Source organism: Anguilla anguilla, chromosome 15 (assembly GCF_013347855.1).
Source record: "Anguilla anguilla isolate fAngAng1 chromosome 15, fAngAng1.pri, whole genome shotgun sequence".
In the NCBI taxonomy this organism is placed as follows: domain Eukaryota; kingdom Metazoa; phylum Chordata; class Actinopteri; order Anguilliformes; family Anguillidae; genus Anguilla; species Anguilla anguilla.
In genome coordinates this window covers 16,215,176-16,287,264 of record NC_049215.1, presented here as the reverse complement: position 1 = coordinate 16,287,264, position 72,089 = coordinate 16,215,176, and the positions used below count along the sequence as shown (strand labels likewise).

At 38.6% G+C, this 72,089-nt stretch overlaps 1 protein-coding gene across 1 annotated transcript; it reads left to right on the top strand.

The window, feature by feature from the left end:
* Positions 1-22,181: 22,181 nt before the first annotated feature.
* On the top strand, positions 22,182-39,200 carry LOC118213837 (SLIT and NTRK-like protein 6). Its single transcript, XM_035393031.1, has 2 exons — positions 22,182-22,760; positions 35,745-39,200. The coding sequence occupies exons 1-2, from the start codon at positions 22,670-22,672 to the stop codon at positions 38,249-38,251; spliced, it is 2,598 nt and encodes an 865-aa protein (XP_035248922.1). The 5' UTR covers positions 22,182-22,669; the 3' UTR covers positions 38,252-39,200.
* The last annotated feature ends 32,889 nt before the right edge of the window (positions 39,201-72,089 follow it).

Here is a 72,089-nt window from a genome sequence, read left to right as displayed (position 1 = left end):
GTTCGACTCTGCAAAATGTTTTTCTGACCTAGCCAACCAAATGCATTAGTTTTGAGAAATGTGCTTCCTCAGTTACCCAATCTTTTAATAAAAACCGGTACAGCCACTGACAGGGATGTATATTGTGACAAAGAATACTTCCTTTCTCCTGCAATGTGACACAGGGAAAATGGCTTTCTGCAGCAGAGGCACTAAAGATGCTCACAGAGTTTGAATAATTGGATGCCAGAGAACACAATGAACAAAGAACAACAGAGTACATAATGTATCAGGCAGTCAGGCAAGAGAAAATAACATCAAGCAGGGATGTGTAACTACAAGAGAAAAGAATGTGGCTGGACTTAATGTTAAAGTTGGGTGTGGAAAGTATAAAAAAAAATATAAAGAAGTTGATCAGTCAGATGTTTTGCGAGTTGCGGCACTGTATGCATGCTGTCCAAAATGTTTTTTGTTTTTTTTAAATTGTTTCCATTATTATTTTGTAGCCTATTAAGAATTGCAAATTAAAGTACAATAATTGCAGACTAATACAGTCTTTGCATGAAATCAAATTCTCTATGTTTAGGCTGTTTTTGCAGCATTATGACATTTTTTTTTTTTTTTTTTTTTGGTTTAGCTAAGATGCTGTTTTGCTCTTCCATACCTAGGATTTCATGGTTACATAATTCATTTTGTGCATTTTGCCAGGTGAAGATACTCAACTTTATAAAAAAATATTGACCTTCTTGGTAGCTTAGAAAATTTGCACAAGACACATGAAAACAGTAGCAATTTCCATAAAATGTATCCCTGAGTAAAATTTTAATATCTAAAGGCACAATATAGAACCTCTTCCCCTCTTCTCTTTCTAATACCTCTACAAATAGGTTACAAAATAAGTTTTGCCTTTCTCTTTCAAATACATATTTGCATAGTAAATGTAAAACTCCCTTTGAGGGTATCTGACATATCTGCAAGGGTGGTTTTAGTTCATTTAGGCCCAAAGATTCTCTCCTGAACTGTAAGCACATAACTAGCAACGCTTACATAATTCATAGCCTGAATACATAAAGATCTACTGAAGATAACTGGTCAAGTGTTGACAAATTAGGGGATATGGAATTCCAAGCTCTGATGCCTTAGTCCTGTTCCCTAACTGCTACTCTGCACTTCTCACTGCAAATCCAGTGTCCTATTAAAGGGGAAAAGCTCCACTTTGCTCTATTCTGTTCAGTTTAACGTAACACCACTTGGGGGAAAAAGGATAAAGAATGAGGGGGAAAAAACATCACTGTTCTGACAACGGAATCCAGTGGAGCAGAGGACTATTCAGAGAGCCATCAGAGCTAGTTAGGAGGGTTTATTTAAAAGGGTTCAGCAGTGACAGCTCGGGTCTGAGTTTACATCCCTAGACAGAGATGTCATCCCATGGGAGGAGACTCCAAGTCTCTTTCCTCACATGAAGGTAACCGCTAAAGGATGGGCACCTGCTACACGAGTTTCCCTTAGCATCAAACATCACTGCCCCTTATATCATTAGAGCATTTTGTGCCACAGCCATTTAATAGAATATAGTAATAAAAAAAAATTATCATACTCACATGAGTAAAACATCCAGTGTTAATTCAACTCTAACAGAGTACATATGAGTCCATTGAAGACTACAGTAAATGTACTTTTTAAGAGTTAATTTAAAACTGAACATTTTACTGTGTGTGTATATACCTCAGTGGCCACTTTATTTGGTACACCTGCTCATTAATACAAATAGCCTGCTCCTTCAAACAGTGAATCACATGGCTGCAACTCAATATATAAAGTATACAGACACGATGAAGAGATTTAGTTGTTCTACCAAACATTAGTATGGACCAGACACATGATCAATGATATTACCATTTGACTTTGACAATGGTATGATTGGTGGTTGCAGCATCTCAAAAACAGCTGCCCTCTTGTGATTATCACACACTACAGTCTCTAGAGTTTACAGAGAATGGTGTGAAAAACAGAAAGCATTCAGTGAGTAGAAAAAAAAAATAAAACCTTGTTAATGAGAGAGATCAAAGGATAATGGGCATCATGTATAAAAGCTTTTAACAAGAGCGGTGTGCAGAACGGCACACACAAAGCATGAAACAACAGCAGACAACAGCAGAAGACCACGCAGGGTTCCACTCCTGTCAGCTAAGAACAGGAAGATGAGGATACAGTGTGTACGTGATCTCGATTTCTGCTGCAAAATACGTATGGTAGGGACAGAATTTGGAGTAAACAGCATGAATTCATGAATTAATCCTGCCTTGTGTCAAAGGTGCAGGCTGGTGAATGTGGCCTTACGGTGTGTAGAATGTTTTGTTGGCACAAATTAGGCCCCATTCATGCCAACTGAGCATCACTTGAATGCCACAGCATACATAACTATTGTTGCTGACCATGAGCAATCCTTTTTGGCCACAGCCCACCCTTTTTCAAAATGGACACTAACAGCAGGATAATGCACCATGTCACAAAGCAGGTATCATCTCAAGCTGGTTCCATAAACATGACAGTGACTTCAGTTTACTCCAATAGCCAGCACAGTAAACTAAAGGACCTGTGCAATGCTTTTTGAGTCAGCGTTGACCAAAATCCCTAAGGATATGTACATTATATAAATATGCATTTTATATGTATTACAGTTTGCTCACTATTTCATTATTTATTTAGATATTTACAATTGCGATTGTATGGACAGTATATATATATATATATAGTATTTGTGAAGTACTTTGTGTGCTATAACAAGGTAAGTTTAACATTTTGCTCCTTTAATAATTTCATGTATTTTTGTCCATCACTGGCTGGGCCATGCTGATTCTCTGGTCCAGGGCATGCAGGAGCAGAGGCGGAAGGGCTAACCAGGGCTGACAGTGATGGACTAATTCCCAGCCCAACAGATCGCTTTTCATTCCACAAACACTTGGCAACACCAGGATGCCCTGGTATTCATCTTCCCCCAGATCAGTTAAGTCACAGCAGCCTCAGCTAATTCTTTCCAAAATACAAATAATTACTCATACAGTATTGCTTGTGCTGTAATTTTGGAGAATTTTAGCTTTTCATATTGCTTTGAATGACCATTTTCATGACAATATAAGAAAGAAGTATATTAATCTGCTAGGTATTATTAAAATATTAATCAGAGTCTAGTGGCAAAAAGAGGAGGAAAGCACAATATTACTTTTTATATATTCAATTTTTTCCATTTTGCTTGTTTCTTATGTAATATCTCTACTGAAGGTTCTAGCTAAGGCCAGTTGAGATTCTACGCTGGTTTAATATGATTTAAATTGTGTTTTCAACACTTCTAGCTGGTCGTAGCTAGTTTGTGGCAGGTCTAAGCTGGTTAAGCTGGTAGAGTAAACTGGAGGTCAAATTGGCAGACTAACTGACTAAATAGGCTGGTCCTAGGCTGGCTGACCAGCTAAAAGTGTCAAAAACACAGCTTAAATGAGCGTGACCAGTTTTGGCTGGTTTAAACTGTCATTTTCAGCAGGGACATTATTGGCAAAAGGTTAAATTGAACATATGTGTCTTAGATTATTTGTGCTTTGTGTTTTATTTTTATTGTTTTATTTTTCCATTTGATACCTATGTCTTCTCTGCCTACGTCTTGTTTCCATTTGTTAATATATGTATATATGCATCTAAATGGTTATACTATGCTCCTGTCCCAGACCATTCATGTGTTACACTGCTGTTGGACATGATCAGTATAATGCAGTATAATGCTTTGATAAAAAGGTTGCAGGTTTGATTCAGAGGTGAGACCGTTGGATCCAGCCATTGTACCATTTACCAAAATACTTGTAAAAATAATCTGAATTGTTTCAGAGTAATATCTACTAAATGCCTATATTAAATGTAATTGTAATACCTTTCTCCAAACATCATTCCCTCTTTCACAGAAGCTTTCACTTGGCTTAAGGTGACCTGATCCTGCTGGTTGTTTCTCAACAATGTTAGAAGTTTGTATGTGCCTGTGCCTCATCACCTGCTGAGCTCAGATCCTGCTTGAGGCTCTTATGCTATTCCACCTGGACTACAGCACTCTATCCGCTGTCATTCCCCTCTGAGCCTGCAGACCACTGTTGCCAGGATAGATGTCAGTCCCTTGAATTATACTCATGTCTACCCTGACCTTGTTCCCCATCACAGGATTCCAGTCACCCCCTCACTGTGAATTTGGAGACCCTGGAGCTGCCTGCTGGGTGGGGGAGGGCGCGGCCCCCGTCCAGCCTCCAGTCAATCAGTGGACCTTCTGCCCCGGAGCGAGTTCCTGCTGAGCTACGTCACCCTCACATCACACACTGACCTCTGGAATGAGCTATCATTTACTTCACCTTTGTTCCTAAAACCTGGGATAAAGGGACCACTAAGGGTCAACAGACCCTAAATATTATTATTATTATTATTATCATTATTATTATTATTATTATTATTTGTAATATTGTGAAACATTTTTACCATCCACTACGTAAAAGTAAAGTAAATATGTCTCAAAGTTACTGGACATATAGAAGATATATATATATATATATATTTCCAGGCTTAATATTAAAAAAAAAAACAGTTCACATTTTGCATATTATTTCAAGTATGCAAATGACAGGCTTGGAGGAACCTGGAGTCTTGTCATTACTTGTTATCACCATTGGGGGGCAATGTGGATCAACTCATGAAACTGTTCCTGATTTTGTATTCCTTATTTTCAGAAAAGTAGTATCTCTTGTTACTATTGTTACTGTCTTGTTCCCTTTCTTTTTCATATTGGTCAGAATAATCAAAACTTTTTATAAAAAAAAAAATTATTCTCTTTGCTTTTGTTTCATTCACCTCAGATAAATTGCAAGCACCTGGGAAGAAAAAAAAAAAAAAATCAGGTAGTATTTCTGGAAACCTATCTTGTTTATACTTTTTAATTTATATGGCAGACATTGCAATCCACACACATCTGTCTGGTTATCTATCAAAGAAATAAACAAATGGCCAGTTTGTGTATGAGTATTTGTTCTTGAGCCTTCGTGTGCACATGCACATGTCAGTGTGTGTGTGTATGTGTGTGAGAGAGAGAGTGTTTGATTGTGCATCTGTGTTTGTACGTGTTTTTGCATATGCGCGTGTCACATTTCAATATTTCCATGTTCTCATCCAGGTAATATGATCTGTTGTTATTTATTTATTTAAACTGAATTGCAGCACAGTCACGTAAGATGCAGATGAACCAGTTGATCCATTCCCAGCAGAGCAAAGCCAGTGAAGGCCAGCCCTCGACTGCAGAGCTGCGTGGCATGGAGCATGGCCCCTGGACTGGCAAGTCATCCTGCTCAACATTGCAGTCTGTGTCCTATTCCAGATCTGTGTGTGTGTGTGTAGGTGTGTGTGTGCGCGTGCGCGCGTGTGTGTGTGTGTGCGTACGTGTCTCAGTTTGTCACCTCCCTAGGTCAAAGCAAGTTACCACGTCCTGTCCTTGTTAGCAACAGAAATAGAAGCTGACTGAAGTGAAGACAAAAAAATAATAAGGACACAGCAGCTCAAATGCTTTATCTTTCCAGTATCGGATTTAACCAAGTGCTAACTTATTTTGAAATTCTTACCACAACCACACAAGCTTAGATACTATGGAGTGAAATTAATTAAATATTTTCTGTAAAGAACATGATTTTTTTTTTTTTTTTTTTCTCCGGAGGTATCCTTCCCTGTGAGACAAATCTGAAGTTTGGCCCTGGAGTATTGGCGTCTGACTGGATTCAACATATCCAGCCTGAAGGTCTGCATATAAAACAAAAAAAACTGTGGTATAGTGGTTGAGTCAAAGTGAATATTCCATTCAAATTTCAATTGTTATTCATAGTCTCATTTTGCAGATATAACAAGTATCACTCACAAATATCAAGCATGAGAAAACATTGAAGTTACTAGTCAACCAGAAAATGAACCCCACACATTTTCAACAGTTTAAAAGGAGAGAACGGGGTGTTTCCATGATAGCTGAGTCCTCGGCTCTGACCTAGGATCTCTCTTGTGATTGGCTGTTTTCAATACTGGGACAAGAGTGGAATTAAAACAGTTTCAGGCTCAATGGACATTTTTCCATGCCTTTATGCACAGTTTGTGTGATGGAAACTTTGTACACGGACCATGACCTGGAAATGATTCTGAGCATGATGCAAAAGATGCAGATTACGTTTGCTAAAGTCAATGCACAGGGGTCAGTTGTGTCTGTTCCTACTGAGTTTATCCTCTGAGTCGTTGTCTCTTTGAGGTATTTATAATATAGAATACTATTTATTTTAGAGTTACAGTCATGAGGCTCAAAAACCATGTTCAATGCAGGATGGTTACACTTGTCAAAATTATTTAACGGTCCCCTATTATAATATTTTTGGCATTTTTATGTTTTTAAGGAAAATATATTGCAGTACATTACAACTATATATACAAATTCAGTGAATTTCTTACCCTTCAAGTTGAACAGGTTGTTTTTGGTAGGTGTTACATATTTATTTATTTATTTTTTCAAACGATCTGTTGATTGAAAACACATTGATTGATTCATGGATTTGGAATGTCATGAATGTCCCTCCCATTTCCTACATACACTCCCATTCCAGAAAAACAAACAAACATGGCATCTGTAAATCAACTGCTGTAACTGCACAGTCTGCAGTCCCCTATTTTCAGTTTTGTCGCCATTGGATACAATGCAATCACAGCACAGGCTATGTACTTATTCACATACGACATTCTTGTCCGTTACTAGCCTGCTAGCTAAATAAGTTATTATAGCACTGAAAGCTAAGTAGTTTGCTACTACTAAAAATTTAATTGAGTGTAATGTGTCTACTGTTTTGCAAGCTTACCATGTACCATAAGTGTGCTTAGCTAGCTAACATTACCTAATACTATTTAAATCACAATTTCTTGGTACTGCATGTCGCTACCACTAGCTAGGTAGTCACATTCTAACTGTAGATACGACTATTTAGAAGGCAGATATACTAACTGATGTACGAGTAATTATGCACACATAATTGCAACCAAATCTTCAAAGTACATTCAAAGCAATAAATCCAACATTCGTGCTTTATGAATTGAATCAAATTGAATGTGGCTTTATCATTTCACAAGCTAGCTACACTTTGGTAAGATAATGTTAGCTATCAAAATTACAACTACTAGGTATGCAGCTAGCTAGGTAGTTAGCTACTGTATTTTTCAGGCTAATGTTCTAACTGACATTGTAGCAACTAGCTAATTATCCATACCCTATGCAGACCTAACTAAATCTTTAAAGAACATCTAATGCCACAGTCAGGGGCTTTTTTTAGAAACTTATATTTCTAATTTCTATGACATGAGAGCTTTAAATATTTGTTGCATTTCATATGTTATGTATTATAGCAGCTGGGCACTCAATGAAAAAATAAATGAAGCATCAACCTCACATTGTTCTGGTTTAGAGTAGAAATATCTGAGGTCACAAAAACAACAGAATATTTTTAGTGCAGCATTGTGATTTGCACCATAAATGAATGCATATGATTCACAGGAAGTCAAGCACACATGCATTATGCATATTAAGCAAAAGGAATAGTGCCATTTGAGACAACAAGCCTTTTTTTCTTTTTTCCAGTGTAGTAATATTATATTAGCATTTTTTAGAATATCACAATATCATTTACACGCAATGCCATGCAGAACATGTATATGGTGCTGGATATAAATAACGAGTGTTTTCTCTGCAAATTACTATATCTGCACTGTTGTACCTTTTGCACATTAGTTTTGCACACACGCACACACACACACACACACACACACACAAAAGAACTGTTGTAGATGGTTTATTTGCTAAAGGCAGAACAGAAAGCAAGTACTTTGGCTGTGGGTCATATTAGTCAACTTGCCAAACATATCTCAACATTTAAAAAAAAGTCCACATCCCTCTACAAGAGGGTTCTTGGGTGTATCACAGTACACTTGTGAAACAAGTTATCCACTTGTTCATATACAATTGACGGAAGATTCATAATTATGTTTACACTGCAGGCACATAGGTCACACTCAGGTGACCTGTCTTTCCACATTGTCAGAGCTTATGTTGAGGACCTGTTATTTGCATATGTTTGTGGTGTGGGTTCACTGTGGTAGGTGCTAAAATGCTGACCATGGAGGATTCTGTAAGTCACAAATAGTTAACTGTCCCAGTACGTTTGCATTTAAACAATTGTCTCAAAAGTTGCCTCACTGTCCAAATACGTTTTGCATTTAAAAGTACATAAAAACCTATGAGTGGTGACACTAATGAGAATTTTAAGAGCGTCTGTTGTATCCACATGGAGCCAGAAAATTAAGCGAAACTCATGTTTGCACCAGTTGTCCTTGGTCTTCTCGTAACTCCATGCAAACAAGTTCAGACCTCTCTTTGGCCTCTAGGCATATGAATGATGTTACACGTTGTACCCACAACCAAAAGACAGAAAACATTTTACTATAATTATATACTGTCAGTGGTGCATGGTAATATTTTATTTTTTGAAATTCTTGGAATGATCACCATACATCCTAGATTAATTAAGGTGACATTAATAAGTTATATATCATTCTTTATAGGACTAGGGTAGCATTGTGTCGTACCATTGTGGACAAAGAAAGATACAGGTACAATTATCAGGTTTTCAGCTATTCTCATGATCTTAAAATGGGCACTTCATATAGCCCCTACCCACTGCATTAAGGCATTTAGCAGATTCACAAGACATCTGTGGTCTTCGATGTGCTTAGCAGAGTAAAGTGCTCTTTACAAACCCGTGATTTCCCTAGCTCACTTAAAACTGACATTGTATGACCTTTATTAAAGAAATGTAATCTGGGTTCTTTGGTAATTAGTAATTATAGACCTATTTTCAAACTTTCTTTTCTCCGCTAAATACTTGAAAAAGTGGTGTTCAAGTAAGTAAATGACTTTTTGATTACACACTGTATTTGTGAAAAATTTCAATCTGGGTTCTGTGCCCACTGTGGCACAGAGGCTGCTTTGGTTAGGGTGATTAATGCCTTAAGAATCAATACAGACTTAAACAAGACTTTCTATCTTGGTGCTGCTGGATCTGATTGACCGCAACATTCTGCTGGACAGATTTCAGAAGCAGATTGGCCTCTCGGTACTTGTTCTAAATTGTATTAGGTTATATCTGACGGGGCAAAATTTTATGTTTTTTCGGTCCCCCAGGGGTCCATTCTTGGGTGTCTATTGTTTAATTTATACACAATTCCCCTAGGGGATGTTATTAGGAGCATAACAATTTTCACGAGTGCACTGATTATATCCAACTTTATATTTCATTATCCCCTGATAAGATATAATGCTATAAATGTCCCGCAACTTTTTAAAAACTTAACAGAGACAAAACTGACATTCTAGTCCTTGGTACAAAAACTCAGAGAGAAAAACTCTATGAAAATCTAGACTCTTGTTCCCTTAACAGCAAATAGCAAGTTAAAAATTTAGGAGTAATCCTTAACGCTGATCTGAACTTTGAGGCTTATATTAGGAATGTGACTGAGACAGCCTTCTGTTGCTTAAGACACATTGCTAAAGTACGAGGCTTTATTTTGCAGGCCGATGCAGAGAAACTTGCTACATGCTTTTATTTCAAATAGACTTGATTATTTGAATGCCCTCTTCTTAGCCACCCCCCCCCCCCCCAAAAAAAAAAAGAACACTATTGAATACAGAATGTATCAGCATGGGTTTTTAACAAAATAAAATAAAAAATAAAAAACAACAAAAAATGAATACATTAAACCTGTCCTGAAGTCATTACACTGGCTACATGTTAGCTCCAGAATTGATTTTAAACTCATGTCTTTGTTTTGCAAATCTCTTAATGGCCTAGCACCAAAGTGCATGTGTGATATGCTCCCTTGGATCATCTGGTGCTGGTCTATTAATTATCCCAAGGGTTACAACTAAAACTGCAGGGCAAGCACCTTTCAGTTTCTATGCACCTGCCTCTGGACTAACCTGCCAGCTGACCCTAGAAATATTGAAACATTGAAGGGTTTCAAGAGAAAATTGAAAGTATACTGTTAATGGAGCTTTTGATTAAGGGAATTACACTGGTTTTATTTAGATATGATGGTGTTTACTCTTACTTCCTTTGCTGTATGAGTTTCTTTGTTGTATGGTTTCTGTGGTTGTTTTTTATTGTTTATATTATATTTAATCTGTTCTATCTGAACTCCCTGTGTAAAGCCCATGAAGTTGCATCCTGTATGAAATGTATTAAATAAAAGTTCATTGATATGATTGATTGAATTTTATGTATGAAAAGTCTTATGCAAATGAAGTTTATTATTATTGACACTTATTCAGTGTCACTAACAGCATGGATGTGCCGGTGTAAGGAACTAAATACCGGGTTTGTGTCACTGGAAGTGCTTTGCTTCACTCTGAGTTGTCAATGTGCACTCGTATTAATTGCTGGAGGTAAATAATCTGCTCACGAATAAATCGGTAGTGTTGATAAAGATAATCATCCTAGTGCCTTAAAGGCTCTTGTCGGTCTCTAAAAACATGTTCTCTTCTAAAAGCCCTTCTTACAATGATGGTTTATCAACAAGAACCCCTTAAAAACAACGTGTTCATTTCAGATGTTGTTGTGGTTTATAGCAGCTATGTTCATATTATCCAGTTTAAGCTTAAACCAGACGTTTTGCAGGTTTGGGTTTAAGACACTGTTGCCCTGGTAACAAATCTGGCTAAATTGTGAACATGCTTTGTGAAACCAAAAATCCTGGATTAATCCCAAAACTCCAACAAACTAATCAGGTTAACTCAGTTAAGAACATCCAGAAAGTGGCCTCAAGAATTCTTAAACTTTGAAATTTTAAGTCCGACTTGAGTGAGCTAGATGGGGCACATCCGGATTTCTTGCTCCTCCAGAAGATTCCAAATTAGGTGATCAAGATTAATCAAGCTTGAATTGGTTAAGTCTAAACCATGTGCGTTCATGGTGAACTTTAAAAGCCATTTCCAATTACACATGGAAAAAATGATGCGATGTGAATTTTCAGTCCAAGAAACACCTTTTGCTTCATTTTTCATGCCCAACAAGAGACAACCATTATGACGCACAACAAATACCTACTACTACATCCCCAGCCCTTTCACTGGTGGCCCTAGTGGCATGTGGTTGGTGTTTTGCTTGTCCTTGCATTTGTTATTTTCTTTAATTGTAGGAATCCTTTATAAGGAACCCTTGTGATGCCTAAGGTAGAGCTCTCTCTGCAGTAACCACCTGGGTTCCACACTTTCCCGTGTTTTTGGTTTTTTGTCCTTTTGTTTAATATAGCCATGTCTTTTTGTTAATAAAGTCATCTCTCAAACATGTGCTTTTTCATGCTTTTTATTGCAATACGCCTGGGGTGGGCTGTAACACTACATATTGTCATGAAAAAAAGCAATACCTCAGCAGCAGGCAAGGAAATGGAGCTGAAATGGGAGAAAAAAAAATTGAGTAAGTTTCTTGGACTGAGGTCAATATTGTGTTTGCTGAATAAAGTATTGTCACAAGCTGGTGTGACACCCCTGGGAGGGAGATGCGGCAGTTCCGGGTGTGCACCATCGTTTGCCACATGGAGAAAGAGAGAGCAACACGAAATGAAATAAACAAACACCTTCACCCTTCCCTCTCACGGGTTGTGGGCGAAAAGATACAAAAACACACCAACACAAAATGAAATAAACAAACACCTTCACCCTTCCCCCTCACGGGATCCAGGCAAACAGAAACTAAAACAACAAATTTAAAATAAAGACAAAATAAAGTAAAACCCAGGGACAGCTTTTCAGCTTGCCGCTGGACTGGCTCTCCCGGTCTCGGCCCCAAACCGCGGAGAGAAACACACCTCTAAGCATGCGGCCGGATTAGTTACCACAACCCAGGTACACGTGCTGTCTATGAGTCGGCGTTGCCGAGACCAGTTGGCTTCGCTTGGACTGAATGCTACACGCCTTCACCACCAGAATTCAGCCAAAGTCTAATTCGGCTTCTACCAAGACGCTCAGTCTCGGTTTTCACCATTTATGACAAAAGCCTTGATACACCCCTGGGAGAGCTTGACTGAGGGAGATATGGGAATTTCAGTTTTCACTAGCTTTTATTTAGGTAGTAAGAGAGAGAGATTTACAACACAAAGCAAACAAACGAAAAAAGCTTCTCTTATCACCCTTACGGGATGATGGAAAAATAATACATTAAAACAACAAAGGCTAAATAAATCAAACCATTTGTGAGTGTGGTGTGAGTTCCCCGGTCTCAGCCACCTACCATTGAAAGAAGCATACTTTTAAATCCTGGACTGGTTCGTAACACAATCTAGGTGTGTGAGCCTACTTAGCCAATAGGCGCAATCCTCTGATTGCCCTGATTCCTTCTCACTAGCCGAGCCCTGTTGGCTGTTAATTTGTTATTTGTTAATTTACCAGTTTAAAGTGATCACATGACACACTGGACATTTATTCATTACTAATGTAAAATTACATGTTTTTGGAAGATTATCTGCATCAAATACAAAGGAAATAATGGGAGAACTATACTATTTTGTCTTTATTTAACAAAAAAAAAGAAAAAAAAAGAAAAAAAAACAATTCTGCTAGGGGATGGAGGGAATTGTAGTGATGATGTGAAGCTGTCAAACTGATTATTTGCAGTGCTGTCCCTTAGAAGCCTGCTATCTGTGTAATCTAAAATATAGTGGATTGGATCATCATCCTCTTCGTCAAATGGTGGTGAGGGGCATCTCTCTCCTCTCATAGTTGCCATATTGTGTAGCACAGCGCATGCCACAATTTTGTCATGCCCGCACTGGTGACACCCTAAGCCAATACAGCTGCTGCAACCAGGCCATGAGGATTCAGATTGTCATCTCCACCTTGGCTTGTGTCTTACTGTAAACAAAGTTGAAGTCCAGTCACAGAGACAGGGTAGGGCATCATCAGATAGAGCATTTAAACATTTTTGAGATCAGGCACAGACTGTTAAACATTAGCTTTTAACCATAATTTTGTGAACACTATACAATGCCTCTGTACACCTGTGCACACTTGCCATTTAGGTATTTAAACACGTCACAAGATATTTGGTTTTACAGTGCATTGCCTGCATATTTATGCTGCACAGATTTGCTTTGATGAGATGCTCTGCTCCTCCAGTTATACAAAAATCTGTAGGTTTGTAGTGGAGTGAGCACAAAACCATGACGAGTGACATTAGAGATATAAGGCTTTAGAAGGTTAAATGATGAATGATAGATTGCCTTGAAAAATGATAACATTCATGAATAGTCTTCTGAATGAGCTAGTTAGAATATCTACTCACGGTCTATTTATACTTTCGCAATGTAAAGCCTGGCAAATGATTCCCATACCCACAGGACTGTCCAAGAAAGGACATGACACACTTAATAAACAGAATTTTTATGGAAAAATGTTTGTAAAAACGTACAGGATTACACTTTTTATTCCAAAATGCTGTCAAAGTCATGTCGAATAATGTCAATAACTCTTCATTTATTTAACATTCATCTCATAAAAAACATGAGTGCATGTAGTTATTTCCCCCTTCATTAAATGATTTTGCACAGGCAACATTGCTGCCAGTCTTGTCACCATTTCCTTATAGAATATTACTTTTCAAAGCATATGATCAGATAAAGTTCACCTGCAAAGTGACACATCTGCCTAATTAATCTCATCAACTGCTACGGGATGTTTCCAGTTTATATCAAATTAATCTGCCACATAGGTAAATTTCAGGGCATAAATTGTCATAGTAACTAGCACTGGCTTTCTCTAATCCTTGTATTTTGAACAAATAATCCAGGGTTTTCCTAAATTCTGATTTAAAATATCCGGATAACTTGCTAATTTCACTTTCTGGAACAGACCCCAGGTGCTCACAAACCAAATCAAATCAAATCAAAATGAATTTATATAGCACATTTCACAATCAACTTTCATGATACACTTCGCAGGCAACCCTGGCTTGAACCCCCACTGGAGCAAGTCTAAGGAAACAGTGGCAGCATTTGTTTATTGATACGTGTTTATTTTTATTTGTATGATGCCAATTTCTTTAGTTGATCTGATAGTCAGTTTAGTTACCTGATCTGCAAAAAGTTTAAAATAAATAAATCAATAAAAACTTTGTTGCCAATAGCATCTGCATTAGCACCTCCCACCACCCTGACAAAAACCTTTTCCTGGTGAAGTTCTTAAATTACCAACATTAAAAAAAAATAGAATTCAACAAACAGCAGTGTGAGCAGACAATACAAATACAATTTTGTTGGCTTGGACAGGAACTGTCGACTAGACAGAAATATGCTGTCAAAAAAAGCCAATTCGGAAAAAAAAATCTGATCAAAGTAACCGTGGCATGTTACTAGCTTCAACCACACCAGTTGTTTCTGTGTGCTTATGTTTTCAACTTTATTTATTTGTGTAATGCACATTGAAAGCATTATTCAAATATATATTTTTCTTAAGATTTCTCATCTATAAATGGATATTTCCCAACAGTATTTCCATTCTTAGGTTTTACAAAAATGTCACGCAACACTATAAGAATGATAAACAGATTTAGTCATTATAGCACAACTTTGAAACTGCCTATAGTCATGCAGTAGGACATATATTTAAACAAAACTGCATTAAACATACACAATCCACATTTGAGTAAAGTAATAATACAAAACATTCCACTGGCCATTTCTATCATCTGATATTGAATACAAACACAGTACTTTAATTTTTTTATTTAAAGAAAAACAAATCAATTGCCTATTCTAATGTGCCTGATAATTATTTGGAGATCATGGCATATGTTTTCATCATGTGAGTCGGTTAATGGAAGTAAAATCCAAGATCAGTTGATAGTGTATATGTAATATGAGTATATTACTTCAGTCAAGGTGTCTGTGCTGCTTAGCACATAATGCATGTTTCTAAGTGACTGGCTCCATCTGAAAGCACATACTAACGGACTATTATGTGAAAATAGTATCAAACATTTTTAGTATGTGAGAAACCATAGTACGCACAAAAGTATGCGAAAAATACCCGGATGTCAGACTACATCCTGTGAAATACTGTAGTATGCAAACACTGGACACTACGCTGTTATCACCATCAATTAATAATGGCATGGGGCAGTTCAAGTCAAAGCAGTTAAGGTTTTGAACAATTGAATGTATTACCTTTCACTATGCTTAACAGAAAGTAGTTAAAACCTATGGTTATATTTAGATCTTAAATCTTTTTCTGTTTTCCTTACACAAAATCGCATCACGTAGTAGCTTGTCAGATAGCTACTAGATTAAATCTGTGGCTAACATTAGTGGCTTCATTACATGAGAAAGGGATACGGGATCATATTTATTTATATGGTGTTAAGTTATGCCGGTAGGTGCTACCCCCGTGACATCAATGGCTCTGTGACCACCATCAACATGCAAAGGCTAATACTAGGCATTTTAATCCATACATTGTGGATGCCCTGGGTGCTGAATCAAGCACAGTGCAGCAACATTTCCCAGTGTCCTCCAATGAGGGAGTGCTATTCATCACCTCAGTGCTCAGTAGCGCCTCCCTTGGTCAGTAGGTACCTACGATCTGCTCATAGCCATGCGTCAGCTGAACTGTCCTCCACAGCAGTAACTGTGCAGCTGGGGGGCTGCAGAGGGAAAATAAGTGGCATGCGGCACACATTTCAGAGGATGTGCAGGCAAGTCTAGCCCTCTAAAAATGGTAAGGGCTGCTGCAGTAGTGTGAAAAGACTTCTAATTAAAATTAGGCTTTTGAAAATTGAAGAGTAAATAAAAGCGTGAATAAAAAGCTACCACAGACTGCACTACAGAAAAAAAACAAGGCCCAAGAACGAACAGATTCAGCTTGAAGAAAGTGAGGGGGAAAAAAAAGAGGTCAGCCACAGAAATGAAGTAAATAAACCAACTCCAGAGGGATGGTATGCTGCCAAGGACAGCGATGTGCACTGCTTCAGTTTGAGTCAAACTGCAATAGACAAACAGATGCTAGATACTGATAGATACAAAGAGATTGTGATGTTCATTTTATAGACTGTGATGGACACAGACTGGGATCCAGTCAACATCTGTCCTTAACTTTGAGTACCAAATAAAAGCAAGAATCGTTAATACTCCAAGTGCCGGTGCATTAAGTGCATTTTTTCTTGCATTTACTTATAAATCAAAGACACGTTGAGTGCAGGCCATAGATACTACATTGCATACATCAAAATCTGTGTCCATCACAGAAATGCTAGATTGTGATGAAGACATCGTATGGCGATGGCAATGTGCACAGATATTCTGGATTGTAATTGACACAGTGTAAGCAGTGATTGGAACAGAGATTCTAAATTGTGTTGACTACACAATATAAATAGTGATGGGCGTAGAGATTGTGATGAACACGATGAGATGGCCTGGCTTAGCACGTCACCTCACCATCACTTTCAGCAAACCCCTCAAAATCATCAGCATGTTAAATTTACCGTTTATCACCTAATGACAAGAAACACTGTTTTTATTGGCACCCATTGCAACCATGCTCACAAAAATAACATCGTCCTGAAGTTCCGTGGATCACGATTCACTGTATCTTTATGCACCTCTTCCTCCAGGATAATCCTTGATTTCCTTTAGTCTGTGCCAGCCTGAGGAATCTATATTTTAATGTTGTTTTCTTTCAATTGCTCTCTCTTTTTCTGTATTGAATATTTCTCTCTCATCTTTAAGACTAAAATATCATAAATTCCTTTTGATACACAGATGTCAGTTTCCATTTTTTGCACCGTCTTATAAGACTGACACTGAACTTTTTTCAATATAAAAGCCCAAGCTAACGTTGAATTCTGTCCAAGTTATGCTGTATGATGTGCATCACTGGGTGGGTGAAGGTTCACCTCCTGGGTGGTACTCTCAGGCAAGTGTAAGATTTTTAGTTCAACTACAAATCTTCAATACAGAGGTTGTGCCAAAACGCAATACTTGGGCCCACTGATGAAAGAAAGCCTTAGTTCACAGCTCACAAGACTTCAGTATCACTGTAAAGACTGACAGTGCCATATTGATACAATCAGCCAGGAGAGGGAGAAGGGTGAATGAAACTGACTCGGGAGTGATTAACAAAGCAGAGTTGCTAAGGCATTGTGTGACTCTTGACAGAAACTAATCATCTCACTCACCAATCATCACTGGTACCACTAATCAAATCACAACTAACAGCTTAAAAGAAGGCCAAGACAGACAGTCGGGGTGCATTTTGACTTCGATGCTCCCAGAGTACATGCTACGTGTATTTTCTGTTGCTGCCATATTTTGCCAATAAAGACAGTTTCTACGAAGACCAAGATTTTCTCGTCCGGAACCTTATTTTTTCTTACACAAGCTACTTGACTAGAATTGTTCCGGCAAAGCATATAGCTGTATTCATAAAAAAATAAAATGTGTCTGTACTTGAGTGTCCTTGTATGAGAGCTTTGGCTTGCCGAATGAATAATGTAAGACATCACTGTGAACATTATGATTTCTGCATGTGATACTGTTCATGTCACCTTTGCACAGTGCTGTATAAATATGCCATAAATGCTGCCCTTTTTGGCATCACATCTACTGTATGTCACATTAATACATGTACGCCCTCATAAGAACTATTATACTAATTTTAGTCATGAAACCTTTCACTCCTGAACTGACAATTTGTCCAAAAGTTCACAGTAAAACTCTTATAATATTTGCAGAACAATATTGATAACTGGCAAATGACCTGACAATATAATATAGTATAATAATGATGAAAAAACTCTGAAGTGAATAGTTATTCAGAACTTCTTAATTGGCATCCATATAACAGCAGGCATTTTATTCTTATTCTTCGGCCAAATGCAACAAACATGTTTTCTTAAAAACAAAACTCTGGTTTACAGTTCTGTTTTTCACAATTTCTGTGCAGCGGTAAGATGTGGTTGTTAAAATACACAAATCCTGACGTGCCTAACAGGAAATGCTTTTGGGGAAAAAAATAAAGAAAAACAAAAGTTCTGTGCTCCAGTTCCTGATGAAGCCATATTTGTGGCAGTGTCAGTTGGGTCACAAAAACAATAAGGTGTGTACATAAATGCCTGCAGGTCAAAGCAAACAAGACATCCCATACAACAGGTTTTTTTTTTTCTTTCTTTCTTTTCAAGTTGACATTTGCTAAATTGCTGCTATTTGAGGTTTTATGCATAGGGTCAATTGAAAAACAGGTTGAGTGCACAGCTTCACTCCATAAATGGCCTAACAGGATCATGCAGCATTGTTATATTGGTTAACATGGTCAATAAAGGTAGTGAACTGCACAGCAGTGCAGGAGTATAGCTTGCTGTAAAAAATGAAGCATGGCGTGCAGGGTGTTGCGCAACTTCTACATGTCTGTACACTACAGGAAAATGTGTGCAATGTACAACGTCATCACCGACTCCATTAATGCATCTCCCTTGTCCTTTTGCATATTTTTATCTTTTTAACCAAAATGTATTTTTTTAATGAGCCCTGAAATATTCACTAATCAGCACAGGGGTGTAAGCGGAAGATATTTGACACAGTTTCACTTTTTAAAAATAAAAGTACTTATTTTTAGTTTTTCATGCCAGTGTGACTGTTACAAAGGCATTCTAACTTAGATGGAATTCATGTGAACGCAAACTGATTTAGATAAACAAATAAATAATGTTGCAGTCTCTTTGGAGGTTTCATTTGCATGGTTTATTTCAGTAGAGTGGGAAACGCATTAAAACCATGCCACTGACATCTCCTGTGCCAATTAATTAGGCATAAAAAAGTGGAAAGAGAGAGTATGATCTCTGAAGTGGAATGAGAGCACCTATGCATTGCTGATTAATGTGCTCCCTGTCCTAAATCTGATACATATGGAATGAGTTGCAGAAACAAGGTCACACACTGGCATGGCCAGCAGTATGCCGAGCACCTTGACAGGCTAAAGCCCCATTAAAGTGATACCCGTGCTTGATCTGCTTTGCAGGATGCCAATTTCTGAATACGGGTGGGGTCAATGAGTGACAAGTCACACTTTGTCAAACGCATTAATTTCCAGTGCCTTACCTCAGGACGTGTGCCCCCACAGCCTTGCCGATTGTAACCTCTTTTTTAATGATTAATGACCTCATTTTGCTTTAGAGGCAGCAAGCGATGGGATAAGTTGATCTGACCGTGCCGAGCTTTAACACCCTCTATCACAGAACTGGAGAAGGGAGGGGCTAGCCAGAGCACGTGCCAATATGAATTCATAATCCCCAAAGAGAACCTCTCAGAAGGCTAGGAGCCACAATACCTTTCATCTCAAAATAGCAAGCCAGTTTTTTATTTATTTATTTATTTTTTTGTCAGCAAGCTTTCCTGCTGAGAAGCAGAAAGAGACTCATTACAAGTGGTTGATAAATTTAGCACCACACGTTTGAGGCCCATTGTGGAATGTGCAAGTGATGCTGTTGACATTCAAGATAAAATGTAAAACTCAAATTCCATTAGTTACTTTTTCATTGAAAATGTATTTTTAGGTGCACACAAATTTGGGAAAGTAGATTTAACAGGAACGTGAGGCAAGACTATTGCTGTCTTGGAGCATCTCATTCTGCATGCAACTTGCGGTGGTCACAAATTAATATCAAAATTCAAGTGCTCTTATCTAGAATATTCACTTAACGGAAGTCAGCTCTGTATGCTAGGCTGGTATCAAGGGAACTGCTAAATCCTTGGCATAATTCAAAGTGGATAATTTGAGTATTTATGTCCAAATGTGCCTGTTCTGGAACTTTGGAGAAAACCCTGCACTCCTGTGTTTTCTTTTCTCATAGGCCAAGCAGATAACCCTCTGGAAATATTCTAATTGGAACAGGGGATTAAGCATATGCAATCCATGCACCATATTGGATACCGGTGCTATTTGGACATTATTGAACCCACTGCTTACACCAACATGGCAGGTAATGGGTGGGAGGAGGGGGGGCGGTGGGGGTGGAGGGCAGATCAGTGAAATCAGAACAGGCCTGCTGGGAATCAAACCCGGCCTACAGCTTCACAGGCAGGTGGTCCTGCCCACCTCGCCGAAATGAGGTCACAGCCATCCATGACGGAGATCCGGCGCCGGGGGCTTCACCTCCCACCCCATGTACCCCGCGCTCTCTCAAAGCCAGCGCGCACCACCAGCATCAGAGAGCTGAAGGGAAGCCCAGAGGCCGGCGGGCGTGATTATCTTCCAAGAAAGTCATTTTAAGGGTACAGCTCAGGAACACTGCTGTGATAACTGACTTAATGTTAATAAGAAAGACAGTTCATTTTGTCCCCTGCTCCTTTCCAAATGGCCCTTGTTTCTTTCCATGTCCGTGTTCTTGACTGATCTACGGACTTTTAGCACTGCAGTTGCTAGGCAGGGTGGGGGTGGGGAGGAGGGGGAGGGCATTACTTGCCTAAGTAACTCCTTCTGTGCATATGGTGTGTTCAATCACTTGCATACATTGACTTGTGTGAAATAATGAAAAATGCTGACAGCAAAAATCAGTATGTTTATTCATAGGTAAAGATACTATGTTCTTGTGTTCTTGAATATCCAGCTGTATAGCCCAGTCTGTAAACTGCCAACAATTCATATTTCCCTTGGTTAAGGATACTTGCTTAATGATGATTAAAAATATAATTCATATTTAATTGATTGGCATGACTTAATATTTATGAATATAATAAATAATACTAGGAAGAAGAATAAGAAACATGCATTCTATGCATACACATACTGCACTTTCAAAAACGATTGTGAATTAGATCAGTACTGCAGTAGCATTTTTTCTCTCTCTCCATTACATTATTCAATTCATAAGCTTTGAAATTCACCGACTGCTGAAGGCACATCAGTTGTTATCTATTTATCTCTTTTAATTCAATGGCGCTGGAAACCAATTTCGCATTTAATTAGTTAAATGTGATTTATTTGTCAGATGCTTTCAAAAATCGCAGCTTGTACTGTATGACAGTTGTGTGACCGGGCATGGACTGCTGCGACGTCATCTTTCCCAAACCCGACACTGATGAGTGTAGTGACACGCACCTGCTCAGCAGCGGCGCTAATGACAGCTTGATTACAAACACGGCATTAGGGACGGGAGGGGTGCGCGTGCTTCCTTTCCACATCGAGGGCGATCGTGGCTGTCTCACAGAGTTGACTGTGCGGTGAAATAGACTTTCTCTGTCATCCCGGATGATGGCCAGGGTGTTGGGGATTGGAACATTTTTTCCAATGCTGACATGCTCAGTTGTCATCGCAGACATTTTTCGTCAAATGTGTGGAAATGTACCTTCCATAAGGCCGTAGGGATGTGTCCGTACAAACCACAAAACTACTGCTGTTTTTGAAATAATTTTCAGTTCCATGCATACGTATACTATTTTGCATTATAATTCAACATATTTTACCCAGTTACATATGCATATTTATACCTATACATTATTGCTGTTGCTTTAGTATGACTGCTGAAAAGCTTTTGCAGTGTAACATGACTTCCTGGCCCTTTTTGCTCAGTGATCACCACCCCTGGTACTGCAGTGTTTAAGGATGTGCTTGTTAAATGGTTCCTCAGCACTAAAAGGATCAAGGACTAGTATTTTTGTCCATGCCTTATAACAGAGATAGAAGTCTAAGGTTTGACTATAATAATAGACGCGTGTGTTTTTAAAATTAGAATAATAATAATAATAATAATAATAATAATAATAATAATAATAATAAACATTTTGCTAAAGAGGACAGTATTTGGATTGGTTCATACTTGTTAATTGTCATTGGATATTTATCGGCACTTTAAGAGATGCGTTCTGTATGGCCATTCGTCCTGTGGACGTTTTTGTTTTGCCTCACAAAGACCTTTCCCCCATCTCATATTTATCTTAGTATTACCGGAAATAAATAAAGAAGAGCACACTGATTCCTTATTAACGACGCTGTCAACAGTACAGAACACCTTTCAAGGCGTCACTAGCGAGGCCACTGCCGCCCTCCTCAGATCAGCCGCGGCGGCTCGAGGAGGAGGAGCTATTTTCCCTGAATTGGATCCTCTACTGTCCCCCTTCAAGCGCAAATCGGAGGCGCGCCAGCACACAGGGACTAATACACTGTCTCAGAGGGAGGGAAGAGGTCTTCACTTTCACGCCATCTGAGTAACCACAGTCTCGGTTATCTCTGGGAAAAGAGGGAAAAAAGGGACGCAAGCATGGATGTTAGCGGACAGTCTACAGAACTGCGCAAATACATGTGATGGGAGTAGTCATCAGTTCCACGACATTTGACACTTAATCGTACATCAAGAAGAAAATTCAATGACAAGTATTTCTTCTTCACAACTGTAAAATAAATAAATTAAATAATTACCTGCGATAATCTGACGTTATTGCAGTATCCCAGCTAGATGCCGTATAGGCTAATGCTTCTCCTGTTATTACTTTTTCCCTGCGGTCGATATGCAGTAGAAACAACGGGACCGTTAAAACTTTTTTTCTTTATTCTGCGATGAAGCTGCCTTTCAACGGGAACACGGTTTTATGTGTAATTCAAAGCCTGTTTCGGATTAACCCGCTGTCTTCCTTGTTCCGCGCACTGGGTGAGTACAGTTACCCTGGAGTTTTCACAACTGTACAGTATTTTCGGCCGTTGTGTTATGATCGGATACAACTGCACCATTGCACACAAGGATATGGCTGCACGGTGCACATTAAACCAATCAGCAACTAAAACATTAAAGTAGATGCGTACGCTATGAAATTGTGATAGTATAGACGTGGATTTAAGTAAATTAGACAGCTACGCAGGTGATTGCATGTGAACTTCTCTGTGAATCGTAATCTCTGAACCGTTTCAAGTGCATGACGGAACAAGTTGGGTCAAGCCAAAGTATTTAGTCGCGTTTTTTTCCGTACATTCAAAGTGAATGGCCGGGGAAAAACTAAAAAAAAAAAAAATAAGAAAAAAGGACTAAAAAAACATTGGAGGCCGGCATCGTTTGATTATGCGGTTAACCTCATTTCTCTTTTTTCCTGAAGATGAATTACTCTTCGATACCTGAGACAGTAATAGATTGAGGCTGCACGATTGAACGCTTTCGTTTATCTCAGGGGTTTTGTCTAAAGGATCTGACTTTCTCGATGTTGTGCGAAAGAATGTTTCTTGCAGAGTTAGCAATATACTTTGTATGTAGCCTAATGACGGCATGTGATCAAAACGTTGATGTCCACCTGCATTAAAACAAGATAACCCGTATGCACCAGGTATTGTCAGAGGGGGTTCTGCGGTAACTCAGGATGCAGTACTGTGGCCGGCATGACGTGGAGTTTAATTCTGGCCGGCTAAGGTTTTTTTTTTTTTTTTTTTTAATTTTTCGTAAGAAACTGGTGTCCACGGAGTAAGAGATTGGAAACGGATGTAGGCTGCAATCTGTAAATAGTTGGGCGTTTAACTTTATGCCTGCATAACAATGGTAAATAATTAGGACAGGTTGGATTCAGCGTGTTCAAAATTACCCACTGAAGAACAACCATTTATTTAATATGATTAGAAGAACAAGTTTCAGGTCCTCAAAATCACTGTGTACAGTATATAGAATACAATAATGCAAGAACAGGTGGGAACTCTGAAAGAGATTCAGCACGTAGGCTACCATTTCCCATAGTTTCGTGGAATACATTATTTAAGGGAATTTCAGATCTTAATGATCTTTGGATGACAGTGTACACAACAATGCCTGGACTCACACTTATGCTGGTCTGAATCTCAGAGGTGTTGTCACTTACTCACTGTAGGTTTGTGGAGCAATGAAAAATGCCAAACTGAAAGACAATTGAAAGCCCCTACAGTGATCTTGCTTAGTGTTTCAACTTTCAGACCATGAGTTATAACTTTTCTTCTGTTCAGCCCAATGATACTTCATGTGCTTAAATGAGATCATTTGTATAATACCAGTCTTAAAATTAACAAATTATTTGCTCTCCTATTTTCAAAATATGCATTGTGGATGGTCTTGGAATCATATTATTATTATTTTTATTACTATTGTTATTATTATTGTTATTATTATTATTATTTAAAACCTCCATTGGTGCTGTTTATTATAACTATATGGGTATTTGCTTCAGATACTCTGCCACCATGATCCTGTGCCTGTGTGTAACAGCATCTGACCCCTAACCTAACTTGCTGTCTCAGATCCAGTGGCATGCTTATTCGGGCGTCTTTGCTGAGTTCTGTGTGTATAGCTGACCCTAGATCAGTTACAGCATTTTCAGATGTCATAGACCATCCGTCTCTCGCTCAACCACAACTCGCCAGCTGATAAAGTGTGACAGACCTCTGGGTTTTAGAATTTCAGGTTCATATATGCATACATACTCTCCCAGTGTGCAGTAGTTTGCATGGAACTGCCTGAACATAGAAGCAAGGTAGAGAGAAATGTGCGATGCTGCTGTTGAGTGTCAACTTAAGAAACTTCTGTTCCCTTTTTAAATTCAATTCAAATTTATTTGTTTAGTGCTATTTACAGAAACTGTCACAAGGATGCTTTATTCTTTATATGGTTATGCACGGTGAAGTTGGCAGGAAATACACCACATGCAATTTGCAGTAGCTTGTTGTTAAAAAAAAAAATATATATATATATATATATATATATAAATATAATTAAAGTGAATTGAAATTCAGTATATTTGAATAAATAGAGGGTTTGGTGCTAGTGGATTTATATTTACATCTGCCTGCCACTTTTTTTAAGCTAGGGGAGTTATTTATTTATTTATTTATTTATTTATGTTTTGCTTAGTTTTTAAAACATAATACAGGATGGATAATGCTGTACTGCACATCATCATTCCTCTTACATTCCAAGTTTGCCAAGTACACCTTCCTGACTCTGTTAGTTTCTCTCTAATCCCCCACCCCCTTGTTCCTTCACACCCTAGCCTACTTCCTCCTCAAATTATGTGAAAGAGGCGGGGCCTGGCAAAAATTCCTGTCAAAGTATCATTGCAGCAAAACCGCTTGTACACTAGATACCATGCGTGCCAATGAAATGTTGCTAAAACGTCTCAACGACCACTTTTTTGAGGAAGATACAATAAAATTTTTCATGAGCATTAACAAAAGGACAGTGATATATGAATGTATTTACTGTATTTATTTATAGTTCTTGTATTTATTTTAGTGAATACACTTGCAGCTGCTTTTCTGCTTGTGGTTGCCTCCTCTGACCTGCACTAACACACAGTCTGTGCAGTAATGTTTTAGGATCTTTGGCTCTGCATTGGAAAGACTCATTCTGCAATGATATAGGTGCCATTGTGCTCGATCACATTATTACATATCTCAACATATTATAACATTATAACCACTGAGGGTGGAATTTCTCGAAAAAAAAAAAAAAATAATAATTTGTTTGAAGATTTCATTATCTAGGTCTGAAAATTAAGATTGCGTTCTGGCTCACAACCCAACAGAAAATAACTTTTTATAGCAAGCAAACTGCAACAGTACTTATTGAAGGTACAATTACCACAACAGGTAGCCTGCTGTTAGTGCTCACAGCAATAAGTGAATTATTAAGTCGAAATATGTTGCTACACCCAAGGAAGCAGCCATCTGTATTTTGATTTTTAGGCAGCTCCACAAGTGTCTGTTAGCCTTGTGCCTAAGAAAAAGCCAGGGAACATTTGCTTGTCATATAATTCAGTATTTATTAAACACAAACATCCTATTTAAATGAAAACCATACAATACCTTAGATCTTCTTCCAAAGACAAACAGAAGTAACATGAGTAAGAAGAAAAACTGCCCACAAACAGATTATTTTCAGTCTCTGATAAAAGAAAAAAGCAAGTGATGGGCGCCAGGTTATCTGAGCTGTACTACAGGACACAGGTTAAGAGAAACAAAGGGTTCCATTTCATAGAATTAATGGCTAAAACTGGCTAGACATGATAGATGACTGCGGAATTAAATAGCCTTCATTTTCATTTCAGTTAGCAGTTGAAGTAAGAAATGACTTTAAAAAAGGGAAAAAATGTGAACCTGTTTTTTTTAAGGTGGCATGAGGGTGAAGGCTTGGTTGTATTAAGGAAACATGATTAGGAAAAGTTATAAAAAGATGACTGCACACCATTTGCAGACTGATTTAACATGTGAGAGTGAGCTGTTGGGTAGCTCACCCTGTGGAGGCACTGCAGTATTCTTGTGCATGGATGGGCCTCATGGTCTGGTTTCAAATTCAGACTGCGCTAAGTGCCAACTGTGGCTGATTAATCTGGACACCCATGGCACACCTGTTGAGCTGCTCAGTGTATTTCTCCAACTCATGTCTGTGTCAGTGGAGCTTGTAGCCTGTGGTGTGATGTGGCATTGCATGCTCCCAAGTAATGAAGGAGGAGAGGAGAGGGTTGAACTTCTTTTAAAAAGTAGTTAACTGTACTGAGCTACTTCATGAAAAAATTATGGCACCTACAGGCCAAATGTTGACTAACACTACTGTTTCTTACTGAAATGTCTTTAAATAACATTACAATTCATTTGTAAGTTCACAGTTAATGTAGCTACACATTTTTTCAAGTGGATACCAGGGAAAACATGTTCAAGATGAGTTCTCATGCACTTGCGTTGTTTAGTTTCATTAAAGAATGATCTAGCATTAGCTAATCTGACACATTTTTGATACTTGCTTGTTCATGAATTAATTTTATGAATCCAAAGCAACATACTCACCAAGCTAAAACTGAATAAAACCTGAAACTGTCCATTCCATTGCTTAAACTGCATTGGGAATCGCACTCCCCAATCAACACAGTTTGGTCATTTAAAGGCTAGCAAAAGGTTTGTTGCATTACTAAATAACTTAGGAGCCGATACTTACATCCCACAGGATGCACCGCTAGAATTGCGAGAGGTACGACTGTGGTACTGCAGACTCCAGCTCCTCATAAGTCCTCATAAATAACGCTGAGTACTGCTGAGGGAAAAGAATCCAGGATGGAAACATTCATGCCAAGTGACCAGAGAGCTAAGACAATGTTCCACATTCAGCATGGACCTATATGCTAATTTATTTATTTATTTATTTATGTATTTATTTATTTATTTTGCTATTTTTATTTATTTTGCAATTTCAATAAATTAAAAAAAAAATCTGATCTTGCTTCCGTCGTTTAACCCAGGGGAAATATAGTTTTGTCCAAGCTACAGTACCTCGCCTTTAATAAAATACAGATATTTAGGAAGCACCAGTGATCCGACCATCCACAGAAGACATCAGAATGTAATGATGATTGTAAGAGCTGTGAAAAAAATCCTAAATTATCAGCTAGAGTAATTGCCAATGACCTCCATATATTCACAATGAAATGTGATTTGCATAGTGATTCTCATTGTGATTTGCAATACTTTCAATCACAATGAAGAGTAGGAGAGGAAAATTATGTACGCTACACTTCCAGATAAAAACCTCTCGTCAGCACCAAAAGCAGAAAGGCAAGATTGGAATTAGAAAAAAAAAACTAAGATGAGCCTGATGAGTTTCGGTAACAAGTCTTATGGGCAGATAAGTGAGAGATAGTTTTATCAGAGTGCCGAAAAGGTGAAAGTGTGGAGAAAGAGAGGGACTGGTCTGGACCCTCGGAGAAATACTTCATCTGTCAGGCAGAGTGGAGGCAGTGTGATGGCTTGGGCCTGTGTGATTGCATCTGGAGTTGGTTCAGTGGTTCTTATTGATGTAACCAACAACGGTATGACAGCTGAAGTACACAGAAACATATTACCCACCAATATTATGAGAAATGCCACCAAACTCATTGGATGGGAGTTTATCATGCAGCAATGACCCAAAACATACAGCAAACATAAGCAAGGACCTTTTCGGGAAGAAAAGGTGGAAGTGTTTGACACGGCCCAGTCAGTCACCAGAATTAAACCCCATTGAACATGCTTTTCGCTGACTCAAAAGGAAACTGAAGTCTAAAATCCCAGCAAACACACAGAAACCAGAGATAGCGGCAAAAGCTTGGCAGAGCATCTGAAAGGATCACCTCATGGGCCTCGTATTCCTTGATTCATTTCAAATCCAGTGTTATGGAGCGCAGAGGGAAACAGCAAAAATTTTGTCACTGTTCAAATACTTACAGACTGCACTGTACTAGTATCTGTGGTCTACTGTGATCACCATGGCTCCTGCTTATTACCTAATCATCGGGCCTTATAAAAGGCCTTCAGGCTTCCACATGCTTCAAATGAACTGGTTCGTATGTAGGTTCTGTAGGCTCATTCCAGTCACTTATTTTGTCTGTCCACTTGCTTATTCCAGTCATCCTCATAACTCTTCCTCACATCCTTTCCTTGCATTCTCCATTGGGAGGAGCTAAGGAGCAAGGAAAAGATGCAAGGAGTGAAAATAAGCGATTGGAATGAGCATTATAATCATGACACAAAGAGTCATACAAATGTGCGTACTGGCAAACACATTCAGGTTTTTTTTTTTTTTTTTTGTGAAGATGTTCATATTAGAGATGTAGTCTGTCTTGTTTTCTTCTCCTGATGTTTACTGGTGGTTGCCAAACAACATTTGAGAATTTGTAAGTAAAATTTGAGAATTTGGAGACCCCCACTATCTGATGGCTGATGTGTTTAAATATGGCTGGTGCCTAGACCTTTGTTGTGTTTGGTGTTTGGGTTTTTGCTGGTCCTTCTGCACTGCTTTGGTCTGTAGATTTCTGTAAAATCTTTGTATATTTCTTGTTTTAAGAAGTGTTTTTTTTTTTTTTTTTTTTTTTCAGTTGCAGGACATAATAAATGGGAGAAAGCCAGTTATCTTTTTGTGTTACTTTTGCCTGTTCATGTGATCAGTGGCCACCCCGAACAGCATTGAACCTTGTTCCTTTTCTATATTACTATTATTATTATTTTAGATGGATAGATGGAACATGAATATGAATCAACGTTCAAGAGAACTCTGTTCTCTTTTAAGAGATCAGGGCAGAGCGAACAGGTCATGAACAGTAAAGGTGGGAGAAGACTCATAATGGACCAGATAATATTGCAGTCAAGGAGGGCTTTGTAAGTGTAAACCTATTAAATATGAATTCCAACTGTGATAATCCAAAACAAAATCCACCCCCAAACCCACCCAGTCCAGCACACACACACACACACACACACACACACCGTGTGGCAACAGGCTTTAACCCAAAGCCTGCTTTAATATATGCAGTACATATATATATTTTTTTTAAATTAAGTAATACCTTGTAATACAGTTGTTGCGCATCTCATAAATGTATGTGATTCGTGTACATCCAATCGTAGACAATATTATGGAATGCTGACCTTACCAATCCACTGTTGCCCTCTGTAATATTCAAATGAATGACAAAGCAATTCAAACATTTGTGCTGAAAATCCTGAATCAATGGACACCAAATGACTTTCTTGTTTGTTCGTGTAGAGGTCATCAGCTCTCCAGAGAGTTTGTATGAGGTCTTTTTGTTTTTTCCTCTTTAGAGCCCTTCTCTGCAAGTTATGCAGGCTTTACACTGGTAACGAAACAAAATATGCATGAGACAATGTATGTAAACAAGAAACAGAAAATGTTTTAGAATTTTTTTCTAAATTATGAGTATGGCATGTATTCATGTTTTTGTTTATTTATTTTTTTGCTTAATTGAAATGGTGCTGCATTGACTGTGCAGTTGCGGAGCATTATTACTCTGGCTGCTGATAGGGTGATTGTGAATGGAGTGATGCTGATTCGAAAGGGCGTCTCTCGCTGCCTCTGGTTACTCCCCTGGCACACCCAGCAAATGGAAGCAAACACATCTCAAAGCCATTGCAGAATGTGGCGGACACGTTTAGTCAGGATGTACCACTCAAGGCAAATTTATGCAAAGTGTTTTTCACACCTTGAATGCGGTCCAGAATTCGTAGAACCTTAACAACTTACTAAGGAGCTGAAACTGAAACTTATTGATAACACGTGGGAGGCTGTGTGCACCTGCAGGCTTTTACAGCACTCCACACAATGAAGGGCAGGACCAGTGCTCAGAGAACTCGAGCCTAATTCTAGGAACATGTTCCTTTACCTATGTGTCATAAAGAAAAGAAACGTTGCGCATTTATACAGTATATGTGGTATATCTTCTGTCTTAGCCAGTCATGACATCATATCACAGCTTGCAATAGAAGTCATAACACTGACATAATACATGCTACAATTAACTTGTTGAAAATCCGCTTTGTAATGACATATCAAGTATTTTGAGTGAAATATGCAGAAAATACAGAAAAATAATCAGTTTTAATACTTATTTCTAATAGATACATTCTTGTCATTGAAAGACATCAGAAGACTTGTGGTTGTGTTTTAAACATTTTTATTTACGTGTTTTTATTCACCATACCAATATGGTTACGATTTTCTTTTGTTATTTTTCATTCTTCATTGTGTTTCTCTGTGTCATGCTGTAATAATCTACTCACCCTTATGAATTTTAAACTCAGTTGTTTTTTTGTTTATTTTTTTCAATTATTTATTTCTTTCAATAACGAAGATATGAGTTTTTGTACATTTCCCATTACAAAGGCTTGGAGTGTTGTTGTTTTGATAACACTAAAGTAATCTGTGAACCCTGATGAGAATACAGTATGTAGAAGAGAACACTGAAATATGATACTTTGGGATTTGTTCTGAAATAGGTATGTTAATAATCTGAGGAAAATTGCATCTTTTTGTGATGAAATAGCATTTAGTTAACTGATTTGAAGTGCTGAAGTTTATTCACGGCCCAGCGGTTGGAATTGATCCCGCATACGCAATATAGTTTTCATTACATTACATTACATTACAGGCATTTAGCAGACGCTCTTATCCAGAGCGACTTACACAACTTTTTACATAGCATTTTACATTGTATCCATTTATACAGCTGGATATATACTGAAGCAATGCAGGTTAAGCACCTTGCTCAAGGGTCAACGGCAGTTTCCTTACCTGGGAATCGAACCTGCGACCTTTCGGTTACAAGCCCAGTTCCTTACCCACTGTGCTACACTCCGTCCTCCTTTTCTTGTGAATGTGCAAAATTGAATTTTTGTTCCAAATTAAATGTGTTCATGTCTTAGAGCTCATGAATTACAGAATGTTCTCTGGAATTACAGTATCTCTGAATGTAGTCCTCACAGTAGCACACAATCACTAGCAATCTCTGTAGCTCACAGATTTCACCCTGTCTGTGATATCCGCTTTGCTGCACTGCATAGTGTTCTTTCTCCGCAACAAGCGACTCGTTTCAGCTCTGTAGCCTAGCAATGCATCCTCCATTTCAAATGTATATTTTTTTGTTTTTCTGCTCTTGGTAGGCTGCAGTCCCCTGCATGAGCAGGCCTCCCCCTTTAATGGTTAAATTAATGTGAGATTTTCATTCCTGTTCAGTGGGTAGAAGTGATTCTAAGTCCTGATGTCCATGTGTGTGGGTACAGGTGGGGAGCATCATACTGAGAGATGGCTGCACATCCGGTACAAGACTCTTAGCCTATTTGGCGTGTGCGCGTTGCGTCCCATTCGCAGAGCTCCGATTAGCGCAAAAGGCATCCGCACCAATATCCTGTCCGTAGTCAGCGCCTGCCTGCCGTGGGTTTTTCCCCTGAATTATTCCCACTCAGAAGTCTCACCGCCCCGAGTGCCTGGCTTTGCCCACCAATGCCATTCAAGTGTGCAGGCTGGAAAAAACCATTGGCAGATAGCTGTAGGTTAGCTTCTCAATGTCGCTAACAGAAAACACGTCACTTTGTGTATTACTATACATAGAAACTTCAGTACCACAATGTTTAATCATATTTTTCAGGGTTATTGTATACTGAATGCATCGCTGCACATAGGTTATGCAAGGTTTATGTTTAATCTTGCTTTCCTGTTTGTCAGTTTGCAGTGCTGCCTTGTGCTTTCGCTTGTATTTTATGTAGGTCTCTCGGATGGATGCTGTGAAGGCAAATCCCCCCCCTGAGAAACAGTGGAGGTGGGGATGCACAAATATCTAAATATACACATTTTAGTTACAGGAGCATTGATATACTGCTTATTGTCTTGCCATACATATTTAATGCACTTCTAACGTTTTTTTAGTCAGAAACAAAAATGTTCCCCATAGTCATTTGTTTGGATGCTTGTGGTCTTGAGCAGAGTCTTGGTTTCATCACTGATGTATTTGAGTACAGTTAGATTCAATTTTGTTTTTGGCTTGACATTTTCCTTCAAGCCTGTTCAGTTCATTGTGTTCATGTTTTCAGTTCTTCTGAAGATTTTTTTTTCCTTTTTACCACAATGAAGAGACATAATCTTGGCTGCTATATTATTAAAAATGTATTTATTTACTGCTATTTTTATTTAATTTTATTGTACCACATTCTTGCTAAGGTAAATCATTGTCCTCACAGAAGGTTAGACACCACTAACGATTTGTACAGTAGACAGGTAGATGCAGCAGAATGCAATGTACAGTCATCAAGCTAACACAATGCTATGCACCTGGTATTCAGCTTTTTTAAACACTAAATCTTTAATACATTTTTCAATCATCATTGCTAACAACTAATTAGCTTGTTTTATTTATAGTTATTTCAAATGAATGTCAAGTTGGCTGAGACCTGCTGACAGAAAAATGCTAATCTTCCCAAAGTAGGCTAATTGCATTAATTGTGCCTGCACATTTAATATTATACTTGTGGGATGGTGCATGGGGCACAGTGGATGGCAGTTCTAAAAAAATAAATAACTGTCATGATGTTCTTTGCCATGATGTGTGCTAAATATGACATTTAGACATAATTATACATATTTAATCAGGAGATCATCTGTGCGTAATATGCATATGCGCTTGAGCAGAAATGGCTCGTAGCCAAGCTGACATGTTGTGATGTAACAAAGGTATGATAATCTCTGTCTGTTAAGGCTGTTACATGACATGACATGACTACTTTATTGCATGATGGGTTGTATTTCACAATTGCCAGTTATGGAGTCTTCTACATCTACTGTGTTAAGACATGGCTTTTGTTACAGAACACATCATCCTGTGTCGACTCAGGCAATTGGATGAAGCTGGGAGAAAGAGGTGTTGAGCTGTTGATTTCATTTTATTTCTAATTATGCATTTTAATTACACATTTTAAATGGGAATGACTGGTGATTTATTTATTTTCAATGCCCTCAGTGGAATATGCAGATTTGTGAATGTTCAGCCCATTCAGAAACTGAGTTCAGTTACTGCAACAGAGTACTAACAGGGATACAAACACAAATAACTAATCCTGGGTCCAAGCCCATTACATTCCCAATTCAATTTAGTTTCAATTTAAGTTTAAATATGTCATTTTATATTAAGGGGAATTTTTATTGTTATGTAGGAAGTGCATATTTGAATGAAAGTACTAAAATAACGGAGTGCTTTTGTCATATCAGAAAGAGAGAAGAGAGAGAAAATACATTCTTGGAGTCAGTGTACACTTTTACATGAAATATTATATTTTAATTTGTTCAGATAAGTAACATAAAAAAAAATAAAAGATAAAAAACACTGGCATGTTTCACAGATTAAAATGAAAAAGAGCCTCAATTTAAAACTATGACTAAGTAGCACATATCTTTTTAGCCACAAAGGATGGGATTAAAAGCATCTAACAATCAAATAATGTTACCCTGCACTAAACCAAAAACTGACATTTAAAAACAGGCAGTCAGATTAAAAAGGTACAGTACATTGTCAGTAATGGGGTCAGAGTAATCCCAGGCCAAGGCTCAGACACCAAGCATTTGGGTAGAACAAATAACCACTCACTTCTTTTCATTGTGTGTGTGTGTGTGTGTGTGTGTGTGTGTGTGTGTATTTGTCTGAGTGTGCGTGTGTGCATGGGTGCATGTGTGTCTGCCTTTGGGTTTGATTGCGTTAACATCCAATGTGAGTGACACTTGACCAGCGTGTTTTCAGATGCAAATTATGTCAAGAAAATGTCTGTCACAATATGCTGTTTTAATTACTCAATCTCAAAATGTTCCCAGAACCCAGCCCTCTCCAGATGTGAATCAAAGTGCCTTTGAAGCTTATCTGCTATGAGACGCACACTTCAGTCCAAGGTGCATCTCAGGGGTGACAGTGTGACGTTTTTTTTTTTTAATTCTGGTCATGTTATTGACTCTAATTTAGCTCATATTTACTGTATTAACAAGTAGATTGATCCTCAACTACTTTGAAACATCAATTCATTATTTATTTGCAGTAACAACATTTCATATGCCACAGTCCTCATTTTATAAAAGGCTGGGAAATTAGTCATATGTGGTTAACTTAGCTATAGTGTACTGTTAAATTTTCCATTCTCACATCCATTTCATAAAAACTGCATTTTGCACAGCGTGTGTGTGTGCCTTTCTGTGTGCGTGTGTGTGTGTGTGTGTGTGTGTGTGTGTGTCTGTCCAGATGATGTTCAAGGGATTTTCCCTTGGTGTGTGGTAATGTGTAAAACACTGGTGGGTGTGTATCATCAGGCCACTAGGGAAGAATATTACACTTTTTTCTGACCTGACCTGGTCTTGGAATACAACCTTTTCCAATTATTTTATTTCTTATTGCTTACTATTTCTGTGAATGCTTGTTGATGGTAAGCATGCATGAATGCGCCGATCGCAAGTTCCAGTGGCTTCTAATGGAGCTGTGGTCCCTTTGGTACAAAATACACATTTGTTGTGGAAAACAAGTGGGAACACAATTTTCCCCTTCCCAGCTGATGTCCACCAATGGACTGTCAGTTATATTTCTTTCTACTTGTTAGTCATTACCTGTACTGTAACGTAAAAAAGGTTGTAAGTTATAGGATTTTTCATATTTTCTGTTGTTGTCTCAAAAGCGTTCCACATTGTATATAAACTGGGGATCTTGTCTGTCTAATATCAGTTTGCCATAGCAACCACAATGGGTGCAGCAGTAAGCTACCTATGCATGCAGAGTTGAGCCAGCATGGCTGACTGCAAAGAAACTAATGTAGAGAACAAGCAGCTGACCTTGCTTAGTGCCAATATTATAGACAGGGTAGCAATAGCAAATATATCATTACTTGTTAGCTTGTTATAAATTCACTTTGTGAGTGAGTACCAACATGATGTCAGTCATAACTGTGGCGGTTAGCCTATGCAAAATGTTAGGGATCTAGAATAATATTACAAACCGAGATCTTCTTTGCTATTATATAGCACTAGCTATTGGCTATAATATCAAAGCAGTTTTTTTTTTTTTTTTTTTTAAAGAGAAGTCCACATGTCTTATTCATTTTTTCAATGTCCAATAAACCATTGTTATTTAGTGACTTAAGCTACTTGTGTTTTGGCCGTGGTAGCATTTTGGTGTCAGGTATTATGATACTGAACCAGGTATCGGTACCAATGCCTAAATTTTTTATCATGACAATGTACACATGTCGATGTACACAGTGTATGCAATCAAAGAATATGCATGACCTCATTAATTAATTTATAATGTATCATAATCTCTCTCTCTCTATCTCTTTCTCTCTGCAGACATTAATAAACATAAAATGTTGGCCCACATAGTCTTGATCTTCTCCTTCATCATTGCTGCCAGCTCTCAAAGTGTCCAGCCATCCTCCAGAGGTTCCTGCGATACCCTGTGTGCCTGTGAGGAAAAAGACGGCGTCCTGCACATAAACTGTGAGGCCAGAAACATCAGCAAACTCTCGCAGGTCCAGGTGCCATCAGACCTGCCCTTTAACCTCAACCTGTACAAGAATGACCTGGTCGAGCTGAATGCAGAAGATCTGGAGGGGCTAAGAAATGCTATTTCCCTTCACCTGGGGGCTAACAGCATACAGGAGCTGGAGCCAGGGGTCTTCAGTGCCCTGAGCTCCCTGAAGAAGCTTCACATCAACAGCAACTTTCTTGTGATGCTGAAAGAGGACACTTTCCAGGGGCTGGGAAATCTGGAGTTCCTGCAAGCTGACACAAACTTCATTCGGGTGGTGGAGCCAGGGGCTTTCAGCAAGCTCATTCGCTTGAAGGTGCTGATCCTAAATGACAACTCCATCGAGTTTCTGCCCACCAACATCTTCCGCTTCGTGCCGCTCACCCACCTGGACCTGCGAGGGAACCGGCTGCAGTCTCTACCCTATGTGGGTTTCCTGGAGCATGTGGGTCGCATCATAGAGCTCCTGCTGGAGGACAATGCCTGGGTGTGTGACTGTGAGATCCTGCCCCTGAAGATCTGGGTTGAGAGCATGCGGTCCCAGGCCGGCATTGGCGAGGTGGTCTGCAACAGTCCCCCATACCTCAAGGGCAGCCTTCTCAGCAAGGTCAAGAAAGATGTTCTGTGTCCCTCCCACACTGATATAGACCTGGAGGAGCCATCCAAGTCTTTGGACCTGGTGGTGACCCCTTCAACGAAATTGGTCCAGATCCCCAAGGTGATGGATGCTAAGGATGATGCCAAGATCCCCACACCGGCGCACAATCCGGTGGCTTTCTGCACCGAACGTTGCTCTTGTTACAGCCACCCAACTGCTGGCTTATTGGTTCACTGTCAAGACAGGGGGATCCAAAGGATTTCAGAACTTGGGCTTCTCCAGCAGAGTCCCAGGAAGCTCATCCTGACTGGAAACATGATCCAGAGGCTCCTGCAATATGATTTTGTGGTGTATGAGAGCCTGGAGCTGCTGAATTTAGCAAACAACCAAATTGATTATGTGGACAATGAAACTTTTCTCAGCCTAGACCATTTGAAAAGGCTTTACTTGAATGGTAATAGACTGGATCATTTGTCCCCAGGAATGTTCACTGGACTCCACAATCTAGAGTACTTGTATTTGGAATACAATGCAATCAAAGAAATTCTCCCTGGTACTTTCAACCCTATGCCAAACCTGAAGCTGCTCTCCTTAAACAACAATTTTCTTCAAACCCTCCCATTGCAGATATTTCACAATGTCCCACTTGCTACTTTGAATCTGAGGAAAAACCAATTCTTGCACTTAGCTGTGAGCAATCTGCTTGATCAGTTGAATTCCCTGGAGAAGATTTACTTGGAGGATAACCCATGGGATTGTAGCTGTGACCTAGTCAGTCTCAAACAGTGGGTAGAGAAACTGGCTAAGGATATAGTAGTAGGCACTATTTTGTGCCACATGCCAAGGAAAGTTGCTAAATCTGAACTGCGGGATGTAAAAGCTGAGGCTATGTGCCCAGGCCTGAATGATAAGGACAGTCAAGGTGAAACCACCGAACCAACCACCACCAGCAATGCTGCGGGAGGCTTCTTCCACTCGCTGACTAACACAGTACCGCTCTCTGTCCTGATCCTCAGCCTCCTCGTCCTCTTCCTCACGGTCATCTTTTGTTCGGCAGGGATAGTAGTCGTGGTTTTGCACCGGCGGCGGCGGCGGTCCAAGAAGGGCCAGTCAGAGGACCAGCCCAGGGAGAATAGCCCCATCCACCTGCAATACAGCATGTATGGGCAGAAGACTACCCACCATGTGGCACAGAGGGCTCGTGTGAATGTGAACACCTACGATGACTCGGGTCACAGCCCCGTTATTCAGTTGTGCCGGACCCCCACCTACTGTGCCCGCCACAAGGACCAGGAGCTGGACCAGCTCCCCGCCATCCTAGATGAGCCCAAACACCTCTGTCGCAGCCTCCTGGAGATGGAGGACGAGTCGCCTCCCATGGGCAAGAACCTCAAGTTCATGGCTTTGACAGAAGGCCCAGCTGAATTTGTGGCCCTGGGAGACCCTGGGTCCCTCTACCGGAACATTCTGGAGAGGGAGAGGGACCTCCAGCAACTGGGGATCACAGAGTACCTCAGGAAGAACATTACCCAGCTGCAGCCCGGTGGAACTGAGATCCAGGGCAAGGAACAGCACGAGGAGCTGAGGCTCATGGAGGCCATCATGTACGGCCGGCCACGCAAGGTTTTGGTGGAACAGTCCAAAAATGAGTATTTCGAACTGAAAGCCAACCTCCACACAGAGCCTGACTATCTGGAGGTCCTCGAGCATCAACCACCTTTCAACTAAAAAAGGGTATTTTTTATTTACCTCTTGAAGTGCCTTAGAATGTTGTCATCCATATTATAATCTGCCTCACATTGTCAATGTGAAAGCAATAATTCAAGTCTAATTCAGCAACTGCAGTTTGTCTGATTGAATACTTCTGCAACTGTAATAATGAATTCTAACTGTTCAGACTGGCCATAGCACATGCACATACATTCGGACAGACATAAGGAGTTACTGTATGTTTCCTTTGTAAATACTTTACAACTCAGAACTTACTGTGCATTCTCCATCATGTTTTCAAGACTGTATATTGTGCCAGAAAAGAAACCTATGCCAGGTGCCACATAGTCAGTGCTATGCCAGGACTGGTTGCTGGTGTGACAAAAAATGAAAGCAAAGAGCATGTCATGTTTTAGCTGTCAATGTTTATTTAAACTCATGATATATACTAATTTACATGCACACACACAGACGCAAACATGCACGCATACACACACACTGACACACGCACACACACACACACACACACACACATTGTTTATTGTGAAAAATGAGTCTGCCCTGAAAAGTTGCTATACTTTTCTGTTTTTGTTTCTATAAATATATGTTAGCTAAGAATTGCACATACTTTGACTTAATCTGTTGGCAGCCTTTTATGTATACAGTTGGATATACTTTTGATTTTGCACTATTCAAAAGGTTATTTCAAAGATGGTGCATGACAATCATTTTTTTTTTCTTCAGTTTTGACCTTCAAACTCAGACCCAAGGAATTCAGCTACTGATTTAAAAAAAGATGTATGTGGTATTTTTTCTCTTTTTTTGTCATGTCTTGTGGGAAATCTAAATGATAATTCTCACCAGTACTTCTCAGCATAATAATTATTCAGGGTGTAAAACCACTTTTCTATTATTATTATGATTATTATTATTATTATTATTATTATTATTATTATTATTATTATTATGTTTTCTTTATTAGTGTTTTGTTTGAACACCATAGTTTTATTTTTTGACAATGTAGAATTGTGTATTTGTCTATTTATTCTGTAAATATTTTGTACATAAATTCACATTATTCTTTTCTGTTTGTGTGCCTTTTAATGTTATACAGTTAAAACCTTCATGAACTATAAATAAATATTTACAATATTATGACTTAATTACATTCACTTTTCAGTTGTTTGTGCTGGACAAACTGACATAAGGGGAGATATGCATCAAAGGATGCCTTTTTATGAATTCTACTGCTTTCTATTAAATTTTGTGGTAGGATGTCCATTTTGTAATACATATACACATATCATTTATGAAATGCTAAAGTACACCATTTTTGAAACATTTCTGTAAATGTCCATCTTTTTCTGTTACCTTGTATAGCATTTAATTGAAGTCTGTATATACCGTGTTTATTTACTGTTTGTAACTAACAAAGCAAATGTAAAAAGCTTTGTTGAAGGACAAAGGGAGCATACATAATGGAATTTACCAAACATAATCCTCTACAACCTCCCAGATAGATAGATAGATAGACAGACAGACAGACAGACAGACAGACAGACAGACAGACAGACATACTATTTGCTTCCTAAATGTGTAGGCCTCAGGCAAAGTAAGCTTGCCGTTGGCTGGTCTAGAGAAAACTCTGAGGCATGGCAATATGTGTATCATCATTCTTTGCATCACTGCCCCTTGCGCAGCCTCTCAATCAGTCCATATACTTATGACAGAGCATTTGAGAGCCTCTCTCTATCTGATTCATCATCCCCCAGCTCATACTTACTGTTCCTTCACCCGGGCCTTGGTTTACTGACTGTAGACATTCAATGTTTATGAAGGGTCTCATGACTGATTTTACTGTTGTCTGATTGGCAAAATGGTGATGTTTAATAGCAGGTAATCATAAAGTCCAGCAGAGTAAACAAAATAAAACAAAAAAAAAAAGTAAAATATCTGATATAAACAAAGGCTGAGCCCAGAAAAAAACAAATAATGTCATATTATTTCTTAATACGTCTTAATATATATGTTCTGAAGCAAATAGCTGTTTTACCAGTGAATACTCAAGGTAAAATTTGCAGTTCTAAAATGGTGAAGAAAAAATAATTTTAAAAATGTACTTGAACATAGGTTCATGATAACATGTCAAGTTTATGTATACATATATAATTTTACAGTCAAAAATACCTTGTGATCATTTACTATGAAGCAAACTATTTCATTTTCAAAAGGACAATTGATTCCTGACTGATATTCACTGCCAAGTGTATCTGCAAGTATGTCCACACAGACGGGTTATTACAAAAAACAAAATAAAACTAAAATAAAAGAATGGACCTCAGAAATTACAGGCAGCCCCTGCCACCTCAGAGCAATTATACACAATCATGTTGCAGCTAAACTATCAAAACCATCAAAACTTCTTAGAAAGTAATTTAATCTACACATCCAGGGTAAGAATTCTGAAACCTGTGGTTACTTTTTGGCCACTATTGTAACATTTTAAGCAATTAATATGGAAATATGTATGATATTTATTGGTCAAAATATGATTGGAAACAAAAGGGACATTGGATTGTAATTGAACAGACTCAGTTGGCAACAGCAGGGCAAATTCTTCTGCATGGGTTGTTCCATTTAAAATATGAATAACTTTATATTGCCAAGAGGTGCACCTTACTTCTAGTGTCTTACTCAGATCTGGAACAGTTTTGACAGAATGTATTATTGATAATACCACTGACTGCACAGTATAGATTTCAGTATGACTGCTGTGCTGGTGAATCTAAATTAACTCCTGGAAATGTCTTTTGGCTCTTTTTCAATGCCGGTCATAATGCTGTGTAAGAAGAAGAATAAGAGAGAAAAAAAAACAGATGTTGGTCTCATTATTTTCTTGCAACAAATGCAGTTTTTGTACTTTTGTGCTGTTGTTTATGGTTGGATGCAAATTACAGATGCTACTGTTGTGTGGACCACTCATAGTCTCGGAGATCCATGGTCTGTGGTGTCTAATGATTAGCAGCTAATTATCATTGACCGCAGAGATCCAGCTGGGAAATTGTTGCATCAAGACAGGAGCTGCAATAATAGAACAAAGACACAGTCTGAGATTCAATCAAAAAAACTTTAAGGACAGATGCAATTTAATTTATTTAAGGTTTCCAGTGAAAACAATCAAAGGTCCCACCTCATGCTCATAAGCCTAAAAACCAGGAAACAGAAGAGGCATATATTCTTTACCTAAGCTGGAGGCGGGAGCTTAAGCTAAATGAACTACTGTCTGTAGATTGTATTCTCCAACTTTACAGCCCTCATATGAAGCTTTATTAGGCCATCATGCAAATAATATATATTCATAAATGCTTTTATTATGATACATCAATACAGAGTCATGCCAGTACAAGCAATGCATTCATACTTTGACAAGAGGTGTGGAATACAATTTTAATTAACTTTATGGTCATTATCTAATTTACTACCTACTCAAAAAGGACTTTTCATTTGGTCTTTCCAATGATAAGAACACTTTTTTCAAGAGACCAATGATGTCCCCTTTGAACAGCTGGAGCAATTATAATCATTCTTGCATGACAGTATTTGATATGTGCAGGGTCTTCTAGTAGAGTGTTAAACATCCTCAGTCTTGTGGTTTCTTTATCTTCCCTATATCCAACAATTGTTTATTCATTTGAGTCCCAGAAAAACTTCTGTTTAAAAAAGGAAACTGACTTGGGAAAAATCAGTTTAGGAATTTAATAACAAATGAATCACGCACTACGCACACACACACATGCACGCACGCATGCACGTGCAAACAAACAAACAAACACACATACACACAAATAGCAAATGCCTCAAAGTATGGATATTTAGTTGTAATTAAATGGAACATAAAGTCCTGCATCAATTTCTATGTTCTAACACATCCATTACATTAGTCTGCGGCGAAGGAACAGATGGCAGTTCTGTAAACCACAACCCCAATTTCAGATTTATGAAAGCATAATTTAATTTTGCCTGACAACCGTGGGGTGAAGCAAAGGCAAAATGTGACATGAATCCAGCCAGCATTAATGTTACGACTAGATAAACATACAGGCAATGCAACCTCGGAAAGGGGGCAGCTGGGTGGCTGGGCCTGTGCAGTTTGGTATCGGACCCGGACCACGACCGTGACTATGACTGTGACTGCAGCCCCAAGGCGTCACATGCTGTAAGTGAAGTGGCTGTAGCCTCATCAGGGTAAGGAAGTGTTTTTTTTTTTTTTTTTCTCCTCCCCCCCCCTCGCCCCCCCCTCAGTCAGTGGGTCGTCCATGTCTCACTGTGCACCAGCAAACCCTGATTTTATGCCTTCCTGAACAAAATATATATATATATATATATATTTGAAATGGCCTTCCCCAAACTGTTGCCAACATTGGAAGCACATTATTCTCTAGAATGTCATTGTATTATGTATCATTAAGATTATCCTTCACTGGAACTAAGGGGCCTAGCCCAAACCATGAAAAACTGCCTCAGACCATTATTCCTCCTCCACCAAACTTTACAATTGGGACTAAGCATTAGGGCAGTTAGCATTCTACAGGCATTTGCCAAACCCAAAATTGTCCATCAGACTGCAAGGTAGTGAAGCATGATTCATCACTCCATAGTACCCATTTCCACTGCTCCAGAGTCCAATGGCAGTGTGCTTTACACCACTCCAGCCGATGCTTTGCATTGTACATGGTGATCTTAGGCTTGTGTATGGCTGCATGGAAACCCATTTCACGAAGCTGGCAATGAACAGTTATCATGCTGGCAGTCTGGAACTCAGTAGTGAGTGTTACAACTGAGGAGAGACAATGTTTTAGACGCTATGTGTTTCAGCACTCAGCGGTCCTGTTCTGTGTGCTCCTAGACATTTCCACTTCCGAATAACATCACTTAACTGGGGCAGCAACAGTTCACCGGGACAGCTCTAGCAGGGCAGAACTGACTTGTAGGAAAGGTGGCATCCTATGACAGTGCCATGTTGAAAGTCACAGAACTCATCAGTACAAATTATTCTAATGTTCGTCAATGGAGATTGCATGACAGTATTCTTAATTTTATGCGCTTAACTATAAGCACATACCGGACCATTCTACATAGTATACCAATGCATACACTGAATAAGTACAAAACCATGAAGACACAAAAAAGAAAGAAACAAAAAAAAATGCAAAAAAAGAGAGGAAAACATAATTTCTTATTTTTAAAGCTAACATTCTTTCTGATGACACTGATAATAATAGTTTTTACTTGTAGGTGCCTATATCCAGCCATAATGGTGGTTTTTCATGTCACATGGACCATTTGTAAGTCAGTTTGGCTAAAGTGTCTGCCAAATGCCCACACTGTAATTGTTAATTTTAAACCGGTCACAGTGTGGCCTCTTCAACAGGCCACTCTGTCTCAATTTGAGCCTTTTGAAGACAGGTATGTAAAGTTCCCAAAAGTCAAATATTATGGTCAGGAAGCTCTTTCTACCAGAAGGTTCCCAGTTGAAATATTCATATTCATTCAAACATTGCACTGAACCTGAGGTACATATCCAGGTGTGTATATTTCATGGTTTATGGTTGGAAGGGATCTTTTGAAGGAGTGGTCTGACATACTGACATACATCTTCCAGAGAACTAGTCACATATAAGTCCATTGTGCAATTTGAATCATTTGTAAGATGTCTGCCTGTGTCAGTTCATATGGACAGTATTTAAGACCATTTTCCAAATATAAGACATAGGTACTGCTGCTACTACTACTGCTACTACCTTCAACTAATCAAATAACAACTGATTATTTGATTTGACATCTAATAATAATAATCATAATAATAATAATAATAATGCCAAATAAGCTTAGTAAAGGCCTATTTTGTAACAGACTCAAGGCACCAGAACCCTGCATCTGTTGTGGCTCCCGTCTGTCGTAGCAAGTCACAGATGAGGAAGAGGGCACGGAAGCCTGAAACCACTGAACGGCTTCGTATACAAACCACTTCAACTGAGCCCTGAGCCTCCTTGCCTGGAACAGCCCAGTGCTTCCCTCCCTGAAGAGCCAGCCATCCCGAACGGACCTGATAGCTTTTGTCTCTGTCCTGTGGTCTGTGACAGGGGAGAATGTCACTTTTTTGTGGGAATAAAACAGAACATGCTTCCACATCTGGCTATGTGCCCCCACACCCCCATAAGTATTTCACCACCATGGCCAGCTAATGCATGATCATATCCATTACACTAACAGGATAAACTTAATGAGATTTCTCATTATACCAATCCACTCAGCAAAACAGTTGTCATTATTATTATTATTATTATTATTATTATTATTATTATTATTATTATTATAAGGAGAGTGCAGAATAAGGTCTGGAGGCATATGTGACAGTATTGAAATTGATGTGTTCCTGTTTGATTCTTCTGACACCAACAATCAAATCAAATAAATAAGCGCTTACCCAGGGCAAATAAAACTCAAAACACTCTGCAGTGAGCGTACGATCAAGCAAGGTAATCACCCAACAAGTTCAATCACAGTGTCAGACGCTGTAATTGAAGTAATTTTCCGAGAGACTGGAGCGCATTCAAACGACGGCGTGGCACGTCTTGCTTTCCTCTCTACGCGTCCCCTGTTAGAAGGGGCAGAGCAAATGCTATGATTTATTCTTGATGATTCTGTGCAGGTTTGTTTTCACATGGGTAATTGGCTCCAGAAACGACAACCACACAGAAAGATTGTTTGGTCAACTTCCCATGTTATTTAACAAACTTTTTATTTATTTATTTATTTATTTATTTATTTGTTTTATTTTTTTTAAATTTAATTATTTAATATTAAAAGTTAATTGGGCATACTATTTATTTCTGCTGGAAAAAAAAACCTTTTTCATGTCAGTGCTTTAAAAAAAGAAAAAGAACAATAAATAAAGAACCTCCAGTATGTAAGATTTTGAAAGGATTTGGCGTTTGCGCACGGCTGAATTTTGAAATAAACGGATTATTATTCCACCCGATCTAAATGGATGCACATCGCTCCAGCTGTGCCGGTTTCAGCAGATCTCTGGTTTTGTGACAAAAAGAAGCTTACGGAAGAGACACCCCTACCTCTCCTCCCCCCCCCCCCCCCCCCCCCAACCACCCCCACCACCACATGCTGCCATCTGCCTCAGCTGAGCCTCTTTCTTTTCTGTGAGAGAGAGGACCCTCAGAACTACCATGGTACAAGAGTGCTGGCCCTCTAAACATCTGTCTTATGTATCCCATGCTGCTCCGGCGTCCACTTCGATTTTATCACCCCCAAGCTATTCTTAGCTGCGTTACTTCTCTTTGAAACAAACAAGAGTTTCCTCAACCAAATTTTATGTGAGCTGGCACCATTGCCACCCCCCCCCCCCTCACCCCCCACCCCACCCCCACTACTCTCAAAGTTAGACATTCCTAAAATATCAATTCAAGCTAATTTGCCTCCTTGGACAATTATGCTATGTTAATTATATCATCAGTTGGTCACTCTCCGAAAAAGTGGTTTTCCACCTAGTGTCCCGATTTACAAAAAAGTTTTTTTTTGCATTCATGCCAGATTATGTTTTACTGTTTGGCTGTCACACTAGTGTGCTGCTCGGCGTCATCACACTTAGCCGCATTCATTTTATTCAGCACTGATGACCTTATGAATTTTAATCATAAGGGATTATTCTAAAACATACCCTCTGTACTGACAGCATTTCCACAAAGATATCTGTTGCCATCTACTTTACAAAGCATCTAGACCCCCAGATCTCTGTCAGTGTTTTCTGTGCAGACTAAAAGAGCACAGCAACATGGCCATGCATTAGGACATATGTGAGTCCTACTTGTCCACTGCATTACAATGGAGAATTTGCATACCCATGTTTCCACCATTTTAATTCCTCTCATGCAAATCTTCCACCTGACAGAGCAGGTATATCAAATTCCAGTCATGGAGGGCCGTGGCAAATGGTTTTGCTGGTTTCCTTTTGCTAATCAGCAGCCAATTTATGCCTTGGAAAAAGATGCATGGTCTCCCTTCTACATACCCAGAATAGAATGGTTGCTATTATTGAACCCTTTTGACTACAGGCATAATCCAGGTCTCTTCTGAAAGGTAACCCTTAGGGAGTTTGTTTTCCAAGGGAATTACTCAAAATATTACTGAAACAAAGTAACAGAAGTTCAAACACATTGATAGTGGAAGTTTTTCACCATTCTCAATATTCTCAACACATTTTTTATTACAATTCAGTATGCCTACTCCTTATTTATAAGACTGCTGAATAATAATAAAAATATTTAGAGAATATATTTAGATGGTCACCGATATAAAAAATGTGATCAAGTCCTTCGTGGTACATGCCCTTTGCTGTGGATTTAAACAGTTTTCACTGTCCTCCTCAGAAATATTTCCTCGAAGGCCTCCAAATGCCTTCTGTTTAGACTCAGCTATTGTAAAATTGTATTGTAAAACAATTTTTGTGGGCATAAAGTAACAGGAACGTTGAGACCCATCCACAACATATTCAGCACTGAAAATGTTAGGGTTTATTGACACAGGAGAAACAGCACATGTTCTTTAAGGCAAACCCAACCTCTGATACCGTTACAAACCTAACTTCATTATCTAAAATGTTTCTCATTCGTCACTATAATAGCTTGCCACTGGCTGGCAGTGTACTGGGTAGAAGTTATACTGTCCAAGTTCAGTTATTGTGGTTCCCATTGGCTATATCGAGGGACTGCTTGGCCAGTACAGGTCAGAGAAGCTTATAGATGGGCTCGCTTTGTTCCAGGGAATCTATACATACCGGACAATAACAACATTATTTTGCACACAATATTGTTGGCGTGTTTGCAAAGGCAAAAGATGATGGTTTCTTATGTATGTGGGGGGCAGAACAAGCTTGGGGGGGTCTCACCTTATTTTTCATTTTGGACAATCTCCACAGATGAAACGAATCATGATAAAATCAATATACTTGTCACAGCAAGAATCCAGCGATCAAAATCTATAGTCATTTTGAGTTACAAAAATGTACTAACTCGGAGAAACCTCAATAGAAACCTCAAATTTTTGATTTGTAGAAATTCTCGGGAGGAATTATTACTGTTGTTTATTTCGCTTTTGCAAACACGCCAACAGTATTGTGTGCAAAATAATGTTGTTATTGTTCAACTAAAACGTTGGCATGGTAAAATAGTTTATAGAAACAGAACCACACGTTTTCACACTTTCAAATGGTGTAGTGTGTGATCAAACTGATTGAAAATGTCACTGTAAAAAAAAAAAACATAATGAATGCAAATAAACCCACTCCAGCTGGAATGTAAAAATGTAGCTATTGTAGCTATTGTAACACCTAAAAATGAAAATCTAATTCCCATCTGATTTTCATTCAAGACATTGTATTTTTGTGTGTGTGTATTTTGTAGGACTGATGTGATCCCTGATTTAAACAATCCCTATCTGTAGTGAAATGCATTATTCTTTCTGTGCTTGCTTCTCCCTTCTCCATCCACAGCCTGCATCTGCTTTTTGGCTTCACCTGACTGGACTATGGTAACTACTACACCACCCTTTCTCCACCACATCATGATGCTTGGCATTCTGGGTAATGTGTTTCTTCCTGGGTCAGGGGTAAAACCACTGGGTTTGGAGTGAAAGACCAAGCCAAAATACTATGATGCCACTGCATACGCATGTGTGTGTGTGTGTTACATAAAAGTACAACAATGTACAATAAACTCTGGGTCACAAAGCATGCTCATTTATGTGTGACAAACTGGAATCTAACATGCACAGAAATTAAAATGTTCAGATTGGATCGTACAGCTTTGCCTTGCTTCACATAGAAGTTCACAATATCTTCAAAAGTTTGCATGGTATTAGCTCACTAGCACAAATGTTAAGTATGTGTAAATAGAGTGAAATTAGAGACAATGATGTGATTGCTGGGGATAACAGTTTGCTGTACGTAGATAAAAAATGTATGTATACTTAATGAACATAAGTGTTCAGGATATTAGGGGTTGTAAAACAGCCTTTTCTGACACAGCCCCACACTTAAATCCCCTTTGATCCATTTGACTTTGAGAACTCGGGAGATGGAGGAAGATTAGGCTGTGAATTGTTTTAGATCTGGCTGATAGGGATTGTGTGTGGATTTTAGAGGGAACTCACGGTCACCGGCAGCGATAGCAGAAACGCGTATCCAGTAATGCAGACCACGTGCGCTACATTAAAAGCAGATGACTCCCCGAAAGGCCTGAAAGGTGCTTGTTAAAAAACCACCCTGACTGTGACAATTTACCACAGTGTGTTTCCTGGGGGAGTGGGGGTGGGGGGGGGGATTAATAAAAGAAAGCCATGCATTTTTTAAACCCATCGGTGCACAATGAGCGGATTTCCACCCAGATGATTGGGTGCACACTCATGTGGAATGGGCACATCGCTCTGCTCACTGAGTATCAGAGGGCGGCACACTGAGGCAGCCTGAGGCCCTTTGGCTGTAAACCCAGCGCAATCTTTCACAGGTGTTCCGCTTACTCTGTGCCTCTGCAGGCAGTCGCGCTTTCACAGAGGTACAAAAGGCAGTCTTTCCCCCCAGGGTCACGCTTTTTTAGACTGAAGGCCAACAGCAAAAGGAATATCCTATATATTACATGACACACTTCTCACTAATGCAGTGCAGTGTGTCAGAGTACAGTACCTTACAGGCGTTTTAATATAAGTTTAAAAAAAATAAAAAAGGAGCATTTTATAAATACATGTTTTTGTTTATTTTAGTACTACAAATATTTTATAATAATGAGTTTGCAAAATTAAATCAATAAATAAATGACATAAATAATAAGGCAAAGTTAACTTTTCAAAATGATTAATGTTGCAATAATTCATTTTTAAAACGTATTCCATGTCAAAACATGGCTTATTTAGTTCTGTAAATAATTGAGAACAGATTAAATAACATTGCTCAACAGCACAATAAAATTACTCTTCCTACTGTACTTTTTTGCACTGCCAAAGAAAATAAACATGTTGCATTGGGCCACACATCTGCAGCTTATGAGTGGGTAGTCTCAATGACAGAAGCTCTCAAGAGCAGGGGTCTCAGATTTGTCCTAGAGACCCCCGATTCATAATATTCTTATGTTATTGGTATTGTTGTCATGATGTCATGACCAAGCCCAGCTCCACTCAGCTACTATGATGGGAACTTCATCCGTGCCACAGCATAGAAGTAACATCTGACGCTAATACTAAAGCAGTCAAAGTTTACGTTTGTCCTATATTTTAGAGCAATTCTTTAAGACAACTTTGGAAAACTGTGCATTTTTAGTCATTCTTTAGTAGTCATATTTTTATTTTTTAAATGTTTAAAAGCATTACCCTTCTACCGCTTGCAATCATCAGAACTGATTTGTACTGCCTATGAATAAAGCAATAAAAAATTCTAATAGTATTACACTTCCAGTGGGTTATAACTCTTATATGTGATAATATTTGAGATTTTCATGTTACTTATTTTTAAGTTGTCCATTCTGCAGTCATACAGCCATCGTGGGAATATCACTTTGGTGGCTCAATGTCACATTGATACTGTTTACATTACATAACACCCGGCACGAGACATGTTGTCAGCTTGGCATTAATTCCATGTGGCTACATATCAAACAGAGGGTACAATTTTCCCATTGTCCTAAGGGTGAACACCCTTTTAGTATTATATACTGTAGGTGTAACGGTCGTAACATGGTAAACAAAGACCCAAGAGATCTTTGAGTCCAGGAATCTTTCATCTCTACCAGTCTACAGAATTGGAGCTTACTTTAGAATGGGTATCTAACAGCTCCATCCTCAAGTTAATTTGGTATCCAGTGGCTAAATAAGAAAAAAAATTCCCTTGCAGTGACATTTGACCCTCTCCGATATAATCCACCTTTAATTCCACGGCACTTTAAAATAACAGCCTCATTAACGCGACACTCGCTAGTTCTGCACTGAGAGTTGAGTTGTGCGTCGGCTGTCAGAATTAATTGTCTCTCGGCACAAATGAGGAAAAGCATCCGAGGTCAGTTGCATCTTTAGGCTCCATCTTAGAGAAGCCTTTAGGAGCAATTATGAAATGCAGGCGGGAGTGCTCAAGCACGTCTACGGGCAGGGCGGACAACAGGAAGGGCTTCAAAACTCGACCTGATATCGTGTGAGCTATGTCCTGATATCAAATGTTTGTAAAAAACCAGGATTCAAACACAAGAGTAATGTTGTGAGCAACACACTGCCCCACATGCATTTAGATCAAAGCCAATCAATAAATAAATAAACAAATAAATAAATAATACAGGAAGGATCATGGGGGGTATATGAAAAATGTTTCTTGCACATAATTACTAACATAAGCAACAGCTAGTTATTATTGTGCATATTTTCTTTATCATTTTAAACCAAAGTTGCAATTTGTTAAAATAAAATAAAATTAGAATGCAGTCTGGATTGGAGAAACTACATCATAAATAATTCTATTCTTTTTCATAAGTATTCATGACTGTGTATGATAGATGATAAATATTACCATATTTATGCAGTGCATGTATCAAATGACAAACATAATCATGTCATTGAATCACAAATTTCACTTAATACAGAAAGGTCCTTATAGCATACCATAAGAATAGCATGATTGACATTAATCAGTTTTCCCATGCATGGAATTAACATAACAAATTATTGAATTTTTATCACATTTTTTTCAGCGACATTTATTTCATGGTCAATGAGGTTGATTAAATATATGGGAAGCAAAATACGCAGGAATTAGAGTTTGGATGAGTGTCGCTGTGGTTCTGAATTCTGTCAAAAGAAGGAGTCCATCCAGAAGCTGGAGGCCACTGTCTGGAACCTGAAAATATGCTGTAAACCACTACATCATGGTATTGGTCTCCATTGTAATGAATGCAAAATGTGGGTTTAAAGTAAATGAAAAAAAGTTGTTAGAATGTTATAAATGTTAGAATTCAGAACTGCAGAGAGCTTCGTTCTGTCCTTTCCGTGGCCACTGCCTAAAAGCTAAAAACAAGCTGTAAATAAATAATGTTGACTGATACCTAGCCGAAAGCAGTTCCTCCGTAGGTTTCAGGGTGTTGTGTCCTGAGGCAAATCCTTGAGTATCCGGCTGTGTAAATTTGTTGAGCACTGACAGGATGAGTAGGGGTTGCGAAGTGGCAGACAGGACGGCATGCATTATTTCTAACAGGAAAAACAAAACAAAAAAAACAAACAAAAAAAACAAAACAAAAAAAAAAAAAAAAAAAAAAAAATTTTTTTATGGCGTATACTCTGCTGTATTGCACAAACAAATGGATAGCATGAGTAACACTGGCTAGAGTAATCACATGGAGTTCAAATGACTGATTACTTGAAAAATTATTTCATACAACATACAGATTTACAATGAGGCTTATCATTATCGTCATATACAGTGTGAAACTGCCTTCTAAAAAACAACGGTAAAAGGCCACAGGCAGCAAGCACAACCAAAGAATGATAAATAAATGGCTAGTTGCAGAAGTCCATGTTGATTTTCAAAACATTTTGGAATTCCCATAAATTAGCCGATTCTGTTAAGCATTATTATGGAAATATAGTCAGTAGAAATTAATAAATAAATGAATAAATACATAAATAAATGGCCCATGGAGCCATGTAATGATTTCAGAGGAAAGTCATGGTTCACCGGAAAGCATTTTATGTATTTCTTCTTATTAATTTATTCATTTCTGCGATAGATATTTTGTCACTAAGAAGTTGTACTTAATTCGAGTTTCCATTAATCCAGTTAAATACACCATGCCTTGGGTGGGACAAAGCCAGCTGTGTCCCTTCAGTACAGACTCCTGGTCATACTTAGCAGGCAAGGATCCAGGCTGAAACCTCTGATGTCTTGGTTACTGAGCCCTGCTTGGGCTTTTACTGGCTTAACTACTTTCAGAGACCATTATGATCCAGCTTTAACTCTATGATCATAATGGCACAAGCAGCCCGATTCTGCAACTGATTATTAATGAGCCAATATACATTTTATACTATACCAAGAGGTCATTCATTATTCATTTTAGGCACATTTCCCTCTTGTGATTCCATATGTTCAGATAATACAGGTAATGGCAAAATGATATAATTATAGCATTAGCGGAAAATCTTATCCAGAGGAACTTTCCCCCCAACATAAAATTAATTTATAATGCTGGATATTTATCTCGCTCAAGGGTACTACGGCAGGCCCTAGATGGGAATCAAATGCAACCTTTGAGTTATAAGCCAATTTAATGGTTACACTGTCACCCCATAACAAAACCTAAACATGCTCTTTACAAGTACTTGAGAGGAGTGTTACTATTTTATTTGCAAATAAAGCCATCCCCTGATGTTCCCATTTAAAAATGTACATTAGATGGTGCTATACATTACTTACAAAACAAAGCATAGTATCTTTAAAGTAATCAGGTGAAAATGGAAACAACACCAATAAAATAAATAAATAAGTAAATAAATAAATAAACCAAAAAGAGCTTGTAAAGTAAGCATTTTGTTCCTCGACCTAACTGGAAAAATGATGCCCTTGCATGACATTTTCTGTGGGGGAGGAGGACGGTATGTCCTTTCACATCTGAGTGTAGAGTGGGACAACATTAAATATGTTAAGACTTTGTCCTTCTCTGTTCCCTCAAGGCTCCATAAGGTATTAATGGATGTGGACCCAATTCATCGCTCTAGGGACTGCAGCCAGAGTCAACATCTGCCTATTGTTTACAGCCGTACCAAGCATTCAGGGTAGCTACAGAACAATGCGTAATGCTGCATAACTGTGCATATATACAGAGCAGGCAAGCTTTAAGTTATGGTATATGTTGTATATTAATGTAATAAATTCACACACAGACACACACAGTTCTCAAGCATATGCAATTTATATATTTTGTTATTAATCCAAAGCATGCGGGAGAAATATTTATTATACACATTCAAAAATTGATAATTTACTGGATATTAAGTTAGCAATAATGTGCAGACAGTTACATGAATGTCCAAACAAAAGTGTGATAAGCTGTACCATAGCATGGTAGAGTCAGCATTGACAGTGACCAGAATTCAGTGGGGGCACTCATCTCTATAAGGGGGTGTGGGGGTATGGTCCCCCAGCAGAAATTTTTGGTCTGGCTCTCATCATTGTCAACACCCTAATCCTAACCCTAGCACTTTGTCCAAAACTTTGTACAATGCTGTTAATGTCTGACATAATTTACATGCTCAGAATGCTTGACTGCAGCCATCTAGCATCGATGATCGGCGTCAGCTGTAATGTCATTGGCTGAGTGGGCGAGTTTTCAGAAACACAAGAATTCATGCTTGTGCCAAAGGCTTGACTTAAAAATGGTGCCAACAGACAGCGGTGCTCTGTATGTATGTATTAGGGATTGATGGAAAAAAAAAATTGAATCAGATGCACATCCCCCCGTCAAATGCACTCCCACAACATTAATTGGTTCAAATCAGTGAGCCACTGAGATCCATCCAGCCATTTACTAATTCGAAAGGCTCACCCAATAAATTATCAGAGATCTTTTCGATAACTGGGTAGGGTTTCATTAGCAGGAGGGCTTCCAGTGGCTTCTTCTGTCTTTAGCCATCTTTGTTTAAAATGGAAAGCACTGAGGGTTAGTTACTGCTCTGGGAAACTGAATTAAGCTCATAGACTGCTCAGGCACTTTCTTTCAATTAGAGAGCAGTTCCATGACCAAATGTAAATAACTAAGATACATGTGATACCCTTATGCTTGTAATTCAATATAATAATTAAGCTTTAATTTGTGTTTTCATACTCAATATCTCCATATTTTGAGCAACCGCCTGCAAAAGCAAACCAGGGAATAAATGACAACAGAAAACCACTGCACACAAAATAAAAATATGTCTTATTTTGCATAAAAAGCCATGCAATGCCTGGCTGATGAGACAGAATATGCTACATAAATATAAGACCAGTGTTAGAGGGCATTTTCCCCTCACTGTTCTTCCCATTATACTGACTGTTCCACATTCTTATCAACCCCATCAATGATCTCTACTTCATTTACTGAATGATCCATGTCCTTAATTCCATCAACAATCTCTTATATCATTTTGTTACTGATGGTTACATGTTTTTTTTAACGCCATCAGCAATCTCCCTTGTCTCCTTCATTTATTGACTGTTCCATGTCCTTATTCCCAATCAACAATTTCTCTTCTCTCCTCAGTTTAGTGGATGTTCCATGTCCTTAACTCATTCAAAACACTGACGACTCAAGAGAATTGGAACTATTACAGAAAAAAACAGGATGTGTGTTAGGGAGAAGGAAAAAAAACATCCTTCCTTTCCACAACAAAACTTTTTACTGGTTAAAAATCAAAAGTATTTGAAACCTGCATAGTCCCTGAATGCATGAATGCAAGCCCTATATATTGGTTTTGCAGTAAAAATTTAATTTGTGCAATGAGTTTTAAAAAAGCACTTTGAAGTTTAACGTAGCATAAATGGTCATTTAAAATGATGGTTGACAAACTGTGGACATCCTGTGTGCATTCTTGATCTGTGTTTCAAGTTCATACATTTTGCATTTTGGGAAATATGTTTAGTTCCAATCTATATTTTCACAGAGATGCAGCAAAGTATTTAGGTCATTTTAGTTTTGAGTAGAGCGTACACTGGAAAGAAAGAAATACAGACCATTTTTATTGTTTATTGCCATGGTGTAAACAACACATTTCACTGTCACTACACCATTATTCAAATATGATATTTTGAGCCTCTCATTTGTGAATTATTTGCATATTAGCATCCAAACGCAAATGTGTGGCTAGCTGCTGTTGTTCACATTATTTTCCTGTCTGTTTTCTTTTTATATATTATTTATAAAGTCTTTGGATGCTGTCGTGATGACAGGGCCGACGTGGCATGATACACAACACATGTTATAAAAGCTGATGGAAGTGCACAGAATAGCAAACAACACATCGCCACATCAGAACAGACACTCATTGAGACCAGTTATGCAATCACCTTAGCTTTCCTGCATTCGTGTGTTCAAGTGGAAGTGCTATAATTTACTGTCACGGTTATTACGTCCCTTCTTTTCAACAAACCACTAATCAATTCTCAGAACAGGTGTGTTTCCTGCAACGGATTTAGAAAAAGGCAAAGAATGAAGTAGACCGCCGGTTACATCACTCAGCAAAAAAAGAAAAAGGAACATTCAGACAGGTGTTTTTAATCTGCACAATTTATAGCATCCTGCTTTGCGTACTAACCTCATTATTGTAAAAGCACAGCACTGAGCTCTCTCCTCTGGTGTGCCTAGGATCCAATTTATTGTTTTTTCTTTCAAAACGTTGGATGATTAATTTCAGTAACTTGCCATTTGCTTTTAACGTCTCATGTTCCCTACCTTTAACCTCTCATAAAATGTGACTTTATTTACATTTGTGAGACTTAAATGGGTAGAACAGACCCAACCCCTTGATCAAGTATATATTAGAGCACTTTATTCTCTACCAAGCCCAAGCTAAAGAAGGACCAAAAGTTCATTACCTCCAACAGGCTTTATCTGTACTGAGATAAAAAGGGAAGTGTCCAATGTAGATATTCTGTAACCCAGATAAGACTGAGGAATTTGTTTCAACACAGATTTGTGAATTATGTGTCCCACATTTGTGTCTCAGTGATAATTAAATACACCATCACCAAGACTATAACACAACCAGTGGATTTATTTATTTTTTTTGTATAAAAATTAGTCCATAATTTCCAAATGGAGCCTGCTGATTAGTGAGACAGCAGGTCATATTGAGTGTAAAAGAAAAATAAAGGAATCTGACCTTCACTGACTGTTTCGCACCATGGCTGGTCAATCACTGAGGTCCATCTGTTACTTTTAATGTGTTTATGCATCTGCATAACCTGACTGACCAACTACTGTCCTCCATCTTAGTTTCCAATGGTATATGTGTGTCTGTGCGCGTGTATGTATGTGTGCCGGTGCATGCCTGTGTGTGTGTGTGGGTGTGTGTTTCCTTGGAAAGCTTTTGACCATCCCATCACCATCGAACAAAATACAGGAAGTGGCATCAACACCCACAACAGACCTATATTCACAGCAAGACTCATATGCAATATATGCATTAGTATGCATATTATCCATTGGCCTGCAGTGTGCATGTCAAGATTGCTATGGAAAGCCATTTGAAATTTTTATTCGTTTTGAGTGTTTTTTGATATCAAGAATTGAATGTTACTAGTTATAATTCAATTATTGATATCAAACATTCAACTTTAATGAATGAGATTTTGAATTCTTGATATCAACGATTCAATTTTAACTATTAATGATTTAAGCATTTCCCCATTCATTTCAATGGGGCCTTTCATTTTTGATAACATGAATATTCTCTGTTACCAGTCATTCTGTATTAACTATTACACTGGGCGGGCCAGTGGAGTATGGGCTCCTGCTCTTGCTGGGTTTCTCCAAGGATTTCTTCCCATTGGGAGGTTTGAGCGTTTTCTTCATGCAAGGGAGCTTTTTTTAAAACCTGAACTACTCTGGTTTGTTTTGCCATTTTTTTGTTTTTCCACTGTAAAGTGCCTGTGACAGTGTCAATGCATAAAACACTATACAAAGAAAATTAAATTGAATTGAACCTTGGACTAAATAATAACCGGAGACGACACTATCCTGAATGAAAATGTTGCTCTGACTAAAATGCACTAGCCCATATCTGACTGTTAGTACAAGCTGTACTTGTTGGTTGTTGCGCTGATTGCACATTTAGACACAACAGATATTTATATCTTTAAAAACTAGGACAATATCCTTGGGAGAAAGTAGAGACGGTTCAGTTTTAAGAAGACACACACACACGACTCACAAATAAGATTTTCCTGAATTACAATCAGCTCCATAACGTTTCGCCGAAGATGTTTTCTTTTTCTCTTCTCCACAATTTTAGAGAAGATATTCAGCACCTGGTTATGTCTATAGGTCTGAGAATTTGAGCAATCATTGCATCCAAAGGATATGCGATAAAGCACAAAACATGATTACTTTCATTTATATTACATCAATACCAAACAGTGCACAGACAGTGCTTTGACCTTTTTTTCTGTTGTTTATGCATTCTATATTAACATTACCCTACTGAATATATTCAAAGGCTTTCAGAATTGGGGATAATACTCAGATCTTTTTTTTTTTTTTTGGAAATGCAGTAAATATTCTGTATCCAGATGTTTGGGGTGGAATCCATGTGTACAATTACCTCCTGACATCTGGAAGCTGTATCCCCCCCTCCCCCTTCTTCTATTTTCAGCTGTGTATTTCTAGCATTTTACACACGCTTTTCTCTTCCTTTTTTTTGCCATGGCACACTTTACACTATTGCGCATCCTTCATTCATACATTTTGGATGAGGCTAAAACTGCTTTGTGTCAGCTGTGCTCTCAGCGGAAGCTTCGCAAGATGTGTGGATATTGTCCAGATATGCTTATGTCTGATCATAAAGCCAGGAATCATCTAGAACATGTGGCATGCCATTGTTATTTCTTTAATTATTTTTTTGAAGGAAAACAGAACAGACAGGCCTGCACTCAACATTCATATTTTTGCTTCATACAGACAAGTAGCAAGTAGAGAAGGTGAAGAGGGGAATAGGTGAGGATGTGCCATAGTGGAGACTGATCCCCTGCCTGCACAATGGATTTGGATATGGCTAGATAGTCGAACACTACAGATTATGACACTTGCCTCACCTAACAGCACCATTTTAACTTACGAAGCATAATAGCTTCAATTGGAAAGTTCAGTTCTCAATGTCTTCACCAGAGAACAAATTTCACACTGCTGGAGGGATACAAAGTCAGCAGTGCCATTGGCTATTTCAGGATTAATTCATGCTGTGATGGATGGGCAAACTTGCAGTGTGGGCTATGTCAGCTTGTAATAGATTTACTGGCAGCATGGTGGAACAATGTTTACTCCACAGTTCCATAGATGAGGGGATAGAATCTGGTTTGTGACAGTTCGTCCCCTAAAGCATGCATGTGTATGACTGTGCACATATGTCCCCACGAGCTGGTATGCTTGCATGTGTGCATGTGTCTGCATTTGTCCTGACTGGGTTTCAGTTACCATTCTGTGCACTACTGTATATGTTACACTTTAAAAAGTGCATACATTAATACAAATACTGAGGATGTAATATGTCAAGTCCCTTTTATTGATTTAAATTTTAAAAAATGAACATCTTCTGAACCTTCCTCACTAATCTTGCGTTACTGTGCTGATTACAGTAGCCTTGATTTTTTAAAAAAATTTTTATGGCTTATGCAACTCTTGTTTAAACTTTGTAGAGAGGATTTGAAGTAATTTTACACTTTCAGTCCAATTCATATACTTTATTTTATTATGCTTTCAGTGATAATTATAGTTGTTATGATGAGCAAGTAAAGACTGTTTAAGAAAGCAGGCTCCCATTTAATCTCTCCTTCTCCAAACTAAAAGCCTTTAAATCATCCCTCTCTCACTTTCTTTGAGTTGCTCTCTCACTCTGTCTCTCAAGGTGACTTAATTGAGCTCTTGTCACTTCCCTCCCCATCCTTCATCTCTCCAGGTCCTCTGGTTCTCTGTGAGTGAGCCGTTTCCCCATGGCATGGTTCCAATGGTCCCCATCTTTCCGCACTAGTCGCTCTGCCCACATGCACATCCCTAAGGACAGGCCTCCATCAGCCCTGTGGGGGCTGATGCACTCTAGTCAACATGAACAAACATGGTTTTCTCCACACGCACACCCACTTGAAACTCACACATGGACACAAATACATATCATACATACTGAAGCAAGCACATGCATGCACATTGACATTTTCTTTTCTAAAAACTAAGCAGTAAGAGCCATGTTTGACACATTTTCCATGAATGGAATGTTTAAGGGTTCACACGCACACATGTTGGCATTGATTTCTGAGTGGCCAGTTCCTCTAGCAAGATGAGCTTAAACAGATGCATCAGAGAAACAAAATTATGACTTTCAAAAAAAAAGGGAAATAGTCACATTAGCTTGAAAACCCCTGCGTCACAAATGTTCATATCAGAATGTTTTTCAGTAACTTCAGTCCTCCCAGATAGTTTTTTTCACAGCACAGTAAGGACATCATACACAGCAAAGTTCTAAAGCCATCATATTGACATTTATGTTTTTGGCTTTTGGCAGACACTCTTATCCAAGAGTGATTTACTAGCCAGTCATGTTGTATCATATGGGTAAGATATCTGAAACCAACAATGATCACCACACTGATGGATGTGATTTATCTCATGAGATTAGTCCTGTTCTGCCCTGCATGTCCCGCATTATTTTTCCGTGCAGGTGGTCCCCCAGAATGAAACGGGACACGATCATTACCATGCAGCAGGGTGGGCTCTCAGTCTTATCAGAGAATGGCTGATGTGTGGATGGGCTTTTGTTCTCATCCAGCACTAGAATGCCTGATTCAGCTAATCACCAAATCATGATCTTTAGTCAAGACTTTAATTAGTTGAATCAGGTGTTTTAGTTCTGGGATGGAAGGCTGCACCCGCAATGGCCCTCTCTCAGATAAGACTGGTTACCCTTGCTATATATAGACAAACATGTGTCATCTTCGATGGTGAAATTATTTACACATTTCCACAGGATGTTTCTTGCCCGTTTTCACATGTAAACAGTTTAGCTAAAAGGTGAAGGGCCAGACTGATGGAGGAGGAAAAGAGAGAGAGAGAAAGAGAGAGAGAGAGAAAAGGGAAGTTAAAGCAACCCAGTTCTGCTGAGACAAGAGAAATAAATCGCTTCTCAGTCACAGAAGTTTATGTCTCTTGTGATGGTTATTGAGTCCAGAGCAGTCCTCTTAACCTAGGACCATTTATCATGCTCCAGACTCCGGCAGTGGCTGTCAGAAAAATCTAAATAGAATCCAAGAGAAAAGAAAAAAGCACAACTGCTCTGATTTAGCAGTATTCAAATAAAGATCCTGTTGGCAGACTGTGCAGTTCCTAGTCAACCGCCATTTCAGTGTGTGTGCACTTTTTCTATTGTAGACATGTGTTCTCAGAAAACCTCGTCCAGACTCTGTTTTACAGCAGTCCTGGAGTTAGTTTGAATGGGAAAGATTATAGCACATTGCAGACACCAAATCCAGAATAAGTAAATAAAAAAATAATGCACATACATCGACCCAAAATATATTCCAAATAGGATTAATTTCATTGTTGATTGTCAGGGGAGACATTGCCATATTTTTTTTTTAGTATACCTGCATCTATTCATACGGGTAACCATTATCACTACCTCTTGATCTGATCTCCCTATCATGACAGGGAAAAAAAGAGGGGAAAGAAGAGGGGGAGCTATTTCCATGATTAATTAATGACCAGGAAAGTGCAGATGGGGTGTTTAACCAAGGTCCTAACTCACTTAGCTTATGCACTTTTAAAACACCAACGGTAGGGCTGCCCGTATGTGTCTGTGCCTTGAGCTGTCGAAACAGACCTGAGGTTTATGAAGTACATTCTGTTTCCCTCTCCTTGAATAACTTCAACACTTTTACCCTCAAGGACTTTTTTGAACGCTCACCTGGAGACTAGGAAACAAGTATTCACATCAAAAATGAGACAGAAAGAAACTCTTTTTTTATACAATCAACTCATCTTCCTTTCTTAAAATTTTTTTTTTCATGTGAACCCGAAGGCAAGAATCCCCATCCCTTATCAGCGGAATGTTCTTTGTTTGTCCACACTTAAATAACACTTCAAGTGTCAATCTGTAATATTTTCATATTAAAAATAACGTGTGATATCCTCTCATGATAGCATTTTTGTAGCAATATTGATTCAATGTGTTTGCATGAATTAATTGCTCCTCTACATGCTGTTTTCCACTGGTGGTGTTGGGTGCGACTTTGTCACCACTTATTCAAATTTGATGACGCATGCACATAACCTTGCGGGGACGAATGCTGAAGAGCATGTGCATGAAATCAGCAGACCTCCCCCAGGATCTCTGCCAACATCCAAAGGAGAAGAAGACTGCGGAAGACAAGCATATGTACTTACATCATACTTAGACACACCTGACGTAATCTCCACCTTTTCTTACTTTTACAGAGTTGTGGATGAAAAAAAAAAATAGTGAAAGTGAACATATGTACTTACAATGTACTTCACAATCTGACATCGTTACCAGCATGTGGGCGGACTGGATGGGACTGGTGCATGCTGGTATTTTCAGGACCAGAGGTAACGAGCACACTGTGCAAAACGTGTGGCGCACCTAAAAAATGGGCGGGGTTATACTGAATATATTATCAGTGGGTGTAGTGCAGATGGATTTATTTGTAGCCAATCAAATGATCTCTTTCTATTCCCTTTAAGAGACCTGCTCTTAAAATGAATAAAAAGAGTAAAACATTAGCCATATATTTGTTTCCTAATATACAGAAATTAATGAATACATGAGTAAATACAGAAATAAATGCAGAAATACCCATTGTTGTCAGATTTTATTTATTTATTTCTGTTTACATATTTTATGTTGACTATAGCTGTTTTTTCCTCATGATTGTAGCAACAGGGATAGGCTTCCAAATACAAATGATATTGAACAAATTCAGAAGGAACAAATATTCCTTCAAAATGCATTATTTGTGCTTTGCTGAATCTCATATTCAGATATTCAGAACATTCCAAATATTTACCATGATTAGCCTTTCAAAAATGTTGTTTACTATGTTTCTATTTCCACAAGGGATATTTACTATTATTTTATTCCAAAAGAGCATATTTGCAATGATTATTCCAAAAATAGTATTTACCATGATTCAATTTCCACAAATGATATTCACCAATCCCACAGATGAGATTTAATATGATTTATCCTGATTTACTATGTAACCATTTATGAAGCTTTTGTGTGGAGGTTCCTGTTGTAAAGCAGGATATTTACCACGATTTACCATGTTTCGGTTTCCACAAAAGTGTTATTAATGCTATTATGCACTGACTTGTGGTTTTGAAATTGGTACTGAATGCAGAAAAAAGTAACTGAAGGTTATTTTCCAGAACATGTGAAATGGGACTCCCAAGATGGTTCATTAATTGAAAGTCTCATTATATAAATATTGTCTCATTTGGGTTGAGTTGTCATTTAAAACACACATTCATAAACTCACAAATAAACTGATAAAGTTTCTTTTCCAGAAACAGACTATGCTTCCCACTTAATAGGAAAACAATTTCACAGTAAACTTTCCTATCCGTGCTTTACTATGGGATGTGATATGAATGCATGTGACCTCCTCTACATTAAGGCTATTAGATGTAGTTTATCAATCGGCCCTGCATTTCATTACAGGCGGTGAGTTCCAAACTCTGGGGGCTGGTCCAATTGAAACGGAGAGCATATGAAGTAATGGCATTTGGATAAGTGTAAGAGGAGGGAGTTGGGAAGCCTTGATGTAGTGTGAAGGGTCCATAGTCTCCATCTGCATTGGAAGCTGGATAACATGTCTATTGACCTAAACCCTGTGGGTCTCATTCTACAACCATGAGGTCAGATCAGACAAGAAAAAGACCGGAAAGAGCACGGGTGCCGAGAAGCCCAGAGGCTATGGGATGGAGTGGTCTGGCTGTTTCGGATAGTCTGACCCCCTGAAGAAAGACTGTACAGTGGGTAAGTGGGACAAGCAGTCAGTGAGGGGTGGTGCTATGAGAGCATTTGGGAATGACCAGTCCAGCAGCAGGATTATGCATGAATGGCAGAGGTAGGGAGACCAGTAATGAGAGAGTTATAGCAGAGAGAACCAGAACCTGGCCCAGGAGCTGGGCCCACCATGGCATAAGATAGGGAAGGTCTCTTCAGAACTTCTCAACATGAAACCTGCAGCTTACATTATAAAACAAAGCCCCAATCTGCACAACTCAGTCGTGCTTATAACAAAATGGCAACAAAACTCTACCACAAACATCTGCTCATATCAGTCATGATCATAAACAATACCAGAAATGTCCTCAAGCCCAAATTGTGCAGAATATAATAATGAATAGTATGACATTGCCTTCTGGCATACATGGTACTCCTGTCTCGCATTTATTGTGAAAGTTGTCCTGTTATTACATTAACAGTATGCACTAGGGAGCCTCATACTGGGCTAATTTCAGAAACATCTCAGAACAAGCTTGCAGGCCCTCTAGCATGTAATTAACACCAAAATATTTGATATAAAACTTTCATGTTCTAACAACTGGTCTAAATTAATTTCATTAGCTATGGATGAGTTCATAAAGTTTTTTTTTTATTTATTATTATTTTTTTTTTATAAGTACATTGACTTCAAGGACATGCAGAAGTTCTGATTTGAGGGTCCTTAATCACATCTTTAGCAGTCACGACTGTCTTATATATCTGGTTTACTTGAACCCACGTCCTTTGTTTGAAATCCTCAATAATCTTCTTACAGTAGATAGAAAAACATTGGGAGCTATAACTCATTACATCACTGTCCTCTCCTGCGGGGATTTCTCCTTCCCTGGCGGTTTCTGTCTGTTGCGGCTTTTGGAGATCAAGTTGTCTGCTGCCATTTCCTGCTAACACTGCTGCCCATTCATGGGCAATCTCTTTGATATTGGGAGACAGTGACTGGCCGATTGTACGATGGGGATGTGTCAAGTGCCCTAAATATGTTGGTGACAGCACAAAATAAAGAGGGTCTCCAAATGTAGACTATGAGAGCACTGTTAAACTATTTGACTTAAAAACAAATGCTTAGAGAGGCCATACATACTTGGGCAGTAAATGTTGCATGTTTGCGGGAGATCATGTGAGTGCAACCTCTTCTAAGTGTGTGTACGCTTGTACTTTGTAGCTTGTAGCTTGCACTTTGTACATCTTCTACAAGTCATTTGGATTAAAGTGGCCCGCACAAGCAGTCAATATAAATTTTGTAAGAATACAACATGTAACTACCTCTTTAGACCTACTTCAAAGACCACATGGTGCACATTCGCTGTCTGAGAATGTCACTGGTGTGAGTCAAGGCCACAAAAATGAAGCACATTAACTCAAGGGTGCTAGAATCATTTCAGAAATGGTGGAGCCAAACTTGGAAGAATAACTAATTATCATTATATTTACTTTTTTACTATTATTATTAATAGACTGTAATATGACACCTGCAGACAAACACTATAAATTAGACCAGAGGTACGCACACTTTTTAACGCACACATTAAGTAAATACAACAATTTATTTTTGACTTCATGATATTGCATGCAACTACTATCCTTTTTTTTGAACGTAGTAGTGTTTTATAAATCTACTGTTGGGCAGAGCTACTAGCTAAACTATATTTTCCCGTAGCTTATCGTTTGCATAGTTTTAAAAGAGAACATGCTATTTGACCATAATATGCTCAGAAAATATACAAAACAGAACCAGCACGTCCACATTTTTCGACTAGCCAATGCATCCGCTGGCTAGTTTTGAGCGTGAGTCTTGCCTGGGGAACCAAAGAGCCACCGCGGTTCATGCAATTACAGTCCTGTCTTTTTGAGAAAGAAGGGCAGGGAATACAAATACTGTCTGCTGTCCCCGCCTACACTCACGCAAGCTCAGAGACAGGGCAAGAATAGGTCACGTCCCCACGATGGAGGTAAACAATCCATTCTCACCTCAAAGAAGGGTGTCAGCAGTTATCTGTGCCATCTGTACTGTTACAGCATGGCCTTGCATAGACAATTCAATTTCTGAACACAGCACAAGACTCGATTTGCAGTCATTTTTAATCAAATGTTATTCATTTTACTGAAAAAACAAACAAACAAACAAACAAAAACCATCTCTATGCAGAGAGGGGTCTCCCTGTTTTAATGACACTAAGAAGAACAATGTGGAACATATTGTTTCCAAAACAATTGGGCAGTTTTGCTCTTGTCAGAATTCCACAAAGTAGATATATTGAACGCAAGCGTATTAGGTAAGTATTATTTACTCAAACCCTCTTTGTAACATGGCTGTCCAGGTCCTGAGTTTTGAACAGTCACCGAAAACATACCCACTTCCAATAACTCATCTCACACAACCAGCACAAATCAACTTGTGTAGTATTCAGAGTAATGAGGATTGCACAGATGTGAGCTTGGGAAGTCCACGGAAAAGTCCCGTATCTTCACTCAGTTCTCAAGCTTAGGATTTGATTTTGGGATCAACCGCATCTTGTAAACATCTTTGTGTAAGAAGCCCATCATCAGTGGATAGACACTTGTGTTTCTGGATGAAACCCTAACCTAGCCTTGTTGAGTAGATACTTTCATTTAAACAGCGAAAGTCACAGAATCGAGAGGCTGTCTACTGCTCATGGAACGAGTGATCACAGAAAGGCCAAGCCCGAGGGAAAGAAAGGGTCTTAACCATGGCCCATAAGGTATTCCTCTTGTCACACATCATTTGCCTACAAGGTCCCATTGTGGACACATAATGATCCTGTTACGCCTCGTCTCTGGTATTACTATAGTTCAAGGGTATGGAGCATGGATAAGCCTGGTCCTTTTCCCTCTTAAGTGGTCATGGATACATGTTTTTTTGTGGTGAAGCTGAACCATGTCAGAAAGGTGAATCCTGATGGGAATTAACTCAGTGCTGTGTACAAATAATTTTTTTCAGTACCCCGTTTTCTAATTATCACAATCAACGAGAAGCATGTTTCAGTTTTATCCAAGGGATTACATCTGTGTGTGTGTGTGTGTGTGTGTGTGTGTGTGTGTGTGTGTGATGGAAAACGGCTTAAACAGTTGCCGAAAGCGTCTTCATAGGTCAGACAGAATTAGTGCATATATTTTACCTTTTGTTCCTTTACACCTTTTTAAAAAAAATATTCTCCAAGGTCATGTGGTGACAAAACAGGATAACAGGAAGGAGAAAAAAGATTACACAATACATCCATAGTCATTAGTCATCCTGGCTGCATCTAGGTCCTTGGTTTGGAGAGCAGTGTTTACATAAACACGCAAGGACAGGTAAGCTAGGTGAAGGACAAGGGGTCCAAGACCAAGACATACTGCTTTTGTCTCCTCTGCTATCTGAGATTCAGAAAAGCTCCATGTGACCTGAAAAGTAACTACAATCCCATATTGCAGTGTTTGCTCTAGTCTGCAGGATGGGTGAGCACCCAAAGTGAACTTTCAATAGAAAACTCCAAAGTCAATGCACTGAGCCATATGCAACGACACTCTCTGAAGTCTACCCTTTTGTGATATGATTGATTTCACTGTCACCAACAGTCATAGATTACATAAGCAGATCTTTTCTCACCTGACATACACAAGGACAATGTTGAATTGCCACTGGCAGCTCCAATATACTAGATTATGCATGTTAGGTATGTGACTAACACCACATAAATGTAACTCAGGTCTAAAAATCAACACTACGTAAATTCAGCTCAGGTATGGGCGATAACAGAGTATAATATTGGTCACACACTGGCATTAAGTGGAGAGAAATAGAGGGGGGGGGGGGGTTAGAGTCAGTTACCTGCCATTCATCTTGAAAGCTTAGTGGTTACCTGAAACCTAAGACTGTTTTTATGTTCCACCTGGCACAATTACACTTTGAAATGCTATACATCCATAAAAAAAAACAAAAAAAAAAAAAACCTTTGCGGCAGGAGGTCCTCAAAGACTGTCGTAGTTTTTTTTTTTTTAGTTAAAAAAAAAAAAATGTTATTCCATGTCCATACACACACACCCTTTTAGTGTTACATAAGCCATAAAATATTAACCACCCTGGCCTAGAATGACACACAAATGATTAGAAGCAAAATGCATTTCTTCCTTTCTTATTTACTTGTCATTTAATTCCATTGTTCCAAAGCCCCCCATCAACATAGGAGATAGTAAACAATGTGCATCTTCCTCCAAAGTCTGTTCTGCCAGCATCTACTTCTTGTCTCTCTGTTGAGATGCACAGTCGTGACATCTTTATGCGCAGCGGGCGCAGACAGAGTGCAGGTGCTCAGTAACTGTCAGGGAAGTGAGAAAGTGTTTACATTATGAGAATCCAGTGATTTTAATGGCTAACACCCTTGTTTAATGTGCGTCCCTCTGAATACCGAACACAAATGCATCAACAGTTAAAACTTCTCACTTATCCAACATATAAAGCAGTGTTTTCCATACAATGACTTTATTTGGTTGGCCTGAATTGCCCCTGCCCAAAAAGAGTTTTTGGTATTTAGTTGCTTATATCTACAGGAAACAAACTGTACTTTTGTATTCATTATTTTTTCTTTCAAATGTAAAAGTCAAATGCATCCAGCTGTCATTTTGCTGCACAAACTGCCCCTCTCTCTTGTAGCTCGTAGCTGGTGCAGTTATCATTGAACTGAGAAACCAGACATCAGTCCATAAGCACAATTTGAGGGACAGTTGTGTGCACATATTTGTACCAGATAAAGAAATGTTGGTAAAATTTTGCTATGCATCATTACTCAGAAAGAATGTGTCATCTGCCCTAAGCAAGACTGTAAAGTTATGGACATCAGTAGGATTAATGTTAGCTAGCATTTAGTGAGCATCAGTGTTTACCCAGCTAACATTAGGTTAGATAGCTAAAGTTAGCAAATGAAAATGTTAACTTTTCACTTTTGACGGAGGTGAGTATAGCAAACATAACAACTGTGCCACGTTTTGCTTCAAGTTACAGGCCCAGCAGGCCTACCAAAATATTAGCTAACACACCTCAAATGTTGTTGCAAAATGCTGAGGCAAACTGTAATGGGGGGGGGAGGGTGTATTTTTCAAGGTGTCCACTTGTCATTTAGTAGGGCTACCATGCATCACAGAGCACTGTTGTTTTGTTGCCTGCTTCAGTTCTGAATAGGAGACCTGTGGAACAGATGTTGGAACAAATATTGAACACAACACTGGGGAAAGGCTACAGTGTGATTAATTTTAGTCAGGCACATAAGGCAAACAAAATATTTTCTGATACTGTAAACCAAATTTCCTTGCACATTAAGATTCTGTGTTTTTTCAATAAACTGCATGACAACAAACTATCCGCTTTAGACCTTTAATCTAAATGTAAATAAGGACCATGTGCGAAGGACACAGATGCCTGTGTTTTATTGTGTCTGAGGACTAAAATGCTAGCCAGCAACGGAAGTAAGAGACCTTTGAATGTTGATAGGTCAGTCACTTCAACTGTTTTAAAGGGGGTTGTGTGCTTTTTTCGGTTCAAAACAGGGCATTTGTATTGCACTAAAAACATCAGCGTTGGCAGCCTTCCTGTTTAAAGGACAGGCATTGGAAGAGCTGGTGATGCGAAATGGAATGAAGAGACTGCTTAAGTGATTTGCAAAACTGAGTTCAAGTAAAATAGACTACATAAAAAATGGGCAAATAAAAACAAATACAAAAATACAGTCATATCTAGTTTGATGAGTTATTTGAGTAGATATGTGGTTGTTTGGTTGAGCTGGAATCTTTCACAGTTATGTAATTGCAGCAGCTTGCTAAAACATAAATACACAAAATGCATAAACCAAGGTTTGTAATGAGGAGGAAGATACATTTCTCAGTGTGCTGTGTCTTTCAGGCCACTTACCTGCTGAAGCGAAATAAGGTCAATTATAAAGATAGAATGTGAAACTGGTCAGACAGTTTCTCATATAGCAGAATGCAAACTTCCCTGGAGTGGGATCAGTCACATTTCTTATGCTGTCAACAGTTTGTTTCATCTGGATGACTTGTGTTCAGAAATGGGTACCTTGAGGTATGGTTTTTCACAAGGTACTATGCTTGGGCCCCTGTTGTTACCAAAAATTCTACTTATTTCCCACAAAATCAGAGATGGCATCTGCTTTTCCTTCTCAGTGAAAGCCAGACATGGATGACAGCACACTGCCTGAATCAACATTAAAGGCAAGTAAAGCTGGCTGGTTCTAGGCACAGCATGACCAGGTCATCAAGTATAGCTCTATCTGGTATAGCTATGTCATTTTTCTTAACATTCAACTGTATTAAAATACATAAATAAATGGGAGCAATTCTGGATTTTGAGCTGTGCTTATGTTTGCTATATAAGAGCTACATCATCTCATTGTTCAGCTGACATGTTCATAGGCTCAGTAGGTCATTTTTTCATTATTTATGTTATGAACAAAAGACAAGCATTTCAACATCAATGGTTAGGTCAAAAACATTTGGAGCAAGTTTAGAACTCAACTCTCTTGCTAATAAAGTGCAATGCCCATAGCATACTCACGGATAAAAACAATTACTTTTACTGCTGCTTTATTGCGCTACCCTCGGGTCAAAGGTATAGGTATGTGTAGCTCCTATTGCAATTTACTCTGTTACGGCACAAACACCTGTGCCGTCTACCAGAAGCTAGGGTAATTATGTTGCAGTTAAATGGGTGGTCCGTGTCAGTGAGCATGATACAGAACACATCTAGCTGCTGCTTCAATGCACTACCCTCCGGTCAAAGGTACAGGTGTTTTTGCTGCAGTGGAGTAAATTTCACCTGGAGGTATACCTCATACACCATTACACAATTCCTTTTTTTTCCTGAAAGTGGCTGTCATTTTTTCATTCACACTCAATGTTCAGGAACTGCTAATCCCATATGTGTTTCTAAAACAGTGAAAGTGGGGGCAACTATGAGCTTTTCTGCATCTCATCTTTGCAACTCAGTTCCAAGCCATAACAAAGCTGCACCATTTATTGTCAATAAAATATATAAAATGTCACGGCAGACATTGGAAACAATTGAAATACAACCCTATTTTGGAGAGATATAGTGATAATCAAAAATAAATTGCCAGTTATAACATTTTATTCATAAAGCGCTGCCATTGAGATTTTTAAGTGAATGCAATGGATATTTAATTCCCACGCTCCTGTTGCCTTGTGCGGAGGCAAATTTTGACGTTTAACACTTACGTAGCACTCAGGGTTTGTAATTGTCAGGTACCTGTACAGTATGTGTCAACGCCTCAGGATGTGGGTCAGTGATTATAATGGGTGTAACCAACTTGCTGTTTTAAGTTTATTATACAAATTATATAACTCAGGGATATATGTCAAAATCACATCCCATTTCCCAAAAACAGTCGCACAGCTAATTATTCCTGTTTACTACTTCCTTTGACTGACAGTAGCAAAGCAGTTAATACATGTTTTAAGAAAATTGGTGAACATAACATAGCTTCCCATTTAGTTGTTAGGCAATGTTATGATGAGGACATTTACAAAATATTTAAAGTTTGATGGAAATTCTGTCAAGGTCACTGAAAGGCTTTCCATGCATATCCTGCACATGCTGTGTGAAAACGAAAACATAACCTGAAGTTTATCATTTAGCCATGGACAATAAATAATAATAGGATACACATCAATATTAAGAGCATCACTATTTATAATACTGGATATAAGAAATCACAGCAGAGTAGTTTGTTTTCAAATTGGAAATAAACCTCTGATGAGCAATTATCTGAACAGACACTGCCATCAAATTATTCACACAACCAGTCATTTTGACTTTAAATGCATTTTCAAATACATGTGTTATATCATTTCCATTGACAAAATTGAATGTATATCGCATACTTCTGAAAGAAAATCCTGCTGGGAAACCGCTTATGCTGGTAACCATCATTGCCAGCTAGAGCTAGGTTTGTGAAACCTGGTAGCTGGTAGTTGATATCTGGTGATGAGCTAGAGCTTAGTGTGTGAAACACGGTAGCTGAAATTTGGTAACTTGTGACCAGCTAGAGCTAGGTTTGTGAAACAGCCGGTAGCTCGATACGTTTAGGTTAAGATGTGATTCAGGGAAACCAAATGACATTCTAAGCCAGTGGTTCTCAAACTCAGTCCTGAGGGACCCCTGAGTATGCTGGTTTTTGTTCAAACCAACCTCTTGCTCAGTTCAGGTTCAGGTTCTTCCATATTTTTTTCCCTAATACAATGCATGTTTAGTTAGTGATTGGTTTTGCCATTGACTTCTTAATTATCTACCAAATGGGTAGTTTTAAAGGCCATGTGTCTACACTTTCACCAGTTAGGAACATATTGATTTATTCAGTCATTAATGTGATTAGTTATTTATTTTTATCTCTCTTTATGTAATTGTTTGCAATAAAGCACATGAATATGGAACTTTTATTCTTCATGGGGCGACATAGCTCAGGAGGTAAGACCGATTGTCTGGCAGTCGGAGGGTTGCCGGTTAAAACCCCGCACTGGGCGTGTCGAAGTGTCCTTGAGCAAGACACCTAACCCCTAACCCCTAACTGCTCTGGCGAATGAGAGGCATCAATTGTAAAGCGCTTTGGATAAAAGCGCTATATAAATGCAGTCCATTTACCATTTACCATAGCTATTTCTGACAATGTGGCTTAAGAGGGTAAATAACCAAAACATGGAAAACACAAAATGCATGAAAAGTACAATTAAGAAACATTAACATCTTGTTACAATTCAGAGATTGTAGCTGTGGTTGGAATACAGGGGTCCTCCAGGACCAAGTTTGAGAATCACTGTTCTTAACTACAAAATTAATGTTTGTACCTTTATGCCAAATTGACTGAAAATTTTTCATAGCATAATCAACTTTATATCTTTATGGTCTACTTTTGATGTCATCGTCATATGAATTATATGGAGTATAGCATTTTCAATTGTAATC

Excerpts from the sequence above, each read along its gene's own strand:
- LOC118213837 (XM_035393031.1), top strand. The coding sequence starts at position 22,670 with ATGAAGCTGCCTTTCAACGGGAACACGGTTTTATGTGTAATTCAAAGC. Across the intron at positions 22,761-35,744 it reads TTCCTTGTTCCGCGCACTGG|ACATTAATAAACATAAAATG; the intron begins GTGAGTACAGTT and ends TTCTCTCTGCAG.